Raw genomic sequence first — 54490 nt, forward strand, 5'->3', positions numbered from 1 at the left:
AAAGTTCTGGGAGACAGGGAAGGTTGGTGTGCTGCAGACCATGGGGTCGCAAAGAGTCGGACATGACTAAGCAACTAAGCGACAACAACAACAAAGCACACGAGTGATTCTGATGCAAGTGTTCTATGGAGCACACCTGTGAAACACCAATAGAGAAATGTTCATTAAGACCTTTGAATCTCTAAGCAAGACCATTTTCCAAAAATAACCATCTCCCATTCTTTATATTTTCTCCCAATATTTACCTGGAAAAGACTTCCAGCTTTTCCAGGTAAAAGTCCTGAGGTCCCAAATGCCTTAGAGTTACATGGTTTTCCCTGAAGTCTCACCTCATTCTCTCTGAGCATAGCCTATCTATTCCCTCTTGTGTTATACTCAATAACAGAAGAAATGTTCCTATAACTCTCTATCCCTAATGTTCCTGAATATCATTCTTTCATCCATTCAACAACCACTTACGGGGAGTTCCCTATTGGTACAGTAGATAACAGTCCACCTGTCAATGCAGGGGACACAGGTTTGAGCCCTGATCTGATCTGGGAAAATTCCACATGCCATGGGGCAACTTAGCCAGAGAGCCACAACTAATAAGCCCCTGTGCCACAACTACTGAAGCGCACATGCCCTAGAAGCCACCACAATGAGAAGCCCGAGCACCACAACAGAGTAGCCCCCACTCACCACCACGAGAGAAAGCCTGCTATGCTATGCTATGCTATGCTAAGTCACTTCAGTTGTGTCCAACCCTGTGTGACCCCAGAGACAGCAGCCCACCAGGCTCCCCCGTCCCTGGGACTCTCCAAGCCTGCATACAGCAACAAAGATCCAGCGCAACCAAAAATAAAGGAAAAAAAAACACCTACTAAGTACTCTCTAAGTATTCAGTGCTAAGGTGCTTGGCACTGAGCGAGGCTCTGGCTGTACCAAGATAAATAAAACACACCCTCTCATATGATAGATATCCATCTTCTTCCTCTATCTTCCCTCATATACCAACATTTAGATAGCATTATGAAGGAGAAAAGAAAGAACACAACAGGAAATTAGATTCAATAGAAAACAGGAGCAGAATAAGACTTTGAAAAAATATAGCCTGATGAGACTCTCCTCAGATCCTGCATGTAGAGGGGGTGTTACTAAAAAATCTCTTACCTGCACCTTAAACAAAGAACAGGCAGCCTCTAGTATCAGAATAACATCTAACTATCTGAGAGCACTCCATTGACAAATACTGAATATGCAGCAGAGAAAACTATCTGTATACATTGTTTACAAACACAAGGATCAAGGTTTTATTGTTGAGGGAAAGAAGAAACAGAAAGGAAATATAATGCCATCTTCCGAGGTTGAACAAGACAAGGTCCCCAAACCACTGCGTGGTGATCCCATCTGAAGGATGGACAGTTTGAGAACTCATGAGATATTATTGGGATTTCAGCCCCATTCCTAGGCCCTTTGATGCTTAATTCATGTGTTGAACTCACGCTAAATAGGACTAAAAGGGATTTGTTGAGAGAATAATTACTATTTTTAGAAACCCCAGAAATTCTTTTTTTTTTAAAGATAAATATTGAGGTGTTTGGAGTGGACATCAAAGGCAACAATAAAGCTTTAAATACTTTTACCAAGAGCCTGAAAAGCAACTATTCAGTAAGTACCAGCCTGTTCTCACAAGTAATCTAGAATCTCAATTTTTTTTCCTAGCCACCCTGAAATCTTAACAAGATGGTAAACAATAGATTAGACAATTGCAATAAAGGAAATTATTTATTATGTACAAGTTACACACTCAATAAATTGACTTTGCCAACATGTTAGGCACAGTTTCTCAGCGATCAATGCAAAGAAATAGAGGAAAACAACAGAATGGGCAAGACTAGCGACCTCTTCAAGAAAATTAGAGATACCAAAGGAACATTTCATGCAAAGATGGACAGAAATGGTATGGATCTAACAGAAGCAGAAGACATTAAGAAGAGGTGGCAAGAATACACAGAACAACTATACAAAAAAGATCTTCATGACCCAGATAACCACCATGCTGTGATCATTCACCTAGAGCCAGACGTCCTGGTATACAAAGTCAATTGGGCCTTAGGAAGCATCACTATGAACAAAGCTAGTGGAGGTGATGGAATTCCAGTTGAGCTATTTCAAGTCCTAAAAGATGATGCTGTGAAAGTGCTGCACTTAATATGCCAGCAAATTTGGAAAACTCAGAAGTGGCCACAGGACTGGAAAAGGTCAGTTTTCATTCCAACCCCAAAGAAAGGCAATGCCAAAGAATGTTCAGACTACTGCACAATTGCCCTCATCTCACAAGCTAGCAAAGTAATGCTCAAAATTCTCCAAGCCAGGCATTAGCAATACGTGAACCGTGAACTTCCAGATGTTCAAGCTGGATTTAGAAAAGGCAGAGGAACCAGAGATCAAATTGCCAACATCTGCTGGATCATCAAAAAAGCAAAAGAGTTCCAGAAAAACATCTATTTCTGCTTTATTGACTATGCCAAAGCCTTTGACTGTGTGGATCACAATAAACTGTGGAAAATTCTGAAAGAGATGGGAATACCAGACCACCTGACCTGCCTCTTGAGAAACCTGTATGCAGGTCAGGAAGCAACAGTTAGAACTGGATATGGAACAACAGACTGATTCCAAATAGGAAAAGGAGTACGTCAAGGCTGTATATTGTCACCCTGCTTATTTAACTTCTATGCAGAGTACATCATGTGAAATGCTGGGCTGGAATCAGGATTGCTGGGAGAAATATCAATAACCTCAGATATGCAGATGCTGCTGCTGCTGCTAAGTTGCTTCAGTCGTGTCCGACTCTGTGGGACTCCATAGATGGCAGCCCACCAGGCTCCCCTGTCCCTGGGATTCTCCAGGCAAGAACACTGGAGTGGGTTGCCATTTCCTTCTCCAATGCATGAAAGTGAAAAGTGAAAGTGAAGTCACTCAGTCGTGTCCAACTCTTAGCGACCCCATGGACTGCAGCCCACCAGGCTCCTCGGCCCATGGGATTTTCCAGTAAAGAGTACTGGAGTGGGGTGCCATTCCCTTATGGCAGAAAGTGAAGAAGAACTAAAGAGCCTCCTGATGAAAGTGAAAGAGGAGAATGAAAAAGTTGGCTTAAAACTCAACATTCAGAAAACTAAGATCATGGCATCTGGTCCCATCACTTCATGGGAAATAGATGGTGAGAGACTTTATTTTGGGGGACTCCAAAATCACTGCAGATGGTGACGGTAGCCATGAAATTAAAAGACACCTGCTCCTTGGAAGAAAAGCTATGACCAACCTAGATAGCATATTGACAAGACAGAGACATTACTTTACCAACAAAGGTCCGTCTAGTCAAAGCTATGGTTTTTCCAGTAGTCATGTATGGATGTGAGAGTTGGACTATAGAGAAAGCTGAGCACCAAAGAATTGATGCTTTTGAACTGTGGTGTTGGAGAAGACTCTTGAGAGTCCTTTGGACTGCAAGGAGCTCCAACCAGTCCATCCTAAAGGAAATCCGTCTTGAATGCTGATTGGAAGGACTGATGCTGAAGCTGAAACTCTAATACTTTGGCCACCTGATGTGAAGAACCGACTCTTTGGAAAAGACCCTGATGCTGGGAAAGATTGAAGGCGGGAGGAGAAGGGGACGTCAGAGGATAAGATGGTGGGATGGCATGACCACTCAATGGACATGAGTTTGAGTAGGGTCTGGGAGCTGGTGATAGACAGAGAAACCTGGCGTGCTGCAGTCCATGGGTTGCAAAGAGTCAGACGTGACTGAGCGACTGAACTGAACTGGGCACAGTAAGGTTTTCAGGCTACCAGAATACTCCTTGGCAGATATCTGATGAAAATGTGGTTCTGATTCAAAATATAGAAAAAAAATTTAAATACAAAAACACAGAAATGGAAACCTGGCAGCCTAAAAGCATTCAGTTCAGTTCACTTTAGTCGCTCAGTTGTGTCCGACTCTTTGCAACCCCATGAATCACAGCACACCAGGCCTCCCTGTCCATCACCAACTCCTGGAGTTCACTGAGACTCGCGTCCATCGAGTCAGTGATGCCATCCAGCCATCTCATCCTCTGTCGTCCCCTTCTCCTCCTGCCCCCAATCCCTCCCAGCATCAGAGTCTTTTCCAATGAGTCAACTCTTCATATGAGGTGGCCAAAGTACTGGAGTTTCAGCTTTAGCATCATTCCTTCCAAAGAACACCTAGGGCTGATCTCCTTCAGAATGGACTGGTTGGATCTCCTTGCAGTCCAAGGGACTCTCAAGAGTCTTCTCCAACACCACAGTTCAAAAGCATCAATTCTTCGGCGTTCAGCCTTCTTCACAGTCCAACTCTCACATCCATACACGACCACAGGAAAAACCATAGCCTTGACTAGACGGACCTTTGTTGGCAAAGTAATGTCTCTGCTTTTCAATATGCTATCTAGGTTGGTCATAACTTTTCTTCTAAGGAGTAAGCGTCTTTTAATTTCATGGCTGTAGTCACCATCTGCAGTGATTTTGGAGCCTCCAAAAATAGTCTGACACTGTTTCCACTGTTTCCCCATCTATTTCCCATGAAGTGATGGGATCAGATGCCATGATCTTAGTTTTCTGAATGTTGAGCTTTAAGCCAACATTTTCATGCTCCTCTTTCACTTTCATCAAGAGGCTTTTGAGTTCCTCTTCACTTTCTGCCATAAGGGTGGTGTCATCTGCATATCTGAGGTTATTGATATTTCTCCTGGCAATCTTGATTCCAGCTTGTGCTTCTTCCAGCCCAGCATTTCTCATGATGTACTCTGCATATAAGTTAAATAAGCAGGGTTAGCAGTATTATACCTTGAAAGACTTAGAGTTTACTAAGGGTGAGGGGAAGAGAGTGATGAAACTGCCTGCCTATTTTAAAATTACAAACTATTTAGAAGATTGTCATATTCAGTCTAGTAGGTATTATGGTTTCTGTTTTGCCAAATGGCCGCTTTCACTGGGTTTGCGGTAGTTGTTTTTTAACGCAGTTGTGATGCTAGTTTTATGTAGGCACAACCTTAAGCACTTGGAAGAATCTGGTTTCAAAAGTGTAACCAAAGTTCATATACATGCTTATACTTGTTAACCAATACAACTACCGTTGATCCAAAAAGATAGCATTGTTCACATTAGATTTGTTTTTCCTAGTTTAAAACACCGTTAAACACCAATAAATTCACCAAATCTAGTTAGATAAAAAAATCTTTGTCTCATTACCTTGTGAATATTTACTATGGTTAACACCTTCCTGGGGTGCTCTGGCAGCATTTTTGTTTGGGGTTTTTTAATGAAAACCATGCCTGGCAAAGGTCTGCAGTCACATTCTAAAGACAAAGATCCTTTTTAAAATTTTTATAGTAAAAATATTTATACCCCAAACATGAGTGATAATATATATTATATGCAACTCAATGAAATCAATCTGTACTTTTGTTATAACATACGTGATGTTACCATGATGCATTTCTATGTGATTATGCTTTCCATTTCTCAGGAACAATCTGTCTCAAGGGCACTCATTCAGCTAGCTACCTGAACAGTTTTGTTTCCACCAGCACAATCTTATTGGGAAAGATTAGGCAGGAAGATAAGGCTACCCAATGTGGGGTTGCATCTAGCATCTGTAGCCAAATTTCCACTGTTAATGCTACCTTTGACTCCATGACCATTTTGCTGATTGCTCACGAATAACATTTTCAAACCATAATTCTCTATTCATTGTTAGAAAGGAGACTTTTCTTTATACTTATCTGGTCAACTCTTTAAAATAAATATGACCTCAATTCTCTGAATTAGCTAGTGGCCATGGGCAGATTCTTTCTGAGACAGCCATTTTAAATCATACTACCGGGGGGGAAAGGCCATTCTCAATGGTGGTTTTCTAACTATTGCCAAATTCTCAAGATAGAAAAACATCACTATAATAGCTAAAGGTATACTTTGCCACCCCTTTGCCTGTATCCGTCATCAACAAAGACAGTACTGGAGTCTAAAATCTTAGATGTTTATTGTTTTAAACTTATTTTTATTATTATTTTTTGTACATGCATGGCCATGGTTTCACTTTTTCTGAGATTTCATTCTAGGCAAAATTTTCTAATTTAACTGCAAACTCGAGAGCATATCTAAACATGTGGATTCATTTCTGGTGAGATAAAGAGGGCCAGGGTTTTAGCAGAGATCACCGTGTTGATGTGTCTGCTTCCCATGTGCAGAGATTGGCTTGACCAGGCAGCAAAAGCACAGCAAAATTCACTCAATCATCTAATCCCTTCTAGTGTTACATTTTTCCTTTTTCAAATCTTTGTGCTAATTTGAAGCACAACCTTATCAGGAAAAAAGAGAAATATTTCCCCTTATCCCTCTTAATCCATCTTCATTACCAACTCTAATATCTCCTCCCACTAGCCTTAATTAATTACCCACTTTCGATGAATGAATCAATCATTCAATAAAGATAGTGTTTATTTCTATTTGTAAAGGAAATCGCATCAAATCTACCTGGAATGGTTATGAGAATGTGTGAAAGAGGAAGATATAAGGAAAAGGATACAGGTTTTAAGAGACGACTAAGTAAGTCAAATTGCTGAGAAAATAAAAAATGTCCCCATACTTTAAAAAAAAACAGAGACTTAGAAATTCACTGCCAGCCTTGTTTAATGTCTCTTAGTAGCTGATCCAACATAAGACTTTTTCTGACATGAACTGAGCCATTGATGCACTTGGTCTGAGATGGTACTTCATTCATCCTAATAATCCACTGATTTCTATAAAACCCAATAAATGATTTTTCCTTACTAAAAAAAAGTACCAGTCTGATAGCCCAAATAGATACTGAATACATATAGGCGTTAGTATTATAGTCTCAATAATTCATCACAAAAATTAGAAATTTTAATATCTTTCCCATAATAAGTATTTGTAGATATAATAAATGTTGCTTAGTCTTAAATGGTTAAATCAATTAAAATATGTCTAAACAGAAAGTCTTCCTTGGCCATCAGCTTAACAGCCGCTCACAAAAAAAATACCACCCTAAAGCCTAGAAGAGGAAGTGAAGAATAAATAAATACAACTTCCAGTTATGGCTAGAACATAAACAAGCTTAGGGGAAGTCTTAAACCTGAATTTCAGCCAGGATACCAGGATTGTTGATACCATTTCCAGGAGAATAAATGATATAAAGGTGAATTCTGTGATCAGACTTAAAATTTTATTTCTCAGCTAAGAAATACGGCATGTTAGAACTCTCTTTTCTTAATGGATGAATAATTTCAGTTTTTAACTAATCAGTGGCCTCAGTCAAAGAGAGCCAATGCTAGAATTACAAATAATAAATAGTCTGTATGAAAGTAAGTGAAATTAATCTTTACAATGTAGACTGGCCTGTGATCCAAGAAGGAGCTACAGATCAGGTTCTGGACTTTCTGCCTCTTACCCACCCTACTCAAGGGAGAATGAAATCACCAAAAGAATTTCCCATAGGAAACCACAAACCCCCATACCTCTGGTACCACCTGCATGTCCTTCTGCACAAGGGTCAGCCCACCCCAACTCTGTTTAATTCCTGAAAGCCAACAGGTATACAACTATACCAAACCACTGAATTTCACAATGTAACTTGAGACAAACTGAATCTGAAAGGCTATTTTATGGGTATTTTGCCTCCACTCCTGCAGGTAATACAATCCACCATACACCCACTGGCTAGCAGTATTCAACTCTCCTAATCCTCATTACCATACTTCCTTCAGTACACTTTTCAAGGGAAGTATGGCTGAGAGCACCAGCAAAGAAAACAGATCTTTCTTACTCATTTGTGTTGTTCATAAGAAGTACACTGAAAGATTAGACTCCATCTTGAGTCTTGTTTGTGAGTTTTGTACATATTTCACAAAATTTGGTACTTCTAGTTTACTATGTCTTATCCATCTATTTCAGGTAGTTATTCAAATTCAAGTCTTCATTACCCCAAAGTCATACATGAACTACTTTTAAAAGGGGGGGGAGGGTGACAAATTATAGCATTTGTTATGTGCATGTTTTTACAGCACATTTGCCACCATCAGTGCTAAAAACTCGAACTTTGAAAAATAAACCTTGTATCTAATTTCATTCCCTGTTTAGCTCAGCTAACTAATATTGAAATCTTTAAATTTTATAAGAAATTGACTTATTTTTCCATTGTTTTGCCTTAATCAAAAGGGGAAAATACTTTCAACAGTTGAAGGACCCATTAGCTATCTGAGATTGACCTATAATTAAAATCATAAAATGTCATGCATCATAAAATACACTGAAAACATCTAGTATGTTATCTTCTAAGCACTCCATGAGGGCTAATTCATTTCATCTATAACAAATTTCTGGTGGAAAGAAACTTACTATGCTTCTCAGCATATTAACAAATAAGTCTTTCAGTTTCATGAAGAAATGATTGAAAAGGAACTTCTGCCTCAGCACTTATGCATAAATCCTTTAGAGAAATTCAAACACTGGATTTCCTCACTTATTTTATTTCCCTATGATACATCTACAGAGTAGAAATAAGACTCCTCTCTATCCAACCTTCAAGTCCAGTCATATATTTTTTATTTGAAATGAACTAAAGCTGATTTAGAGCGGACATGCCTTTTTAGAATGCCCTGAGGCCTTTCATTTCTTGAATGATATGTTAAAACTTGGAATCTACCCAAACCTCCTTGAAGCACCCTCTGCAAAGTTTAATCTAATTTGAATTAATTTATCCCTAAGTATAAAATACTCTTTCTTAGTTCTTTTTATATTTTGAGTGAGCACACGGACATAGTTTTGTGTTTCTAAACATGTGGATGCTGGAACAATTTAGAAAGAAAAACACTACATATTTCCTTATTTCAGTCACGTTAAAAGCAGTGGCAGAAAGCATAATTCTGAGAACTCCTGGCCCTAACACTGTGCAAATAATTTCAAAATATGCAAATGATTTAGCAGCAATATAGTCATAGTTCCTAACAAATATTTCTCTGATTATAGGATACATTCTTAGAAGTGATGGGCTTGAACTCCCACTTTTTCTATCCATTTCTGTCTATGCACTGCTTACATTCAAATATTTACTTTGCAAATAAATGTAATATTAGTATGTGTATTTTCCAAAAGTAAGTATTATGTGGGACATATACAATCCTGCAGGCACAAGGCAGAGTATATGTATATTACAGAGCTTTTTGAAAAATTTCTAAACATGCGTCTTTGCCTTCTACCTTTACCTCAAGTAATTAGTGAGTGTAATATAGGGAGGTTTTTGCAAAAAAAAAAAAAAAAAAACCTACTGAACACATCCTGAACATGTATGGTGACTGACTACAAACTGATCAATTTCCCCAAGCCAAAAACTTAAATATGTACTATTTTTAGCAGTCTAGAATACTTTTGAAGAAAATGAAAATGCTGGAGGAAAATACAGAGTTAAAGAATTGTACACAAAATGCTTCTTTCGGTGAGGCACTACCACATGCCTGCTCCACCTACACTCTAGGATTTAAACCTACCTTTGCTGGGGTTCTTCCTCCTATCAGTAGTTCTGGGTCTCTGGTTCTACCACTGAGTGTGTCAGTCGGAGGGGGGCGGTGTCCCAACATAACCCCCGAAATTCTCTCTCATATTCTCTCTCTCTCATATTCTTTCTATCATAGTCTCTCCTCTCTCTCATTGACCCATGCAAATTTCAGCCATGCACTTAGCTTTCAATAATACCTGAATGAGAAAGTCCTTGAAATCAGAGAAGGATGTGCGGCATGTCAGAATGAACCATTCATCCCTTGTGATCATTAGAGAGTGTCACAAGAGAAGAAATGTACCCAAGAGAGTCCTGCAAAATTCCAACTCTGGGAATTACATTCTATCTAAAGACTCTCCGTCATTTCAGCAGCCCATTCATTTACTTAAATAATATTTATCAGGTGCTATTATGTCCAGCACTGTGTTAACATCAGCAAGGCATTAAATCTTTTAAGTACTTTCTTATTCTACACTTATGTTGACACGTTTAGGTGGGGCCTTAAATTCTCTACTCAGCTGAATGCTCTAGTTCCCTTCTAAGTAATTTGTCATTTTCAGGCACGTTTAAGTGGGCTTTATTTTTCATCAATATAACTCTACCATACATGATGGCATCTCCACAAGTGTTCAAATTATGAACAACAGAGATGACATTTTCCAAGCACTGTAAATTTAAATATCATTCCAGAATTAAATTACTGAGGTTAAACTTCTAGATTCTAGACTCAGACCTTCAAGAAATAAGACTCAGCTTTGGCTACCCCCAAAGGCTAATCAAACCTTAGGTTGACTTGTGCTTCTTTCAATGTTTCACAAAAGGTGGCTACTGCTGCTACTGCTAAGTCACTTCAGTTGTGTCCGACTCTGTGCGACCCCATAGATGGCAGCCCACCAGGCTCTGCCGTCCCTGGGATTCTCCAGGCAAGAACACTGGAGTGGGTTGCCATTTCCTTCTCCAGTGCATGAAAGTGAAAAGTGAAAGTGAAGCTGCTCAGTCATGTCTGACTCTTTGCGACCCCATGGACTGAAGCCTACCAGGCTCCTCCGTCCATGGGATTTTCCAGGCAAGAGTACTGGAGTGGGTTGCCATTGCCTTCTTCACAAAAGGTGGAAATAGTCATAATCTGCCCTCACTGAAAACTCTAGCATCATGGGAATTTTCCCAGGCAGCTTTGTGAACGTCTAAGGAGTCTCCAAACTTATAATATAGCTACTAGTCATTGTCTTTAGTGCCAAGTCACTTTACATTTAATACTTCAGCTCATTGAAGCATCATGGTACCCCTGCTATGTATCATGTTTCCTGTTTTCCCTGATGAGGCTTGGCCAAGTGAGGTAACTTGCCCATAGTCACACAAGTCGCAAGTGTGTGCAAGTGATGGATCTGTGGCAATGCGTTATTCTGCTTCCCAGGTCAGTTTGCCCTGTAACGAGCTTCTGCGTTTAAAAGAGTAAAAGAAAATAACTTTCTTAGTCCCCATGAAGGTTGGGGAGAGAGATGAGGTCTGATGATGATATCTGGGAAAGATTTCTGAATTTACGGAGAGAAAAAAACTGAAAATGCTGTACAGAACAAAGCAGTAACAGCTGTCAGGGCTAAGGAGGAAAACTCGCCTTGAGGGGGCCTAGCGTTTACTTCCTCCTACCAACCCAGAGGCTGCGCGGGCACCGGCACGCTGATTGACAGGACAGTACGACCCAGGGACGGTTGGCCGCGTGGGGGTCGGAGCGTCAACATCTCAGCTCCCCTTGCTCCCCCGCCCCTCCCCGCCCCCCACGCCTTCCTCCCGGCCACTGGCTGGGAGCTTCCACTACCAGTGCGGGCGAGGCCGGAGGCAGATGGATGCTGCTGACTGATGGGGGCGGCCGAGCGCGAGGGCGCTGAGTGAGGCCCGCGCGGCGTCCCTCCCAGCCTTCAGGGTCCCGGCAGCTCAGTCTGATCCCGCTCGGGGGCGGGTGAGAAGGTCCACCTCCGCCCGAGAGCAGGCGCGGGGTCCCAGAGCCTCCGCCCAGGCCGGCATGGGCGCAAAGGTGGGGCTCGGGCCTGCGCTGCGGCCCGCAGGGGACTCTAGGCCCTGGTGCAGAGGCCGCGCAAATAGCAGGGATCTATCTGCTCAGGGCTTAAGGCCGCAGGGTTTCCTTCCCACTTCAGGTTGACCCTAAAGACAGATGTAGGGGGCGACAGCTGTCCATACGGTCTGGAGGCTCAGGGCGCTTGGGACGCCGCGTGGAAGCCGGCCCCCAGGGGCGCCCGGGCCTCTGGCGCCCAGCTCTCTCCCGGCTCTGCACTCTTCCAGTCCTGCTTCAGAGAGCCTGCCAGCCGCGGCCTCGGCCCGCTCCCTTCTCCTCCCCCTCGCCCCGCGTCGGGCTCCGCTTTCCCTCCATCAACTCTAGGCCGAATTCAATCCGAGAAGGCTCCTTTGAGCTTTTGTGTTTGCTGGGGGAGATGTGGGCGCAGGAGGGATCGCGTTACAACTTTCATTTCCTGAAATGTTTGAGGGAACATCCAGAGTTTTTATCCCCCCATCAGGCCGGGCGATGGGTTCGGGTTTCAGGCCTTGTCACTCAGCTGTCACCAAACAAACGAAGCTCTCAGAGCCCTGGAGAGGGAGAGCTACCTGCTATTCATGACCCCTGGAGCAGGTGATCGCTCATGGGAAAAACAGGTAGAATTAATCATACGGCTGTTCTCTGTTTCCTCTCTTTTTTGGCAGACCTGCCCACAGTGTGAAACCTGTCAGAAAACAAATTAACTCTTTCTTGTCCCCCAAGGGAACGAAAAACACATTTTCGGAAATCTCACCACACACATTCACACCACATGACAAGAATGACATTTGGAGGGAACATCTTTATATCTGCTCCACTTGGCAGTTTCTTAGTTTGTGAGGTTCCCATCTTAGTGGGGCTTGGAACCTAGGAACCAAGAGAGAAGGGGCATCTTCGGGTCACCTGGTCCTATCTACTGAAAGGAATCCCAAATGTGATCTCCAAACTTAGGTAGATCTGGATATCTTCCTGCCTAGGTGTCAGTGGAGTTGGGATCCTAATAAAAGGAAAATCTCTACTCTGACATGAGTTTCTAAGAAATTTCTGTAAATGGGTGTTTCCCCTCCCCCAGATTCTTCCCTAAGTCAACCTTGTTGAGCATCCATATTGGGCTCTGTACTGGACAATCAGAATGATTTCAAATTTTCCCTCATTCATTTCCTTAGTTGAGTTAGCTGAACAAAAGCACAAAGCAAACTGGTGTTCTTTGCTGTGAGGATACTGTTTACCTGCTATTCATTAAATATTATAAACACGTTTTAAATTACACCTTTATTTTTTATTTTGTAATACATTTGTCTTATATCTCTGTCCCCACACTAGGAGATTTTTTAAAAAGACGGAAAGAGGAAGGGCACACAGATTTGCTTCTAAGATATATTAATATTGGAAATTTTAACCAAGACAGCTTGGGAGTCTTAAATCAGGATGATTTTTTAAAACAGAAATATGGTAAGAGGACTCTATTGTCATTCTGCCTTTTAGTTTTTCCATAAAAGTTTTTTTTTTTGGTGAGAAATCACAGATATACTGTGTGTAAAAATAATCCTCCTGGCCTTCTTTATGAAGATTTTGTCTGTTTATTTTGAAAACAGCCATTGGTTCCAGATTCCCAGAACTGATTTTCTTAGATTAGCTATTTGTACTCAGAGGTAGAGCCCTGAGCAATATTATTCTTCAATTAAAATAAAGAACTTGACTTTAGGAGGAAGCAAGTTATGTTTATATAGCATCAGCAACGCATAGAAAATATTCACCACATATCTGAAGACAGACAAGGCTTCAATTGTTTAAATGTTCTTCTTACTTCATAGATACTAAGGCATGCTGTCCTATCTTAATTTTTTAAGCTGTTACTTTCATATTCATGGCATCCCAGGTACAGAGCTAATGCTCCTTCATTAACTACTTCCTTGATTTTGACATAAAATTTCCTTTTGCATGGTATAGAAGATTATGCCACCTCACCTTCAAAATGTGTGTTTTCACTCTAAGCTCTGTAAATTGCTGCTCCTCTCCACCAACCACACCAGTCCCCACCACTAATACACACACACAAAGCTGCAAAAATTAAGGGGAATGTTGTGCTGCATACTGATGCTTATAGTTTAAAAATATCTGTTTGAGAGCCAACTAAAAATGTCATAGCTATATAGGTTTGATTTGGGTTTTTTTGTTTTTGTTTGTTCACAGTCCCATTGCCTTTCCCTGGTATTTAGATCATTTGGATAACTGGCAACCCGGATTAGAACTGAAGTGTTGCAAGGCAGTTAAAGCCATGCCTTAAGGGAGTGAAGGAGAGGAGCTGAATTTGTTAAAATACTTAATAGAAGGTTAAAAACACCTAGAAAGTTGGTTTTACAGGCTTGCTGGTTGGAAGCCAGGGATGCCAACTGACCAGCTCTATGAAATGTTAAAGAACATTTCAAAGTTTTTTTTTTTTTTAATCTTAAAAAATATGTAGTCTAGGGCCATTTTTTTCCGTTAAGATGCCAAATGCATATCAGCTCAGCTCCTGAACCACCACCTTATCAATAAACTATGTATCTGTTATAAATAAGTCATGGCATTTTAAAAGTTATAATCAATTTAAAATCTTATTCTAAAATAAATTATATAGCAAATTAAAATAAATTTGCTTTGAGTTAATCCATCAGTGCTTCTATTTGGATCTGCCTATGTCAGTTCCATAAAAGATTTATCTTGTAAGTTAGGGAGGATAGCAAGGGCAGGGGACCAGATGGAGAGAGCTGGTATACATTTCCATGTCTCCATCTTTCTTTCTAATTATCTGTCTTTTTAATGACAACCACTAATGGCAGTGAAGGGAGAGCAGCCAATATCTCCTAGTAGTATTTTAATTACAATTGGGTAGGCATTTCAGATACACTTAGGTATGTGTTAAATCTGAAGTTAACTCTTTTCTCTTTCAAAGATAAGGTTGGGTTGCGTTTTTTAGTTTTTTTAATTAGTTTTTCTTTCTGCACGCTCCTGTTGGATGGGGTTGGGGGGAGACAAATGGGATTTTAAGAATATTTTAATGTTATGCAAAGGAAAACAATTAGTGGACACTTTTGCTAAAGGGGAGGGGGTAGACTCCCAGGTAGTGAAGCAATATAAGAGAGCAGACCTTGAGGAGTTTGTGCTCTGCATGCTGAGAAGTGGGGTCTCAGCTGTCCATTAACAAGTTAAGAGAAGCTGAAACTCAGATGGGAAAGAGTCAGGCATACACCCGCGCCTCAAGCAGTCTCTTTCTCTTTGTTTTTAAATGCTACTGCAGTGTTGTTCCTCACTGTCTGAAAGGACCACAGCGCCTAAAACACTGATTGCCATCCTCAGTGGGAGAACAGGTTTCCAATTTCATCAGCTGGAACGAAGTTGTGTGTGTATACTCAGTTTAAAACACTAGAGAAAATGTGGCCTTCCACGGCAGCAGTTTTTCTGGGTAGAGTACAAGCCAACAATTCCCCCATGATTTTGACTTCTCTGTCCTGGCCGATTTAACCCATGTCTTCAGAGAACATCTTCCAGGTGTACTATCGGATTCAATCAGACTAGAGAGGAAAGGGAGGCAGGATCACTATGACCTTGAGGGGGCTCACAAGTCCCCACCTAAGACCATACCTGAGTGCTAAGGGACTGAGCCCTCGGGTACCCTTGTGCGAATTGCTCCTGTGGACTAAGTGGGCACAGACACTAGTTCTGCTGGCTTCCGGGTGGCTGGAGGAGGTAGCCTGGGAGAGTTTTTAGTCTACTGGGAAAAACCAGAAAAGAAGAAATAGTATAGAGGGAGCACGTGGGCCATCAGCCACTTTCCTCACCTTAACCCTGACCCACCTGTTCCTGTCGACGCCACCTACCCCACTAAAGAAGGGCAGAGTGTGCGCCGCGATGGCCCAGTCCGAAACACGTTGCGGGCCTTGGCCTGCGCCTCCTTCCTGGGGCCCCGGCGATGCGCGTGGGGAAAAGGCCTCTGCTCACCCCAGGGCCTCGGGCCAGTGGGGGAAACGCCTAACGAGGCCCGGCTGGTCGATGAAGCCAAGCTGCCTCCCGGTCGTGCCCGAGACCCTAGAAACCCGGACCGCTCTCCTCCGCCATCGAAGGGGCGCCCTCTGTGACTGGCACCCCTCCGCCGAACGCGCGGGGGATGAGCCCAGGCCCGTGAGCCAAAACCCAGGCCGCAGGAAGCAAAAGACACGGGCCATACGTGACGCGGGGAGGGCGGCGGGGCCTAGGCCGCCTCCCGACCAGGCTCAGGGGCTTGAGCACGGCCGCCTTGGCGTCTGAGACCCAAGGGCGCTCCACCTGCCGCCCTGCCCGGGAGCCGTGAGCGGCCACGACCGCTTCCTCCTGCCACCACCCGGCCTGGTCCAACCCCTTCAGGAGTGCTTTCCGTGCCGCTCGGGGGTCTCGCCAGGAATTTAGCTCCTTGACTCAAAAGAGGGAGACCCGACGAAGGGTTAGGATGTGGCTCCGGGGTGCCTAAGGCCACGGCAGCCGCGTTGTCCCACGAAGCTCAGGCCGCGGCACCTCCTTGCAGCCTCTGCTCTCAGGGGCTCCGAGGGCCGCGCCACCAGGCCCCGCGCCTGGAGCTGCGCTGTGATGCGACTCCCTCCCGGAATGTGGATGTGAGCGATCCTCGGTGCGGAGGTGAGGGGACCCCGCCCGGGTCTGGGGGCGGAGAGCAGCAGCGCCTCGACTCCCAGTGCCTCGGGAGGGCAGAGGAGAAGGAGCAGCCTCCGGAGTCTGCGGGGTGGCAGGAGAAACTCCCCCAGCTTCCTGCAGCCTGAGACGCGCGGAACGGAAACCTCTGGCTCTCTAACCTGGAGTACTGCCTGCAGACTTGAGCGAAGACCTCCAGGCGGCGGAGGGAAAAGGAGTGAAGCCCTTTCGGCCGCAGCTGCAGGAGCGGCGGTGGCGGCGGCGATGAGGCAGAGGAACAGCCGCTCCGTGCGCGGTCAGTGCCAGGGGCCCGACCGGCCCTCAGGGTGCGGAGGACTGCGGCGGGACAAGGGTCACTGCTCAGCAAACTCGGTTCGCCCATAAGTGCCAGTGCCGCTGCCTCTTCCTGGAAGCCTCCACTTCATTTCTGGGTCAAGACTGAGCTGTCTTTGCTTGGAGGATAGTTCCCGGGACCAGCGGCGTCCGGTTCCCAGCCCGCATCTCGTGGGGTTTGGGGGCTCTTGAGTCCCTGTCTGCTAAGCCAAAATTCAGAAACCGCCGGCCAAGCCCTTTTGCCTCTCGAGTATTTAAAGAAGCTTCGTTCTCAGCCAAGAGGTCAAGGAGAAAAGGCAACGGGGACCCGAAGTATCCTGTGTTCAGATTTAAAACTCCAAAATTTGAAAATCGCCCCAGTGTATTATTACTTTATTTTACTCGGTAAAATTCTGTAAGGTTTCGTCCTAAAAACTATCTAGAAATCATTATTATTTTTGGCTCTCCTTACGAAATCTGTAAAGGAGAAATCAGAAAGTGGCTTTGATTCAGTTAAACTGAGAATATGAGAAGGTAAATTGGAGGTCCCTTGACAGCTGGTCCTTGAAGATTTCCTCGAGGAAAAAAAGAAATATGGTTAGTTCCCCCCCCCCCCCAGTGATTGCTCTAAAATGATTGCCAAGAAAACTCAAGGCAACATCCAGCTTTCTCACCTCCTCCTGCTTGTCCCCAGTTTAGCCAGGCCGAGAGGAGGATGGTGAGGGAGGCACATTGTGCAATTTCTTATTAAACACATCTGGAATATGTGCACTGTGGATCGAATGCCAGGGATTTTACAAAGAGTTTATGGCTGTGACAGAAAATTGTCCTTTTAACGAGTTTACAAGCAGTAATCACAGGGGCTTTTACAGGACCGGCCGGCCCGCTCTGCTCCTCGCCAGATCTGCAGACATTTCCAAGATTCACCAACCAAGGCAGCAGGAAGTGGGCCGAGGCACCCAGGGAGATAGAACTTCCCCGAGTCTAAAATTATACTCAACAGAGCTGGAAGATTGGGGGGTAGTCATCGGAGTAGGAAGAGAGGGCTTGTAAGAAATTAAAGTAATTGGCCCTTCCTATTTTCCAGGGAGATTTCCGCGGTGTCCTTTGAAGCCTGTCAGGGTCATTGAAAGCTATCTTTGTGCTGGGTGTTTGTTTTGGGCAGTGAATGTGAAGAATGCGAGGAGATCCCCTGTGAGAGCCCCTCCTGCAGAGGGTGGCATTTCTCCGTGGCCCAAGACGTGGAGAATAAACACCCTAGTGACTTAAATAAACACCAACTTAATGATCCAAAACACTAACAAGGGAGATTGGGACTCTGAGCTCCCAATGCAAAGGATGGTCTCTGAGCGGCTGTGTGAACATCTGTCCATCACTGAGGGGAAAAATGACTTTATAAGTAAAAGTGACTACAGTTAAGTACAGCGACCCTTTCTCCCTGGAACTCAGTCAAAACCATTTGGCATTAAAAAAATAAGAAGAAGGCCTTAATACCCCTACCCCCACTTCTAGATCAGGGCAGGAAAGATAGGAAAGAGTAAGAAAGAAATGAACATATTAATGGTGACACAGATGGAGAAAAATCAAAATTATGAAACTGTCATGTCATAAAATAAATAGACTTCCTCTGGGGAGCAATATTTTACAAAGCACAAGCAAGCCAATCCTGTTATCCTGAGTAGAATTTTAATAAATAATGCCATTTGTTTCACTAATTTTAAAAGCTAAATACAAGGTACATCATTTTTTGCCCCAGGCAAAAATAATATGGAGCCTACATGATTACTGGGATTGTTTCTGGACACCATCCGGCAGCACTGCAAAGAGCTCCTGTCCTGTTGGTCTGCTTTCTATTTGTACAGATTAATTCACAATGTTGCTATCCTTGTAGGAGTTCCCTTTTTTTCTCCAAGCAGATAAATTATTTTACTTTCACAGTCTTGTCATAAATTTGTTAATAATACAAAAGAGCTAACGTACGAATTCTGTGGAGAAAAGCTAGTGGTAAACAAAACTGCATATCTAAAGTAACAAAAAATAAATAAATACACCAAATTTGAATTCGCTCTTTTTCTGTCACATAATTAACTCAGTCACCATTCTTGGTTCAGGGGATGGCCAACGTACCCTGCAATTCATAACCACCATTAAGTAATAAAGAAAAAAAAAACCTATTCGTTAAAAAAGGGGGGAGCCCAATGACAGCAGTACACAACTCACCTTTCAGAAACAGAATCAGTACTCCTGGTGTTCTACTAAGTTTTAATTTAGACTGGTTTAGGTACAATAGAAAAGAAACCTGCAAACACATGCTGTTTTAGTAACAAATACCAGGTAGCCAGATTTGTTACGTATTGTTGCAAGCTAGAAACTAGGAAAAGGAGAAACCCTTAACAGGAGTAGGCTACAGATATGAGAGCTTCAAGGGCATGAGAAGTAATGGCATTCAGGAAAGTGTTTTTTCCACATTGGTACATTTTTTAAAGTTTGCCATAAAAAAAAACCCAAGAAAACAAACAACAACCAAAAACCCCCACTAAATTTGACAAAAATAGTTGTATTACTAATGGTCACTTCTATTTCTAACTGCCTCACATAGAGAGCATTAAGACATTTAGGCACTTGTTTTTTTCCCCCTAATACTGTTCTTTCCTTTTAATCTACATAAAATTATTTAACACTAAATATGAAAAATGTAAACTTAATTTTCCCCATCAAAAAAGGTATAAGATCATATTCTTCCTATTCACCTTAAGAATGCAACCAGTTCCTCTCAGGCTGGAGGATCTTTTCACTGTTTTAACTTCCCTCTCTCTCTCATTTTCATTTCCTTTTCCGCTTCTCAAAACATTTTCCATAAATAAATTAAGATGAAATAATTAAAATCCAGTTGATCTGTAATTCCATTCACTGAAAAAAAAAGAAAAGAAAAAAGAAGCCTACTGAAGCAGGAACACGGGTTGCCCAGAACCAAGGCTGGGTAACTGGATGTTTTTGTTTGTTTGGGTTTTTTTTTTTTCCCCCCTGATCTCCACACTGGGAGGGGAAATGTAGAAGTGGAAAGAGTCGGAGAGAAGAGGGTACTACCTTTGAGATCGCTGTTGGTTTTGATTTTTAAAAAGATATTTGTGAAAGTCCACCATTCCTTTATGCGCAAAGAACCCCAGAAACAAGCTGCAAAAAATGTTCCTGATGTCTATTTACAAGTGTCCCTAGTTGCTGCTTCGAGGCCCCAGTCCCTCCCTTCTTAGGACCCCAAGTCCACCAAACTGGAGGTGAGGGGGCCCAGCAGGGAGTCCTGGAGCTGATGCTGGTGGGCTTGCAGGCTGTGCGCTGACTGAGAGGCTGTTAAACCCGGGAGAGAATAGTTGGAGCTCCTGGCGTGGCCCATGTTGCCCTGCAGCAGAAGGACGGAGTTCTGGTCTGGACTCTGGGGAGGTGAGAACTCTTCTTCTGAGCTGGACATGAGTGGCTTGCCCCCTTCCAGAGGAGAGAGTTGATTCTGCTTGTTGGAGGAGGAGTTATTGTTTTCGGTGTTCTCCCTAAGAAACAGAGGACAACACCATATGGTTAAAAAAAAAAAAAAAAGTGTGAGATGGAGGGAGGGGAGCTGGAAGAAGGAAAGGGCCATTGTGCAATCAGTCACTGACCCAAATGGAGTTCTGCCCTCTCACCCACCCCACAGAGTCCTGGGGGAAAGAGAGGAGGCCTAAGAGACTTGAGAAAGGTGATGCCGGATCCTTTCCTCTTCCAGAGTTTAGAAAGCCAAATCAGCAGTGCTTATTTGAAATGCACAAAAAATTATCTTTAAATTTTTGTTCTAACAGTTATTATTAAATACCTATCAAGAAGTACCACATTTAGAAGTAAGGAAATTTGAAAATCTTCCAACAAATGGTTGTTGGTGATGAAGAAAATGACGGGGGGGTGGGGTCGAACAGCACCTAGTGCACAGATGTTTGGTGGTGAATCAAGTCAATTGTCCTGTTCCCATCTGAGGAAACAATTAACCGTCGAGTTTCCCTGCCCCTGCCTGGAGGTTGTGGTTTCAGAGGCACAGGACAGGTCATGGGAAGTGGTGTCCAGAGCGGCCCAGTGACCTGAGTAAACACAGGGAGCGCAGCCAGTCTCTCCGATTTCATCAGGGAGTGGGCCCTCTGGCCTGGCTTAAAGGACAGGCCGTTTTGTAACAGACGTCTAAATGGAACTGTACCGTCCCTGGCCCGGTGTTATTCGCTCAGTCCTCGGTGCCTCACGTGCTCTTTCAAACTCCCTGCGGACACACACACCGGCGCACACTTTCCCGGCAGGGGAACTTCAAGACCAGGCACAGCCTGAGCGGGTGTGATGTACCGGGATGTCAGCCTGGGCGCTCGGTGCTGCTAAACTGCAAGGTCTCCCAGCCCTCGCGCTTCTGCCTTCAGAATATCCCCCACCCCGGAGTTGCCTGTCTGTCCAACTCTTCCCATCTCTCGCAGTCTCTCTCTCCCAAAATGCCCATCTCAGCTGAATTTCTCCAGACTCTTGCTTCCCAGAGGGAAACAAGGCGGCGACTTCTTCGGCCTCCAGGCTCCGAAGCGAACAAAAGAAACTCGGCCGACTTGGGCGTTCAGGTTTCCCCGAAACTGCTCGGCTCCCCGGAGCGCTCTCCCGGCCGCCGCCGCCTCCCCGAAGCTCTTCCGAATCATGGTCGGAAACTCCACAGCAAAAGAGTGGAGCCGGGCCAGGTGGCCAGGGGTGTTCGTGTGAGGAGAGCGGAGGCAGAGACAGGTTGAAAAAAATGTTGTCTTCTGTGTTCTGGGGTGAGAGAAGTCTGAGATTGGAGATCCATTCCTCGCCCGGGTGAGCGGCGCGGACAGCGGGCCGGACCCGCCGCTGCACCCGGCCACGCGCCAGGGAGCCGACGAAGAGAATCAGTTCTGGACTTGGGGCGCCGGGGAGTCAACGCAGCGCCAACCCTCCCAAAGCGCTCTCTTCTGTGGACTTCTTTCGAAAGACTCCTCCCTTTGTGCAGCTAGTGCGAATGGAAGTGACCTCTCACCCAAAAGACTGCCAGGAAAGCGCGACTGAAGGACCCGGCGCGAGTGGAAACTGAGCAGAAGTTTCAGGACAGCTTCACCCTTCCGGGGTGCGAGAAGAGAGAGGTTCGAGATCCTCTGCCCCCACTGAACCCCTTCCCCCGCGATACCAATCAACGTTTCCCTTCTGCTTGATCTAAAAACTCACTCTCCACCCGCCACTCCTCTCCCTCTAGCCAGCCAAGAAGACATGAAAAACAAACCTAGCGCCAACGTTTCCCGACACTCACATCCCAGGAAATCCACGCGCGGACACTCAAATCAGATGAACACCGCCCTCCACCCTCCCCCCATCCCTAGCGAGCGATCTCAGAGTTCATGAACTTTCGCCGCAGTGCAGCCGAGGCCGGGGCGCCGCCCCGCGGAGGGGCTACTGCCAGCGGGGTGATCGAGGTGGTTGGTGCCTGCGGGGGTGAAAAGGGGCGGAGGGGAAAGGAAGGCTTCCCAGGGTAGCCCGATCTGCGGGAATGATGCCGCGTACCTTTCCTTGGCCTCGGCGGCCCGGTCTCTTTGCCTCCGGTTCTTAAACCAGTTGCTGACCTGGGTGGTGGTGAGACCCGTGGCCTCGGCCAGCTCCCGCTTCTCACGCGGCGAGGGGTAAGGGTTATGCGCGTACCACTCCCGCAGCACGCCCCGCGACTTCTCCTTGAAGCAGTAGCTGGTCTCCTCGCCGTCCCAGATGGTTCGTGGCAAAGGGAATTTTCGGCGCACCCGATATTTGCCCACCGCGCCCAGGGGCCGGCCGCGTAACTTCTCGGCTTCCACGTAGTGAGCCTTCAGCCACAGTTGCTGCAGCTTGGGGTGATTGTGAGGCGAGAACTGGTGGCTCTCCAAGATCTTGTAGAGCTCGCGGAAGTTGCCGCGGTGGAAGGCGACCACGGCCTTGGCCTTGAGCACGCTTTCATTCTTGTGCAGGTGGTCGCAGGCGGGCAGCGACCACAGGAACCTGCCCAGGCGCTCCAGGTTCCCGCCTTGCTGCAGAACCTCGCACACGCACGCCACTTGCTCCTGTGTGAAGCCGAACGATGGCAGCATCGACATGGCTGGGGCCTGCCGGGGCGCACTACCCGGGCGCACGCGGCAGGGAGCAAAGCCGAAAAAGCAGGGGGAGGCAGCCGCAGGGAGGGGGGCGCGGCAGCTCCTAACCCCCTCCCTAGGCTGTGCGAAGGCGTAAAAGCGAGTCAAGACTTGAAGACAGGCGGCCGAGTAAGTGGAGGAGGAGTAGAGCGCGCGCTGGAAAAGGAACGGCCGGCTCACTCCGCAGCTTTTCGGGCCTCGCTGGCTCCTGCCTCCGGCCGGGTGGATGCTGCTCGTTGCCGGGGAACTTGGTTTCTGTTCTCCCTGCAGCTGCCTTAAAGCGCGCAGCGTTCTCGGCGCGCTGATTGGCTGCGGGCGGCGCCTATCCGGGGCTGGCCAGCCCGCGCGCCGCCGGGCCGGGCTGCGAGGCCGCGCCGCCCCGCGCGGGGAGGGCGAGGCTGTACAGCGAGGGATAGGGAGTGGTGGGAGGAGAGGGACCGCGAGCGGTGAGAAGCGAAGTGGGGAGGAGGGAGGGAGCGGTGCTTCCCAGGGACGGGGGGCGGTGGGAGTGGGTGAGCGCGTCAGGACCTTGCAACGTGAGCCCCCTCTGCTGTGTCACCTAAGGGCAGCCGCGCACATCTTTGCACAAATCAATGGCTCCAGACCTTCTAATTCCCCTCCTCTCCCTCCGTACCTCTGTCCCTGTCCTTTGCAGACTTGCCATTTCCCGGTGAGCTCATATTTAATTACCTTAATGTTGGAATGAATAAATAATGGATTGATGAATAGCTTATGGAACGCGATAAATAATACAAGCGTAGACCAGTCCTCTGGGCTGCAGCCCCTGCAAGAATGGCTTCTCTCCTGGCTGGCTTCAGCTCCAGGAGCCAAACCTAATTTCCTCCCCTCTTCTCTCCTGCCCCCACCGCCCTCCAAAGCGCACAAATACTCCCAGCTGTATAGCGCTTCCCTCATTCTCAAAAGGCCACGACTATTTGGGACCAAGAGAATTGTGTAGAGCACAGTTGCTGAGCAAATAGAGATTACAAGAGTTCATTTGCGATTCGGAATTTTAATGATCTGTGGTTTAAGTCGGCAGGCAGGCTTCTGGACTCGGTTTCCCTATCTGTGCGGTTGCCACCTCTGCTACTGAGGAATGCTGAGAAGCTTTACTTGCTATTAGCAAAAATGCTTTGGGAACATCGCACGAAAGGCGCTGGATGGGGTGTAAATTAAATAAAACTGTGTCCGGCTCCAATAGCCGTCCGGTTGTAACATAATATTGCCCTGTTCTGAAAGGGACACTGCCCTCAAAGCGAGGACGACCGCGGCTCCAACAAGATTAAATAAAGAGGGATGTGTGTGTGTGTGCATGTGTGTGCCTGTGTGTGTGTGTGTGTGTGTGTGTGTGTAGATTGCAATGCTGGCCTATTTTACTGCCAGGGATTGAGAGATGTCTTGCAATTTCAGTCCCATCATCTGTTATTTTGTGTATGTGTGGAGAATGCTTAGTAAAACTACACAAACAGATGGAGCTGTAATTATCTTAAGCCTCATTTGCACACCTTGTTCCAAAGCAATTATTAAAAAGATTTTGAAAACAATTAGCGTCTCTAAATAGAGATAATCTATTGTCAGTAGCCGAGACTGGCAGGAGATAAGAACAATGCGTGGAGATAAGGGGAGCCAAAGGGTGGAAGAGTGACTTTATGACTATACTTATCTCTGATTAGATAAGTTCAAAACAGAATTTTAAGTACACTTCAAAATTGCTTTTGATTTAAATGCGTCCTCTTAGTCAATGCGGAACAAACCCTAGGTTCTTTAAATTTGCTTCTTTAAATATGTTTTGGTTCCATCAGCAAGAGTACAGCATCACAGAACCATTTACATATTGAGACCTAAGTGGGAATGGAAGGAGAAGCACTGTGTGGGTTTCCCCTTGTATTATTTAGATGGTTTTAGAACCATGCACCCATTCCAATGCACCCTGCAATGTACATCTTAAAGTTGTGAAGGGTTTCCACACCCCACCCCACCCCCATCTGTCTCTTGGGAGACTGAGTAGACACGAAGCTGCTTCTCCACTGAACTCCCAAACAAAGCTTTTTGCATCTTTGAAACCTTTCCCTTCAGTATCCCAGGCAATTAGAACTTGGAAGCAAATGCTGATATTTCATTATGTTTGGGATTATCTTTAAATGCATTTAATGGGTGCATATTATTTCAAGAGAACCCCTACCACATGGTGTGCCGAATGACTTACTTTCTAAACTGGAAACCTGGCAAAGCAGAGCCCAAGCCCATGTGTCTGGTAATTTTCCCTCATGGTCTTATTTTAGTGCTCATGATGTTTCAGATGAAGTCTTGAAGAGCTGCAGTGTCCTGCCAGAAGGAATGTCTCTGCTTGGAACAGTCATTATTGACATGGCAGCTGTGTGCGGACTGGAACTGAGGTTTAAACTCGGCTCTAAAAAATCAGTTAATACCCTAAAGTCTGGAGCAAGTGCGCAGAATTACAATGTGTGTGTGTGTGTGTGTGTGTGTGTGTGTGTGTGTCTGTGTCTGTGTTGGGGAGGGGAACAGGGGGAGTCTGTAAATATAACCACGTCTCTTAAAAGACAAAGGGTAAGTTGAATATGGGATGTACTTTGTAATTAACAATTTTGTATAAGGAAATGAGGCACAGCTTGGACAAATAAGAGCAGGTATAGATTTACAGGGAGCAGAGAGACGACAATTAGACATCCACTACCTTCCCCGCCCCCAAACCCCCACCCCTGGCTTCCTCCAGACCTCCCTGCCCACTTCTTTTCATCTCTCTTCAAAAGGAATCAAGACGCACTAGACGGTGGCGACAACTGGGAAGACGACTGTGCGGATGCGGCGACTGCGGGCACCGGGGTTGATAAGAAGTGGTGCTCGTCCTTGGAGGCCGTGCCCTGGCCCGCCAGCCTTTCTCTCCTAGTGTTCAGTCCAGTAGATCGCACGATTAGAAAGGAAATGTGCTATTCGCTTTGTACCAACGAGCCTACCTGCTATTTCGATCCCTCGGTTAGGGAAACCAATTTTTATAAATGTTAATTATTGGCTCGGATATATAAGGTTTCCCAAAATGGAACCTTTCACTGCAAACCACTAAAAGAGGTAAAATGACATGAATTTACAAACCACATAAACCAAATGATCCATTTTAAATCGCACACAGAAAGGTTTGAGTTGTTCTAGTAACTTAAAACCTTTTGCTGTCAATGCAAATCACAAGAAAACAGAGATTTGTCGGAGATTTAAAGGCAAGGAGCAGCACCGCTGCTGCCCTCGCCGCTTCGTGGGTCCCCAGGGTAACACAGCTAGAAAGGGGCTCCTAGCGCCAGGTTTCTGCTCTTTTGTGCCTCCGCCGTGCAGGTAACCGCCGGATGCACACAACTGGTCTGTGGAAAGGTTGATGCAGAGGCATCAGTTGGTGTTAAGAGTTTCTAGGTCGGGTTAAAACAAGGCCTTGTGTCCTCTGGCTGAGACCCACTTATTTCCCTTCTGGCTTGGAGCGAGCTGCTTGGAGGCTCCTGGCCCGCTTTCTTGGAATTCTTTTGCCATCAAGAACGACAGCGAGGATTCTACTCTACCTACAGATATTTGGGAGGGAAGGGCTTTGGAAGGTGTTTCATCAATAAATTAGCGTCGTCGCTCTGGGGCAGTGAGGATCCCAAATCCTGGCTGAAGTGTCAACGTTCATCTTTTTCCTTTACTTGGTCGGAAACTCCAGGTGCCCTCGACCCCTCCGGATGCCGGGCTCCGAGGGCGGCGCGGCGCCGGAGCAGCCTCCCACCTGCCTCCTGGGGGACGCTGCTCCCCGCGAGCTCTGGATAGGCCGAGGGCTCAGGCGGGGCGATATGCGGACCCGAAAGAGAGAAATCCAAAACCAGTCCATTAGTAAATGAGTTTTGTGTTGTCAAGGTTCTTTCCCATCCACTTGCTGTTCTGAAAAATAGATCACGTTTCGTTATCTTTAGTGGGAATCTGCAACGTGACACCGGATCCGCGCGGCCCCCGCCTCTCCCTCCCTTCTTTCCAGCCTCGCTTGGCCGGGCCAAGGGGAACCGGGCGGCCTCCTTGGCTTATTTCTGAACAATGAAGATTTGTCTGTTCCCCTAATATATTTATGTATGTATGGAGGGAGGGCGTTTTCTCCTTGAAGCGGGAAGCGCGCGACCAGAGCCTCTCGCTTCTTTGGTGCGAAAACGCAGCGCCAGTTCAAGACGCCGGGAGACTGCCGTTCCCCGCCTACACCTGGACAAACAGAGCCGGCAGCGAGCCCGGCTTGCTGCTAAAAACCCTGCCGCCCCGCGCGGCTCCTGAAAATACAGTCTCCACATTGTCCCGGGGTCGGGGAAGGGAGAGAGCAAAGAGAAAAACAGGCAGAGACACACCGCCGCGAGGGAACTCACAGTGAATGGGGACCGTGCTGGAGTTGGTGTGCGTGTGTTTGGGGAAGTTACCCTCTCTCTCCGTGTGTGTCTCCAGGTTTGGTCTCTCTCTGTGTCTCTTTTTACCTCATCCTCTCTTTCAGCCTGAAAGAGGAAGCTCATTCATTCTCTGTGTGAACCTCTGATTCCTTCATTCTCTGTTTTATTGTTTCTTATCTCCATCTCACCCTTTGTCCCTTTCGTTCCTTCATTGTCTCATTCTTCGCGTTTCTCTCTCACACTCTCTCTGTCCAACACCCTGCCCCCTTCACACACACACCCTCTCCTCTCTCTCTGGATCCATTTCTCTTTTGCTTTCTTCTTTTTCTCTCTCGTTCCTCTCCCTTCCTCAAAGCTCTTGACGCCTGCGCCTGCTTCCCCAGGACCAGGCACTGTGAGGTCTCCCAGACCATGCTCTGCTGATATGCTGCACCCAGGCAGCGTCTGCTGAGTAGACTCTGAAGTCCTGGCAGGGGCATCTGGTTCAGTTGGTGGGGACCCCTCACACGGAGTAGTGGTGTAGTCAACAGGTGGGGGCGCCCATGAAGGACTGAAGAAGGTGGGTTGACCACCTGGAGGGAAATGGCAGATTTAAGCTGAGCTCTGAGAAGGCATAGGCCCGGAGACTTGCCAACCACCAGATTTGAGTCAGAAGACACCACTCAACATTAGATGCCAAGCACCCTTCTGGAAAGTGAAGGAGAGTGTTGTGAGAATCTGTTCTTAAGAGCCTAAGACATTCTTGCCTCCTTTGCTTTATTAACATTATCTCAGGCCAAGAGTCCTTATATTCCATTGAGTTTCCAATCAACTTTTTTTTTGTCAACTAATGTACATCCTGAATACTGCATCTGTCTAAGCTAAGAAGAATTTCCTTTTGGGAGGTGAAAGCCTGCAGTTACTCCTGTTCAGAGGAAAGTGCTAGTGATGGTAATGCAGGGTGACACTAAATAAACAGTTAGGGTGGACTGGAAAGATGGAGTTAATTATCCAGTGAGCTGAGTTTCAGCCCAGACCATCAGGGGCTGATTTGTTTTGGCTCATGGTCCAAGGAAGGAGACAAACCACTCTCTTCTCTACATCTCTTAGGGATCCTGATCGGTCTTGTCTCAAACAAAACAAAAATCACTACCCAGGTATCACTGTTTCAATTAAAATTTAGTGTATTACTCCTCTGCAGACTCTACAAAAATGTCCACTCCATTGCCCTATATCCCTTGAGAGAAGACCCCAAATGACTCACAAATAGATTCCCTAAATCTTTTTGTAGAGACCCATTGGTAGGAAGTGCACATCCAGCACTCCTCCCCATCTCTTCACTTACATTTTTACAACAGGATTATAAAACTACGTGTTTATAAAAACTGAGATCTTAGTCTGGTTTTCACGATGATTCCCCAACCTCCCAAAAAAATCAGGCTTCGTGAAATTTTAGATGCAATTAGATTTATTGTTTTCGTGATTCACTGACTATCCGGTTTCCTCAGGTAAGCCGGCACTTATATATAAATACTAGTAACTTAAAACTTCTCCCTCCCCACTTTGCTCTTCCCTCCCTGCCTTTGCCCACCTCCCCTCCCTGCCACATTCTGATATTAATAATCCCCGGCTGCCCCTCTTTCCGGGTCATTACGGTACTGCTGGTCTCTAATCAATCCTAATGCGATGGCAATTGGAGTCCCTGATGACTGCGGCTCGGGTTTCTTGTAATGGCTCTACCACATTTTCCTGGACCTCCTTCTTTAACCTGAGATGCCAGGGGGACGAGTCCCTTCTCGGCTGCTGATTACTTCAAGATGTGGGGGCTGGTTTGCGCAGAAAGGGAAAGAGACACGCGCACAGCGTGGCTACCACTGCAGGCTGGGCTGCTGGGGCGAGCAAGGCGTCTGCGCGCTGGGAGCCGGCACCCGAACGCCTTTCGCTACTGTTTTCTCCCCATTTTCCAGGCCCAAAGTCATCCTGGTGGACCGAGATGAAGATTCTTAGAGGTTTTCTGTATTTGTCCCCACCCCCGCCCCCCTGGTGCCGAGACGCCTCGTGGCCTCTGGGCCTCTCCAGTTCTCGCAGGTTCCCACCCTACAGCGTGCGCCAGGACTCCCCGGCCAGGCCTGCCTCTCGCTCAGGAGAGAACGCCTCGCTCCGGTTCTTCTTTCCTTGTGGCTGTCTTCTCCCAGCCATTCTCCCAATTCTACTCAATTTTAGAGTAGTTGTCCTGAAGCGGAACTGGATTCTTCCTCATCTCTCCCTCTGACCCTTGACCTCTCTTCTCTTCTTTATCCCAGCAATGCCTGAAGCTCCCAACGGCTTCCTGACCCAAAGCCGAGGCCAGAAGCTTGGTCCTGTCTTGTCGGGATTTGACCCCATCTCTCACGACCCATGAAGGAGACCATCGCTCGGAATCCTTAAGCTCTAGGGATAAAGGCCCAACACTTCTTTCCGGTTGGTGCCCTTGGGAAGAGCGGTTGGTGCCGGTTCAAGAGCGGGAACTTGCGCCATACCTCCCTCTCCCTGGTGGTGTCTTCTAGCTTGCCTCCCTACCCCTATCCAGGCCCGGCAGAAAAGCGATCAGCACGTTCGCGGCATCTGTATTCTTCCATTTCTCAGCCCAAAGCCATTTAGCGTAACCCGAGCCCAGGATAATTGCCACGTTTCTGCCGCGATACTTTAAAAAACAAGATAATGCTTCTGAATTGCGGAAGAAAAGTGCTGTGGACAAATTGGGCGCTGAGCTGCCGAGAAGGTTCGCTTTGTTAGGGCCGGCCGGTGGTTTGTGACTAGATTAGTTCCTTTCTGGGAGCCGCCTGCGCTCTGCAGCGGGGTGAGCCTGAGGCGAACGGCCTATGGGGTTCCCGGGGGCCGCGAACTGTGGGGAGGGCTAGGGGAGCACTTCAGGCCTCTACGTCGGTGCAAATCCACGCCGTGGAAGATGTTTCTGCATTCCCATACAGAGTACATTGTTTGGGTTCTAAAGGATCCAGATCGTCGCGGACCGAGAAGCTTGACTGCCTCTGCTCCCGAATGGGCCGCGCACATCTGTCTGAAGCCCCAGTCCTCTGAGTGGCAGAGAAGGAAATGCTGGGTGGAGGGTTCCCACTCACGCATGCCCTTCCGCGCCTCTCGCCCACTGGGGCTGGGCTTGGATTTTGCAACCATTTCCATCACCGCTGCTGTACTTGGCGCAGCCCTGCTGGAAACCGGCAGGGTGAGGCTTTCAGGCAGCCGGGGGGCCGCGAGGGGCGCTTTTAGGGCTGGGAACAAGGCTGTGGGAGCTTTCCTTACCTCAGGTTCACCCGCCTCCCCCACCCCCCCCACCCCCCCACCCCCCCCCCGCGTGCAGGCCCGCGTCCCCGTTTCGCCGGCCCATCCCGGGTCCCCGACAGGCTTCTCCGCCAGGTGTGCGCCGGCGCCCGGGAGACCTTGCCGTGCAGCGTACTCGCAGCCCCGCCCGCGGTGCCCAGTCTGGGGGAGCCGCGCTAACCCCCGCCCCGCCGCCAGGAACCCCTCCCCGGGGCCAAGCTCGAGCTATCCGGCGCTGCGTCTGCGCTGGGGACGGCTCCGCCCAGTTCTGCAGCCAGGGGTCCGGCGTTCCGGCCAGACCAGTGGTCCGAACGTGAGAAGACTTAGGGCTCCGCCGCTCTCTCGGGCTGTTCCCCGAAGTGGTTCTGGGAGCCTAGAGGCATAGGGGCTTAAGGAAGGAAGGGACAAGGCCAGGGAGGGCGGGAGCGAGAAGGAGGAGAGGGCAGGTCAGCGGAACTGGGATGGGGCGCAGCCCAGCGGCGGGCACGGCCGGAGGAGAGAGAGGGCGCTGTCTTCCTGGCAAAGGATCCCTGGCTTGGCCAGCAGGAACCGAAACAAAAAAAAAAAAGAAGAAGAAGAAGAAGAAAGAAAGAAAGCACAGGAAAGGAAATCTGCCTGGTCGACCCGGGGCGGGGGAGGGTGGGGGGTGAGGGACGCACTGTGGGGAGGGCCAAGGGTGGCCGAGCGGATTCTCAGCCCACAGCCCAGCAACCGCTTCTTCTGCTGCGGCCTTGCTAGCGCCGCGTGGCCCCGAGCGAGACTCTTCTTTGGCCCTAAAGGGCCCCCCACAGTTGGCTTCCCTCCCTCGCTTTCTCCTCTGGAAAACTGGAGGCGTCGGTATAAGGTCTGCGACGCTTCACTGGCGATTGAGGTGCCGCGACGTGGCCAAGGCAAGCAAGGGGGTGGGAGAGAACTCGGATCTCCTTTGCCTGAGCGGAGCCGGCTTTTCAGTTTTTTGTTTTGTTTTTTTTTTCAATTTTCAGGAGCCCGCGGAAGAAAACCGCAACGCCAACCAGGCCTTCACGTCGAAGCGCCGCAGCAAATGGCCTCACCTGGTTTGGCTGCGTCTTGCCGAGGAACAAGGAGGAGGTGGAAGGCCCTCTTTCTTTCATCGACTGACCTGGGCGCACACTCTGGAAACCAAAGGGTCCCAAGGACAATTACTGTCAGACATTCCCCCACTCAAACCCAGGAAACTTAGTTTACACTACTTCAGGAGAAATTCCTGTATCATCTACAAAGGATGTGTTGTCTTTCCATGCGCATAACAAACCAGTTGAAGCAAAACAAAGGATCTCAAACTTACGTATCTTCAGTCTTGAAAGGTCCCTCTGTGTTAATGGATGTAATTAAAGGCCTTCTAGGTTTGCTGATAGATACTAGAACCGATCATCTCACATGTCCGCCATCGGAGAGTCCCAAGCTCCAGTCTCCACGTGAATTTCCGGACTCTTCCATAGCCCTTCCGGTAGAATCCAGGTGGCCTCATAGTTCTGCCTTTAGCAGGAGAGCTATTTCCTAGGAGTAACTGGGTGGGCTGCAATCCGCCTGCCTCTTCACGTTGAGAAACGCTTCTCTTGTGGGAACGTCTGTTTCTATTCATCCGATTTTCTAATGTCTTTGATCAGCCTAAATATTTTCTTGGCAAACGGAAATTGACCATGCCATGAATATGATAACAACCTGCTTGGAAAGAAGCTATTTTGTTTCGAAGCAGCAAGGGGGAGTGGGGGGCCGGGAAGCCAGGGAAGGGAGTAGGGGTCGGGTAACTAGCTGGCTGGTAAGAATGCCTGAAATAGATTCCTGAACATACATCTTTTTGCAGTCTCTGAAGCAGCTTTTTGAAAGATAGTCAGATAAACACACACCTGGGCTCCTAAAAGTCTTTGATACACTTTATATTTAAAAAAACAGAACTTCAATGGACGCCTCTGGAGAATTTCCCTTTAAAACATAGATGAAAGGCAAGGTTAATACAATGTTCTCTTAATCCCTTTGGCTTGTGAGTCAAAATAAATATTTTCTTCTGCATGTGATTGTACATCCTGCCATTTGGCTGTGGCTATAAGCAAATCGACCGGTAATAAAAGTGTTTTGAGGCTGTGTATTAAATGCAGTTCTCTTGAAATCAAGGGTTGGGGGGAGGGAGGGGCCTTACTTCACAGGCAAGAGTTGGTGGGTTTCTGAAAAAGCTGCAAGAAAAAGACCTTTCACCTCTCATTAGTGATGCCATCAGTGCTCAGGCAGAGTGGAGCTGAGGTCATGTTACATATGGCACACAGTCTGCTCAGCACTTGAAACGTCAGCTTTGAAATTTTAGAGAGGGGAAAGGTCATCTTTAATAAGCTAAAGTCTGGGGCTCCCATTGCCCTCTTTGCAAACTGGGTGGGTGTCCATATGCTTCAAACCTTCTGCACAAGTTTTCTTTTTTTTAATTTGCAGTTTTAAGCTGATTTTTTGTTTCACATCTTCATTTAAGCTGTAATGTTTTCAGCTGTTAATACACCAAAAGGCCTTTCATTTTTATAGCAACTCTGTCATCTTTCCTTTTCTTCTTATGCAATCATAAAACTGTCTGTTCTGAGTGATAGCTTTTTAGAACTCAGCTTCCCAGAAGAAATGAAGTGTATCTGTCCATCTGCATACATGGATCCAGACATGTGGGCTATAGGGTTACCCTTCTGAGTGGGTAATTTAGACTTCACTTTTGTACACTACATAATTTACTGAACCTTCAAAACATTAAAACTTCCATATTATGTAAAAGCTCTAGTTTCTGAAAACTTCCTGGTACTACTAAAATTTTTCGTGCCATTTACTGAAATTTCACATTTTATTTTTACCATGTGGGGGAAACTCAAATCAGAAGATATTGATTCTTCTGTAAGGTTTAAAGTTAAGGTTGACAGAAGCTACAGTGGTAGATATAGCACTGAAAAAAAGAAGTGCTAATATCTCACTTCCTTGTTCAAAAAATATTAGGAACATTTGTGAATGTTTAATCCTCATATTTTTTCAAGAAGTGAAGTCAACCAAACCCAAGGCACGAAACTATCCCCAGATCTCTTTGTAGCCACTGTCAATATGGATATAAATATTTTTCTTTCATGTCCCTCTGCAAGGAACTCCTCAATAGTGATTTGTCATTTACTCAATTCCAGAAACTTTTTTTCCTTTTGGACCTACTATCCAAGAAGAGCAGCCTCAGCACACTTTTGTGTATTCCTCATTTCTCTTTATGTCTGCCAACCCATGTTGTCTATTTATATAACCCCAATTTTGGTTGTTGTTTTTTTTTTTAGCTTTTTTCTTCTACATCAAAGTTATGTATTTTGTCATTATAAGATAAACTTTATTAAATAAGACAACTGTGTATGTTCAGCTTCAACTAGCAGACTGAATGATCTCTTAAAATTCCTTCTCCTACTTTGCAAATTGAAAACATTGAAACATCCTCTTGAGTAAACTAGGGGTTCCTTATTACTGAGAGATTTAATGATTATGATATGCAGATAGGTGTTACTTTTGCTTTGTCTCTAGTTAGATTTTTCAAAAATCCTTAATTCTGGATGAGCGAAAATTTGAAAGAGCAGTCTGTATGATAGCAATTGAAACTAAGAGTGGGTAGAATAATTTCACAACCAAGCATGACATCAAGTAAATAATTTGATTCTAATTAGTTTCCTACATTAGCGTTTACTACTAAAAAGCTAGTTGACTTTGTGATACTTTAGCTAACCCAAAGCGCTTGAGACTTTGAGGACCCAAATGATTAAGTTCAATCAATCTAGTGAATAGAAAGTCAAGATTACGATGCACACTGTGGTCTCAGGGAGTGCATATGTGTTCGAGAGAGAGGTACTGTTGCTTTTTTTATTTTTGACTAAATTTTAAAATTCCCAAAAATACTCCAGGAAAATTTAAGAGCAGATTGTTTTACTCTGAAAAACAAGGAGTGAAATATTTCAAGAAGCAGATTCATCATCGACAGGTCAATAATTCATTAAAGGCCCATAAAAAGAGTGCTAATAATTTACACATTTTATAGGATCCTTCACTCAGGAGCCTTTAACATTTTACAAGCCTGATCTCATTCATCTTCTCAGAACTTTCTCAACTTCTCAGTATTATTATTGCAAAGGGTGATTATTCCTATTACAAAAATATGGCAGAGAGGCTGTACAATTGCCCATGGAAGTATAATTCAGAGGCAGTTTGGGGATAAGAGCTATGAATCCCAATAAAATAAATAAGCAATATAGATATATTGTACAGCACAGAGAAATATAGCCATTATTTTGTAGTAACTTGAAATGGAGTATAATCTATAAAAACATTGAATCATTATGTTGTACACCTGAAACTAATTTAATATTGTAAATCAACTTTACATCAATTTTAAAGAGCTTTGAATCCCAGATCCTTTCCAATTTATCTAAAAAGCAATTTTCCATAAAGAGATCAGATTCAAAAGATTTCAATTTAGTGAGTCCTTGTAAAATTTTATCCTCCTTAAGTTAGACTCTGTAATTCATGCTCAAGATTTGTGAGAAATTTCATAAATGTCTTTAAATCACTAAGAAAAAGAAAATGTAACATGAAGTGACATCAGTCCACACAGGTCTGGTAGTTCTTCCATCCTGTCTGGAAATAAGTCATAGTCTTAGTTGGTGTAAATGTCATGTGGGAGGAGACATACAGATTACAGAACCATGAGGTAATTACTACAGCTTAACTGTCCTACAGAGAAGCTATTAAGTGTTCATAAACAGGGTTACAATAGGATACATATTCTATGACAAGATTTGGCCTGTATTTTCAATGCTTACAATTCTTTCTTTGACTTATTTAAGAGAAGAACTACTAGAAATTCCAGAAAAGTAAGGATTTGGCTTGTCTTAAGGACAGTGTTTCATTAACTTTAGTAGGCATGCAAAGGACCTGAGACACTTGTAAAAATTCAGTGGCCAAACCCCCAGAATTTTGATTCCCTAGGTTTACAGTGGGATCCTGGAATCTGCATTTTATGGCAGGAACTAATTTTAATGCAAGTGGTTAGTGGGCTATTCTTTGAGAATAAACAATCACTCTGCCTGATGTAGGAACATAAAAAGGATATGTTCTATCAGCAGGAACAATATTTATCTTTTTCTTTTAGGAATAATATTTAAACTGCAAATTTTGACCTAACCAGTATTTACTTTGTATGATTTTGAAAGAGAATTTTTAGAATAGATTTTTTTACTGGGGAGGGGAGAATCTTTGGGTTTCTGAAGGATTTCGTGGGCCTTAAGATGTTTCTAACTAGTAACTGGATAGAAAATAGTTTGTCCTCTTCAAGTGATTGCTTCCGCTAAATGAGTTAGCAGGAAAGTGACATCAGACCAGGACAATGAGACAAAAGAAACATCTTTGAAGAAAATTCAGCACCAGCCATGAAAACTAAACAAATCGCATTGGCCAAAGAACAGTATTGCCTCCTGAGTACACCTTAAAAACCAACAAGTTTTGTGAACATCTCTCAGTGTGCATGACCCCATTAGAACAGTAATTAAACACCTCTTCCCCAAGATTTGCATGAAATGAAGATGCTCTGGAGTGTTGCTACAATATGACAGAAGGAATGGAAAATAAAATCTAAGAGGGAGTTAACAGTGTTGTCTGCACTGCAAATAGTGGTCATTTGTTGCTTGCTTACAAAGGTTTAAAAGTATTTTTATGATAAAGAACACAATCACATAAATGGCAGCTTCTTGCTTATGAGAGGGAGATTAAATACCCAAGAAGGTTAATAATCATAATTTATTATTCTCTCCCTTTAAAGATCATTTGAAAATGAGATCATGGAAACATAGATATCAGACTCTTTGCTGTTGGGAGAAGCCAAGAAGTCATTGGATAAACCTGTCACTCTAAGTAAAATCCTTGCAAAAAAAAAATCCCTTTGATGGGGCAACCCTCACTGCTGCTTAAACACTTGAATATTGGAGAACTCACTACCTCACATCTGTTTTGTATGTTTTAAGACTCAACAAAACAAGAAAGATATGCCTGGTGGTAACAAAGTCACATGAAATCCATGATACATATGAGAGAAGCATGAAGAGGATCTTCTAATTACTTGCTGGTCAAGTAGAAAGTTAGAGTAAACTGTACTGGCTAAACTGCTTTCTCAAGTTTCCATTTTAGGCATTTCTACTGTTTGCCCACTGCCTAGTAGGCTGCTGGAGTTCACTATAGGAAAAGTAAATATTGTCATTTCAAATAAAGAACTGTTTATTATATAACAGAACAGAGGCTGCCTTCTATTTTTGAGATTCTGCTAAGTTAATTGGGGACAGTAGCCAAAGCAGCTGCCCAGGAGATGATGTTTTCCAACAGCTACAGTACTTAAAGCTGAGCTGGGTTCGTGTTTGTCTACAATGTGGCAATCACATTGTTCTTTTCCTTGGATGTTCTTTGGCTCCTATTGGGGTTGAGTAAATGGAGGCACCATTTGTACTACTTTACCAGCCCATTTGACTCCTGCAGTGCAGCTAAACCATAAGGCAAGGCAGATCAAAGTCAGAACTGATGGCTTGCTACCATTAATGGGATTCAGCTCAGACTCTTCTCAATGAAGGGGAAAATGTTGACTTAACCCCTATTTCCATCTAAATCAGAGGTTCCAAAATTTTGATAGATTTGGGACTGTACTCAGTGTTTTTAATAACTTCTCCATTTTGTTGGAGGTTTGTCTGCTGCCCGTGTTTTGAAACACTGGCTTAAATATATGACAGAGGAAAGAAATCTGGACTGAGTAGTGATTTAAGATAAACAAACACAAAGCTTTGGTTAATGAAAGAATGTTTTTCAGGAATAATACTTTGCACTTCTATAATGCTTTCTGCTTTTCAGAGGGCTTCTTCTTTTTGCCCCTCACTTGTAAGATGGATAAGGGCCAGTGATATTATTAACTCCATGTTATAAATCAACTGAGGTAAAGAGTGTATACAAGTGAGTGGATACGTGGTAGATGGAGGTTAGCAGCATGACCTTTCCCATCTTTGTTTACCAAGTTCATAGTCTCATTTTCTTGTAGATCAAAACATATAGATGTACCTCAAGTTTTTTCATGGCTATAGCATAGTTGATGGATTTTTAAAATTTATGTAACTATTCCTTTATTGATGGATGTGTTTTTTTGCCAAACTTTTTCTTTTATGACGATCCTGTGACTATCTTTATACTTACATTTTTGAGTACTTGTGTGTATATTTCGTTAAATTGCTAAAAGTGAAATAGCTGAGGCAAAGGGTAATGTGTATTAAAATTTTCATGTATATTGCCAAATGGTCCTTCAAAATGTGTACACTTGCCTTGACAGTATGCAATAGACTAATTTTTCCCAATTGCCTAGCTATACTCTTTAATCTTTGCCAATCTGATTGTGGAAAGTGAAAGTGAAGTCGCTCAGTCGCATCCGACTCTTAGCGACCCCATGGACTGCAGCCCACCAGGCTCCTCCATCCATGGGATTTTCCAGACAAGAGTACTGGAGTGGGTTGCCATTGCCTTCTCCAGAAATACAGCTGCTGCTGCTGCTAAGTTGCTTCAGTCGTGTCCGACTCTGTGCGACCCCGTGTGGCTAATTTAAATTTTTTACTTTTATTATTATTAAAGTTTAGTATCTTTTTAAGAATTAATTAATTATTTATTTTTGGCTATGTTGGGTCTTTGTTGCTGCTCCGGCTTTTCTCTAGTTGCAGCGAACAAGGGCTATTCTCTAGTTTCAATGTGTGGGCTTCTCATTTGCCGTGGCTCCTCTTGTTGCAGAGCATGGGCTCTAGGGCACACGGACTTCAGTAGTTGGGGCACATATGCTCAGTAGTTGGTGCTTGGGCTTAGTTGCTCCATGGCATGTGGCATCATTTTCAGAGCAGGGTTCGAAACAGTCCCCTGAGTTGGCAGGCAGATTCTTTACCACTGAGCCACGAGGGAAGCTGAGTTTAGTGTCTTCTAAATCATGCCTGGAATAGATATAATGAAAGAGGAAAGTGTACAAATTACAGCTCCATAACTTTTTACATTTGTATACATCTGAATAGCTATCATCTAGATAAAGATATAAAATATTTCCATCACCTCAGAAAATTCTCTCTCGCCACTTTACCCGCCCACCCCAGGGTAGTCACTCTTCTGACTTCAAGTGTCAACATCAATTCATTTTGCTTATCTTGAATTGAATGTAAATGAAATCAAACAGTTTTATCACATCTTCCTTTCTTCAACATAATATCTGTGGGAATCATCCGTGTTGTTATGTGTGACAGTGGTGCATTTTTAAAATTATTGTTTGTATTCCACTATATGAATACACAATAATAGGCTGATAATCCATTCTCCTGCTGATGAACACTTGTGTTGTCTCTAGCTTTTTACTATAATGAATAAAGCTGCTATGAACATTCTTACCCATGTCCTTCATTGGGTATATGTTCTCATTTCTCATGGTCATATACCTGGAGAATTGCTGAGTCAAGGAGTAGCTGTTTATTTAGCTGAAAAAAAGATACTGCTTAGTGGTGTTCTAAAGTTACTCTCCCTCTAGCAATTGTATGAGAGTTCCAGCTGCTCCACATCTTTCCCAATACTTGGTATTTTTATTCTTTCAAATTTTAGACTTTCTGCTGGATGTATAATAGTATCTTGTGGATTTAATTTGCATCTCTCTGAAAAAGAATTATATTGACCATCTTTTCATGTACTTATTGACAATTTGGATAGTCTCTTTTGTATAATGCTTATTCAGATCTTTGCCCATTCTCGCAGTTGTTTGTGTTTTTTTGATCTTCTTTGTATACGTTTTTTATACATTCTGGACATAACCCCTTTGTCGGATGGATAGATAGATAGACAGATAATGAAAATATTATCCTACTATGTGACTTGCCTCTTCATTCTCATACTAAAGTTCTTATATTGAACAAAAGTTCTTAATTTCAGTTAAATGCAATTATGTTTTTATTATTTTATAGTTATTATCTTTTCTATCATATTTAAGAAATATTTGTCTATGCAAAGTCATGAAATGTTATCCTATGTTTTCTTCTAGAGGAAATTTGATATTTTAGTTTGATATTTATACTTATGAGCTATCTTGAATTAATTTTTATAGGTGGTGTAAAGTAAGAGTCAAGTCTGAGGTTTTTTTCCCTTATAGATACACAACAGTTCTAGCTTTGTATGTTGAGAAAGCCATTCTTTTTCCCACAGAATTACATTTGTACCTCAGAGAGAAAGTATTTGATATTTCACCATCAAACATGTAAGCTGCAATGCTTTGGTTTGGGTTTTTTGTAGATATTTTTTGTCATATTAATAAAGTTCCCTTCTATTTTAACATATGAGAGTTTTTGTCCTGAGTGGTTTTTTGAATCAAATGCATTTTCTGTATTTATTGAGATAATCATATGTTTTTTCTTTTTTTCCCATTAATGTGATGAATTATATGGATTATTTTATTTTATTTTTTGGCTGTACCATATGGCATGCAGGATCCCAGTTCCCAGCCAGGGATCAAACCCATGGCCCCTGAAGTGGAGGCGAGGAGTCTTAACCATTGGAGAATGCTGGTAAGTCCGTGTATTGATTATTTTAGAATGTTAAACCAACCTTGCATTCCTGGTATGAATCATTCTTGGTCATTATGTATTATCTTTTTTTCTATGTCTGTATTAAATTTAATAATGTTTTATTTAGAATTTTTGAATCCATATACAGAAAGGATTTTGGTTTTGGTATCATATTTATGTTAACCTAATAAAACAAGTAATTAATTCTTCCTGTTTTCTCTAACCTCTGAAAGGATCTGAGAGATATTACTATTATTTCTCCTTAAATATTTATAAAAATTTACCTTGAAAGTCACCTGAGCCTAGATGATCTTTATGAAATTCTATCCATGTATTCGATTTATTAAACATGTGTCAGAGTATTAGTATTTTTATTTCTTTTTATATCAGTTTTGGTAAATTGTATTTTTCAAAGAATTTGTCTGTTTTGTCAAGTTTATTGGCAAAGAGTTGTCATCATGTTCTCTCAATATCTATAGAATGTGTAGTGACATCACATTCTGAAACTCTTGATATTGGTCATTTGTGTCTTCTCTTTTATTGGTTATTTTTTCTGGGAGATCATAGATTTTATTCCTGTAAAGAAAAGATTGTCTGTGATGATTTCTTTATTGCATACTTTTTATTTCATTGATTGCAGTTGCATTCTTTATTATTTCTTTTCTTCTGCTTTATTTGTGTCTAATTGGCTCTTCTTTTTCTATATTCATAAGGTAAAAGCTTAGAGTATTGATTTTCAACTATTTTGCTTTTCTAATGTGTTTATTAGAAGCCATTAATTTCCTTCTAGGAACTGTTTTAGCTACATCCCACAAGTTTTCATATGCTTTATTTTCATTATCCTTCAGTTCAAATATTTTCTAATTTCCCTTGTGATTTCCTCTTTGGGCCACAGGTGATTTAGAAGTATGTTTCTTAATTTTCATACACGTTGGGATTTCCTATTTATATTTTTGTGTTGATTTTAATGGTTAGAGAATATATGCTGCATGATTTCAGTTCTTTGAAATTTGTTGAGTCTTGCTTTATAACCCAGCATATGGTCTATTTTTAGTGTGCATTTGAAAAGAATGAGTATTCTGCAGTTGTTGGGTATAGTGTTCTATATATATCAATTAGGTCGAGTTGCTTAATAGTGTTGTTTAAATATATCCGTATTGACATTTTGGAGTTTTTGTTTATAGTTACTGGGAGATGTGTGTTAAAACTTCTAATATGATAGTGACTTTGTCTATGTCTCCTTTATTTCACTTAATTTTTACTTCAATATGTTAAAGCTCTGTTATGATGTCTATGCAAATTTAGATTTGTTGGGTCTTCCTGCTGAACTGATCCTTTTATTATTATGAAATGTTTTTCCTTATCTCTAGTAACACTTGCCTGAAAGAACACTTTTTCTCTTAAACATAATTATACCAGGTTTCTTTTAATTAGTGTTTCCACGCTATATTTTTTTCCATCATTATACTTTCAAGTTATCTGTGTCTTTATGTTTAAAGTATGTTTCTAATGAGCATAATATAATTAATTATTTTCTTAAAACTATCTGACATCTATTGATATTTATTTTTAGTTAATTTGTTGATATAACTGGGATTAAATTTATCTTTTTTCTATTTGTTTTCTATTGGTTTCATCTTGTCTTTATTCCTCCTTCCTGTTTCCTTTTATAACAATTAAGATTTTATCTTCATTTAATTTTCATTATGCTCCTAGTATTTTTGTTTATAATTACAAAATTATATGTTTAAAATGTTAAGTCCTCCTATTCAGGAACAATATATATTTATTCAGGTCATGTTAAGCCTAAAGTGGGTTGAACAGGGTACTCCCCAAATTCATGTCTATTCAGAACCCCAAAATGTTTTTGGAAATAGGGATTTTGCAGATGTAATTAAAGCAAGTATTGAGATGAAATCATGTTGAATTAGGGTGGTTTATAAATCAAATGAGAGTCCTTCTAAGAGATAGAAAGGATGCACAGATATAGAGGACTATGTGAAAATATAGAAGACCATGTGAAGACAGAGATAGAGATCACAATGATGCAGGCTAAGGGGGTAATAAGATATGCCAGTAACAACCAGAAGCTAGGAGAGAAGGATGTGGCAGTATCTTCCTCAGAGCCTCTGTAAAGGAACCAGCCTGATCAGTTTGTGGCAATTTATGACAGCAGCCACAGGAAACTAATACAAAGCCTTTCAGAAAAATTTTAGAGTTTATTTGCATAAATCTTGCAAAATTCTTATTAAATGTATTTCTAGGCATTTCATATCTTTTATTGCTCTTATGGATTCTATATACTTTTATACTTAAAAGTTTAATGATTATAATATTATTTATTAAAATATTGATCTTATATATTAAAATATTTATGTACATTAAAATATTTATGTAGCATTTTATGTATAAAAATTTTAACTTTCTGATTACTACTAGGAACCTAAGAAAGCTGTTATCTTTTATCTGGTCTCTTTATAAAACACTAATATTTGTTGCAACTATTTTTTATTATTCCCATGGATTTTCTAGGTTAACTTGGAAAATGTCTCTTCCTTTCAAATATGTCTTATGTTGAACCATATGGTGGCTCAGCGCTAAAGAATTCACCTGTGATGCAGAAGATACAGGAGATGCCACAGGTTTGATCCCTGGGTTGTGAAGATCCCTGGAGGAGGGCATGGCAACCCATATCAGTATTCTTGCCTTGCAGAATCCCATGGACAGAGGAGCCTGAAAGGCTACAGTCCATAGCATCTCACAGAGTTGGATGTGACTGAGCACACAATGCACACATATTGTTATTCCCTTACAAGTTTTTACTTTTATCTTCATTAATTCTTTCTGCTTCTTTGGGCTTATTTGTTTTTATTTTTCTGGTTTCTTGAGTTGAAATCTTGGCCATCTATTTGCAGTCTTTCTTGCAAAATAATACAATTATTGCTATGGACTTTCCTCTGAAACTTTATTTTATAGATTTCCTACATAAAATTCTACTTTTTAAAAGTATTTAAATAACAGACATAGTCATACAAGTAAAACTTCAACCTCCAATTTAGAAGCGTTTAAACTGGGGATTTCCCAGCTGGTCCCAGAGTTTAAGACTCTGCACTCCCTATGCTGAAGTGGGGGTCAGGGAAGGGTTCGATCCCTGGTCAGGGAACTAGGTTCCACTTACTGCAACTAAAGATCCGCCATGCGACAACTAAGACGCAGTGTAGTCAAATAAATAAATAAAAATAAATATTAAGAAAAGAGAAATGTATAAATTGACAAGAGGAATGTCTTTGCTCTCCATTCTCCGGCTCACAACTCTGAGTCCATGCCTTGGAGTTAACCACTTTGGATCGTTTCTGGCTTTGGTCCTTTTTATGGATATATCTAGAGCGCTGAATAGTATTCTATGTCTCTCTTGTTTGGTTTATCGACTGTCAGGAATACTGTCCTCAATGAAAGATTTGGAGTTTAGCCCATTTAACACTTCTCAGTTCCCTACTCTTTCATGCAATTTTGATTATTTTATAACTTACTATATAGCTTACAAAAATATATTTAAACTTCTTTTTTCTTGATCCATCAACTATTTAGTAAAACTTGATTCTCTCCTAGGTAAGATGAGGAAAGTAGTATGGCTACACTTCTCTTAATTTCATTGTCTCTGCCTTCCAGTTTCTTTTCATTTTGGTAAAATCATAGAATATATTGTTGCTTTTATTATTTTGAAGCAAAAAAGCTTTATTTTACCTTCGCTTATTCTTTCTCTAATGTTTTTTTCCTTATGTAAACCCGAGTTTCTGATCTATATAATTTTCCTTTTGTCTGAAGAACTTCCTTAAACATTTCTGAAAAAGCAGATCTATTGGCAACAAATATCTCTCAATCTTTGTTTGAGAGCGTCTTAATTTCTCATTCACTTTGTTTTTTTCTGCAAAAAGTCTTATTGTTTGCATTTGGTCCAAGGTTTGGGAGAGGGCTCCTGAGGGGTTAAAAAGCTGCCTAGTGGCTGCAGAGAGGGGCTTCATGTAGAAGCCCTGACATCAGAGGGGCTCCTCAAAGTCCGCTAGGCTCCAGAGGTCTCTAGTTGTGCTTCCAAGAGATATTCCCTTAACCCAGCCTGAAGACCAGCCAGCCTGTGGAGGTTAGTCAGGTGGTCACCCATCTTCTTGATGAGTTTCACCTGCTCCTCCAAGAAGTGACTCTCCAGGAAGTCACAGAGGTGGGGGTCTGCGGGGGCCATGTGGATCTAAAAGGGCATGGCTTGGGTTCTTCTGCATGAGAAGGGTGGCTTCCATAGCATCCTGGGTTTTACCCTACTCATCTTGAGATGGTTTCTGCACGTCCTGGAAGGGGACACGACCCCAACACTGGTTTCACATTTTCAAGAGACAGCTGGGCACCTTTGCCATTCTCCTAGGCCAACTGGCAGAAAAAATGGCCCATGCCCTTCAGACCCACATTTTCTTGGTGAAAACAGAAGTCCAAAGAGAGGTAGGTGTAGGAGGCCTGCAGATGCATGTTGACCAGGAGGTTGATGGTGGCCCTCACCTCTGTGGAATAATTCTGACGAATCTCACAGTTGATCGGTAATAAGGAGGTAAGCTCAGAAAATGGTGTTGGCTGGTCCTAGTGACTGAAGACAGCTGAGTGGCTGATTCTGAAGGTTGTGATTGGAAAAAAGACTGGAGGGTGATGGGAGGCTTGAACAAGGGGTGTCCTTGGGTCTGTTCCCTCCAAACACTGTTGAAGCAAGAGACCTGTGCGACCATCACCTGGCGCACTGCCTCTCCTTCACTTTTGAATGATAATTTCTCAGGATGCAGAATTCTAGGTTAATGTTTCTTTCTCTTCAACACTTTAAATATTTCACTCCACCCTCTTCTTACTTGCATAATTTTTGAAAAGTCAGATCTCAATTCATATGTTTGTTCCTCTGTAGGTGTGGTATTATTCCCCCTCTGGCCTCATTCAAAATTTCTTTATCTTTGATTTTCTGTAGTTTGAATGCTGTATGCCTGTGTGTCATTTGGGGAGAACTGATCCTACTTATTGTTCTTTGAGTTTCCTGGATGTGTGATTTGTTGTTTAATATTAATCTGAGGAAATTCTGTTTCTGGCATTCCCAAAAGGAATATCTTTGTTATACCTTCTGTAGTTGTCCATGAATCTGTTCCTTTTTTTAAAGTCTTTTTTTATTTTCAGTTTTGGAACTTTTTATTGACATAATCTCATGCTTCTTCTTCAGCCATGTCCACTCTATGAATGAGCCCACCAAAGCCCATCAGAAGTAATCACATTCTTCATTTCTGTTTTTGATGTCTAGAATTCATTTTAATTCTCTTAACATTTCCATCTTTCTTCTTGCCCATCTATTCTTGTATATTGTCTGCTTTATCCATTAGGGCTTTTAGCATGTTAATCATAGTTGTTTGAATACTTGGACTGATAATTCCAACATCCCTGACATATCTGAATTTGATTCTGATGCTGTTCCTTCTCTGCAAAATGTGTTGATTGCCTTTCAGTTTGCCCTGTAACTTTTAGTTGAAAGCTGGTCTTCATGTCATGGTTTAAAGGAACATGGTCTGATTTCCATTTAGGATTCTCCTCCAGTAAATTGTGATTCTTTCTATTGGCCTGTTTGTCTCTCCAATTTTGAGGGCAGCAGTTTGCCCCGTGACTTCAATTCTCTAAGGGATTTAAGAAAAGTTGTTGATTTTCAGGCTTTTTGTTAGTTGTTAGGATGGAGTGGTGATTTTAAAGCATCTTATATTTCTGACCAGAAATCAGAAATCCTTTCAACTTTGTAACTCTCTTTTGCATAGTTTATAATAACACTTATAACCTGAATTTTCCATACGTCGTCTTCATCTATAAATCTATTATGAAATTCAAGTCCAAATAATAGCACTTACGGTATTATGATTATGTAACTAGTATTTGTTACAGATCTAGGTGGGATGATTGAATCCATAGAAAAGGAGTTGTAATTTTATGTTCCTAAACCTGTGCTACTCTGAGATTTTCCTATAACAAAGGGAAATGGATATTCCTTTCATACAGTTTATCCATTTCTCAAATGAATGCCTTGTCTTAGCTTACTGCATCTATGGACCACAATTTTCACAGAGTTTGTAATTCTCTTGTTGAAAGAGAAAATATATTTTGTAATTATCCCGATTGTTATTTGTACTGTTTTTGGAATAGTTACTTTTAAACAGACTATTTTATTGTCACATTGCATAAATTTATTCCCACTGTTTCTTTGTATGGTCTTTGTGGGTTACTTTTGCTGTTTCTTAGAGTCTGTGTCATCCTTTGTCATGGATTCCTCTTTGGTGTTGCTGAAGTATATTTTGGTACTTTTCAACTTTTTTCAGAAGAGCTATATAAGAACTGGTCTAAGTCTGCATGTATGAAATGTCTTCATTTCACTTTCACACTTGGTTGATGGTGTGGCTGCATACAGAATTTTATGTTCAAAATATTTTTTCCTTAGTTATTTGAAAGCATTACTCCATTGCTTTCTTGCTTGCTTTTCTATTTTTCATGGATAATATTTTTATTACGTTATACATTATATTATTACTTTATTATTTTATACCTTATAAAGATATAAAAGTACGGATTTTTCACTAGGAGCCAACTATCTTTATGTTCCACTACTGTTTTTATCACTTCTTGGTGTCTCAACTAAGAATACCTGTCTTGATTTCACCTGGAAATCTGTTACACATATTTGCATCTGCTAGATTCCCTTAGGTACAACTGACACTCTTGGTTGCTCAGTTGTAATTCCTTTGACATTTCACTTGGACTTCTACCTCTGGTGTGTGCTGGGCTGTTGTCCATCTCAGGCATAAGCAGTCCCTGGCCTGCTCCATCCCCCCACTGGCCACTCCTCTGGCTAGAATGTTAAGTATCTCCCATAGTTGCTCTGCTTTCCTCCATTGCTTTCTTGCATCCCATGTGTCCGTGGAATCCCTGAAATCGTTACTTGTTTGTAGTAAAGTTTCCCCTATTCACCCCCCCAACCCAAAGACTTTGGTGTGTTCTCTTTATACATATTCTGAAGTTTCAGAATGGATCTTTTTTTTTCCAAACTGGTTCTCTTTCAATCTGAAGTTTTATATTTTATATCAACTCTAGGGTATGTTCTATTACTTTTTAAATTTTTTTCTCATTTCTCTGTTCCTAGAACATCTGTATAGGACAGATATTGGTGTTTTCAGTTCTACTTCTCTTGACATTTTTTCCCTCATGTTTTCTGTCTTTGGTCTTTTTACTCTATATTTCAGGAGATTTTTCTGATTTGTTTTCTTGCACTTCTTCGATTTATTTTTCATTTTGGTGATGTATTCTTAATTTCCATGAACTCTTCATTGCTTCCCAACTGCTCTTCTTTCATAGTAGTCTATTTTGGTTTAAGGACATTAATGAGAATTCCTTATAGCTTCTTCTGTTTTATGAATTATTTATATTTCCACTGTCAAGTCAGTTCTTTCAAAATTTATTTCAGTTGTTATCCAAGTAAACTTGAGGTGCAGAATTTCCTACTAATCCATGGTCTTTAACTCATTTATTTGTGGATCAAGGACAAATGCAATTGATATAGGTGGCTTGAGTGGGGTTTCCTTTCTTCTACTCCAGAATTAGAGCTAGATTTTGTGTTTTTTGGTAGGAATGTGGATGATAGAATTTACTTTAGGTTGCTGGGGGCAGGTGGTCGGGCTGGTCCTCTCCCCAAATGCCAAAGCATTTTCGGTCCTCTCTGGTATGCCAACCCCTATTTTGAATTACTATTGCATGAATATATCACATAAACTGATTAAATTTCTTCACAGATGATGTTTCCAACTTGGCCTGGGGGCAAAATCCTTTGCTGCACAGAAGGCTGTGGCAGGGGACCAAAGATCTAGGATGACAGGATTCCATGCTCTGGTTCCATCAGCCCTGGGTTTACATGCCCATCTGTGGAGTTGGGGGTGAGAATGTCTGCACTTGTAACCCCATGGATTGAGTAGAGAAGGTGTATTCAGAGGAGATTCAAATGCTTTTATCTGAAGATTAAGACAAAAGCAATAATCATTCACTATTATAGGCAAATGTGATTAATCCCACTTTATGAGTGCATTTGATGAAATACTGTGAATGAATCATGGATGTTAGAAATGAGGAGCAGCATGAGATAGTAAGTCAGCCTAACATAAACAACACCATTGCTGGTCCTTGTGTTGATCTTTGTGGGGAAAACTAGAGAAAATGCTTAAGTATTTCCATCAACTTAACCTTGGTCCTGCTGCTGCTGCTAAGTCACTTCAGTCGTGTCCGACTCTGTGCGACCCCATAGACAGCAGCCCACCAGGCTCCCCCGTCCCTGGGATTCTCCAGGCAAGAACACTGGAATGGGTTGCCATTTCCTTCTCCAATGCATAAAAGTGAAAAGTGAAAGTGAAGTCGCTCAGTCGTGTCCGACTGTAGCGACCCCATGGACTGCAGCCTACCAGGCTCCTCCGTCCATGGGATTTTCCAAGCAAGAGTACTGGAGTGGGGTGCCATTGCCTTCTCTGAGCCTTGGTCCAGTTCTCATCAATTAGGAGTGGAGAGGAAGAGGCTATGTAAATCACGAACATCATAGCAAATATGTCATAGACTCCAATGGAGACCTACTTCCAGTTTCTGATTCACTAAATATCTTTCCCTTGAAGTGAGCATAGAGTAATCATGAAAGGAAAATGTGACTGTGGTTAAAACTTGTGGAATCATACAGAGTGTTTGGGACCTTATTCACTCCATTTGCACTCCTCCTTTCATTTGTAGAGTTCCAATCCATTTCAAAGACTTTTCTAGGTACTGACAGAGAATAAAGTTCTGCGAAATTGGAAACTTTTATATAGATCAAGATTTTCAGTATATCCCAAAACATAGTTAGATTTGATACAGATAAATCTCAGCTACATCACAATGTTGATCACTTCCTTTCTTTTAAGCAGAGTAACTGCCATTCTCAAACATAGATCAAGCATTTAGCCCCAACAATTGTTGTAATCAAAATAGATGGTGATCAGTGTATCCAGTCTCTCATCTGTGCTTTGGCTATAATGTTTAATTTTCATTTCCTCCTTTCCATTGACATGGAAGGAGGTGAGATAGCCCTTTACAGGGGATGTTTTTACTTCATCATTCTTACATAAGAGCCAGAATTCCATTTGGAAAGAGAAATTACATTGGGTTTGATCAATACCCTCAAAGAATTAAGGAAAAAAATTGCTTGTTATTTGACTTTAATGTGTACTTGATGCCCATGATTTGTGTTCTTCTGTTAATTGCAGCATCACTAGCAATTAGATTAGCAATTGTTAACATCTAAAATTGATTTTAATGCAAAAGAATCAATACTTGAGCTAAATGTTTAAATATCTTGACACTAACAAGAGACTCAGTCTTTCCAATTGAATTACTTTTTGCTTTGTGCATTTTACAACCTTGAGCATGTCTAAGAGAGATGAAAAGTACCTATTGTTGTAAAGACAACGTAAATAACTTGCTGTGGTCATAGAAATGAAGGCAATGGCACTGATGGGAACAGGAAACGGTAAGTATAGTTTGTGAAACTCAAATATTCTTAGCATTAAATTTGACAAAAATTATACTAATTACAATGGCTGATGAGGTTTTGTTTGTAACTTTTTTTAATTGGAGTATAGTTGATTTAAAATATTGTGTTAGTTTCAGGAGTACAGCAAAGTAATTCAGCTATATATATTTTTTCATTTTATATTATTTTCCATTATAGGTTATTACAAAATGTTTTTATAGTCCCATATGCAAAGAATTAGCAGAAAACAATAGAATGGGAAAGACTAGAGATCTCTTCAAGAAAATTAGAGATACCAAGGGAATGTTTCATGCAAAGATGGGTTCGATAAAGGACAGAAACGGTATGGACCTAACAGAAGCAGAAGATATTAAGAAGAGATGGCAAGAATAAACAGAAGAACTATACAAAAAAGATCTTCATGACCCAGATAATCACGATGGTGTGATCACTCACCTAGAGCCAGACATCCTAGAATATGAAGTCAAGTGGACCTTAGGAAACATCACTACAAATAAAGCTAGTGGAGGTGATGGAATTCCGGGTGAGCTATTTCAAATCCTCAAAGATGATGCTGTGAAAGTGCTGCACCCAACATGCCAGCAAATCTAGAAAACTCAGCAGTGGCCACAGGACTGGAAAAGGTCAATTTTCATTCCAACCCCAAAGAAAGGCAATGCCAAAGAATGTTCAGACTACTGCACAATTGCCCTCATCTCACACGCTAGCAAAGTAATGCTCAAAATTCTCCAAGCCAGGCTTCAACAGTACGTGAACCGTGAACTTCCAGATGTTCAAGCTGGATTTAGAAAAGTCAGAAGAACCAGAGATCAAATTGCCAACATCCGTTGGATCATCAAAAAAGCAAAAGAGTTCCAGAAACACATCTATTCCTACTTATTGACTATGCCAAACCCTTTGTGTGGATCACAACAAACTGTGGAAAATTCTAAAAGAGATGGGGATGCCAGACCACCTGACCTGCCTCCTGAGAAATCTGTATGCAGGTCAAGAAGCAACAGTTAGAACTGGACATGGAACAACAGACTGGTTCCAAATAGGAAAAGGAGTACGTCAAGGCTGTATATTGTCACCCTGCTTACTTAACTTACATGCAGAGTACATCATGTGAAATGCTGGGCTGGATGAAGCACAAGCTGGAATCAAGATTACCGGGGGAAATATCAATAACCTCAGATATGCAGATGACACCACCCTTATGGCAGAAAATGAAGAAGAGCTAAAAAGTCTCTTGATGAAAGAGAAAGAGGAGAGTGAAAAAGTTGGTTTAAAGCACAACATTCAGAAAACCAAGATCATAGCTTCTGGTCCCATCACTTCATGGCAAATAGATGGGGAAACAAGGAAGACAGTGACAGACTTTTTTTTTTTGCTCCAATGCAGGCATGAAATTAAAAGACGCTTGCTCCTTGGAAGAAAAGTTATGACCAACCTAGACAGCATATTAAAAAGCAGAGAAGTTACTTTGCCAACAAAGGTCCTAGGGTCGCTAGGAATCGGGCATGACTGAGCGACTTCACTTTCACTTTTCACTTTCACGCATTGGAGAAGGAAATGGCAACCCTCTCCAGTGTTCTTGCCTGGAGAATCCCAGGGACGGGGGAGCCTGGTGGGCTGCCGTCTATGGGGTCGCACAGAGTCAGACACGACTGAAGCGACTTGGCAGTAGCAGCACGTGTGGATGTGAGAGTTGGACTATAAAGAAAGCTGAGCACCAAAGAATTGATGCTTTTGATCTGTGATGTTGGAGAAGACCTTTGAGAGTCCCTTGGACTGCAAGGAGATCCAACCAGTCCATCCTAAAGGAAATCAGTCCTGAATATTCATTGGAAGGACTGATGCTGAAGCTGAAACTCCAATATTTTGGCCACCTGATATGAAGAACTGACTTATTGGAAAAGACCCTGATGCTGGGAAAAACTGAAGGCAGAAGGATAAGGGGACGACAGAGGATGAGATAGTTGGATGGCATCACCGACTCGATGGACATGAGTTTGAGCAAGTTCTGGGACTGGTGCTGGACAGGGAAGCCTGGCGTGCTGCAGTCCATGGGGTCACAAAGGGTTGGACATGACTGAGTGACTGAACTGAACTGATACACTGTACAGTAAATCTTGGTTGCTTATTTATCTTATGCATAGTAGTTTGTCTCTAGTACTCCTGATTTATCCCTCTCCCACTCCCTTTCACCTTTGGTTAACCATAAGTTTTTATTCTGTTTTAAGTCTGTTTCTGTTTTGTAAATAAATTCAATTGTATTATTTTTTTAGATTCCACATACAAGTGATAATGTAATATTTGTTTTTCTCTGACTTACTTCACTTAATATGATATTCTCTAGGTCCATCCATGTTGCTGCAAGTGACAGTATTTCATTCTTTTTTTATGGCTAAGTAATATTCCATTGCACACACACGCACACACACACACCACCCCCCATCCTCTTAAATGAATTGTCTGTTGATGCACACTTGTGTTTTTTCCATGTTTTGGCTATTGTAAACAGTGCTGCTATGAACACTGAGGTGCATGTCTCTTTGAATTAGGGTGTTTTTTTTTGGATATATGTTCAGGAGTGGGCCTGGTGGATCACATGGTGGCTCTACTTTTAGTTTTTTAAGAAACCTCCATGGACTTCCCAGGTGGCACTAGCAGTAAGGAATCAGCCTGCCAGTGCAAGAGACCCAGGAGACACAGCTTTGATCCCTGGGTTGGAAGGCAGGGATCCCCTGGGGGAGGGCATGGCCACCTGCTCCAGTATTCTCGCTGGAGAATCCCATGGATAGAGGAGCCTGGCAGTCTACAGTCCATAGGGTCACAAAGAGTTGGGCATGACTGAAGCGACTTTACATGTACATACATGCAATAAATCTCCATACTGATTTCCACAGCGGCTGCACCGATTTACCTTCCCACCAACAGTGCAGGAGGATTCCCTTTTCTCCATACCCTCTCCAGAATGTATCTGTAGACTTTTTGATGATAGTGCAATAGCTGATGTTTTCAAGTACTTGCTCTAGGCTTGACAATGTTATTTCATTTTTCTCATTAATTTTCACAACAATCTTATGACACAGGTACTAAGTGACTCAAGAAGGATCTGCCTTCACGAAGTCACAGGTTGGGTTGAATCCCAGGTCTACTGACCACAGATCCAGCACCCATAACCTGGATGGTATATTTTAGAAACTGTGATTCTAGATATTCTAAACAAATGGAGTGTTGATGGAGTTTTAAGTGGTGGAAAGTTGAAAAGACATAAATTCAGAAAGATGAGTTTATAAATTACTTGCTCTTAAACCAGTTTAAATCTCAGAAACTCTCTTGGTAAATTTGATACTTTTATATAACCTTAAATATGGTTTGCTGAATTGAGTTCTACAGTTGTAATAGTAAAATTTACACTTTTAACATATTCATATCTGTATTAGACTTTGCAAGTTAGAGTTAAGAACTATCTGTGTGTATACAGTCATAGGTCATAGAAACATATAGGGATCTGAGTTAGGGGGACTAAACCTAGCTCAGTGTGTGTGTGTGTGTGCACACGCATGCACCCACATGTATGTCTCACTGTGTGTTAGCCTGGTAAGGTTGCAGTTTAGACAGAACTTCAGCCAAATAAATCACATTTAAACGTTGTCTCTATTTAAAAACAGTAAGACCCCCCCTTGGTACAGGTTCTGTTTGTTTTTGTTTGTTTTGTTTTGTTTTCAAGTATCACTTGAGAAGCTGAAAATAGTTATGCAAATATTTGTCAAAGAGACCCCCTAGGCCCTAGAGAAAATGTGTAACAGGATCTTCTGTGGCTTGACAAAGGCTACTCAGATCAAGGAGCCCTTGGTTTTCAGAATTGAATGCTATAGAGGGAAGGTAGGGGTGAAAAGAGTTAATTTACAGAAATTTCCAATAACCAATGATTTCTCTTCTGTGGCTCAACGTTAATAGAACATATTGAAGGACCAAGATATATTAATGGGGGCCAATCAGTGGAAGAGAGCAACATGAGACTCCAAATGGAATTTACCCTAAGGCAAAGGAAGTCTGATCAGGTAGTCTGGTTCAGCAACAGCACGAAATGGGGCTGGAGGGTCTTGCTGTGGCACGTTGGTGAGGCTGGATTTCCTCCTAACATTTTCACCTCAGCAAAAAAGATGTACTTTAGAAAAAATGGTTGAGTCTGTGAGGGTAAAGCAACTCAGCTGGTACCCGAAGCCTGACTACATTGACAATTATATTTTTGTAATTTTATTTTATTAGTTTATTTTTTGTTTAGTTTTGGCGGCACTGGGTCATCATTGCTGCACATTCTCTAGTTGCGGTGAGGGGGGCTGCTCTCCAGGTGTGGTGCGTGGGCTTCTCATTGCGGTGGCTTCTCTTGTTGCAGAGCAAGGGCTCTGGAGCATATGGGCTTCAGTAGTTGTGGCACATAGGCTTAGTTGCTCCATGGCATGTGGGGTATTAGTTCCTGGACTAGTGATAGAACCAGTGACAATTATATTTTGAGTAAAAATTTCACTTTAGATGAATATATCCTTTATCTCAAAAGATCTTAATTGTCTTAACACTCATTTCTTTTGAACTCAATGAACTTTGCTGAAGATTTTTTTCAACTTTGGAATCCCTGATTCCCAATATTTTGTCAAAAATGTTCATTTATGTAGGATCTCAAAAACCTTTGCACATCTTTTTCCTATCTTTGTTGCCATGGGAAGGTTTTTCTATAGGAGCATGTTTGCAAGAAGTGTTTGGGTTCTTAGAATCACCCACATCACTGTAAGGTAGGCAGGACAGGGGCCACTTTTCC

The 54490-nt window shown here is 42.8% G+C and overlaps 2 protein-coding genes and 2 pseudogenes across 2 annotated transcripts; 1 reads left to right on the forward strand and 3 right to left on the reverse strand.

The window, feature by feature from the left end:
* Nucleotides 1–18265: 18265 nt before the first annotated feature.
* SIX1 (SIX homeobox 1) lies at nt 18266–23033 on the reverse strand. Its single transcript, XM_061429053.1, has 2 exons — nt 22158–23033; nt 18266–20140 (listed from the first exon to the last, which is right to left on the reverse strand). The coding sequence occupies exons 1-2, from the start codon at nt 22715–22717 to the stop codon at nt 19846–19848; spliced, it is 855 nt and encodes a 284-aa protein (XP_061285037.1). The 5' UTR covers nt 22718–23033; the 3' UTR covers nt 18266–19845.
* Nucleotides 23034–30256: 7223 nt separating this feature from the next.
* LOC133255242 (uncharacterized) lies at nt 30257–32565 on the forward strand. Its single transcript, XM_061429768.1, has 4 exons — nt 30257–30358; nt 30494–30766; nt 30839–31343; nt 31437–32565. Exons 1-4 carry the CDS (start codon nt 30257–30259, stop codon nt 31652–31654), a joined length of 1098 nt encoding a protein of 365 aa, XP_061285752.1. The 3' UTR covers nt 31655–32565.
* Nucleotides 32566–44127: 11562 nt separating this feature from the next.
* LOC133255243 (ferritin light chain-like) lies at nt 44128–44956 on the reverse strand (annotated as a pseudogene).
* Nucleotides 44957–46716: 1760 nt separating this feature from the next.
* Nucleotides 46717–47081, reverse strand: LOC133255244 (SNRPN upstream reading frame protein-like; annotated as a pseudogene).
* Nucleotides 47082–54490: the final 7409 nt, after the last annotated feature.

The sequence above is a fragment of the Bos javanicus genome, chromosome 10, assembly GCF_032452875.1.
Source record: "Bos javanicus breed banteng chromosome 10, ARS-OSU_banteng_1.0, whole genome shotgun sequence".
NCBI classification, from domain to species: domain Eukaryota; kingdom Metazoa; phylum Chordata; class Mammalia; order Artiodactyla; family Bovidae; genus Bos; species Bos javanicus.

Bases quoted from the DNA above. Each gene is read 5' to 3' on its own strand.
- LOC133255242 (XM_061429768.1), top strand. From the start codon at position 30,257: ATGCCCTTCCGCGCCTCTCGCCCACTGGGGCTGGGCTTGGATTTTGCA. The intron at 30,359-30,493 runs GTGAGGCTTTCA...CCCCGCGTGCAG, and splicing joins CCCTGCTGGAAACCGGCAGG to GCCCGCGTCCCCGTTTCGCC. The intron at 30,767-30,838 runs GTGAGAAGACTT...CTAGAGGCATAG, and splicing joins GCCAGACCAGTGGTCCGAAC to GGGCTTAAGGAAGGAAGGGA.
- SIX1 (XM_061429053.1), bottom strand. From the start codon at position 22,717: ATGTCGATGCTGCCATCGTTCGGCTTCACACAGGAGCAAGTGGCGTGC. The intron at 20,141-22,157 runs GTACGCGGCATC...TCTGTTTCTTAG, and splicing joins GCCGCCGAGGCCAAGGAAAG to GGAGAACACCGAAAACAATA.